This window comes from Malaclemys terrapin, chromosome 1, assembly GCF_027887155.1.
Source record: "Malaclemys terrapin pileata isolate rMalTer1 chromosome 1, rMalTer1.hap1, whole genome shotgun sequence".
NCBI lineage: Eukaryota > Metazoa > Chordata > Testudines > Emydidae > Malaclemys > Malaclemys terrapin.
Genome location: NC_071505.1, coordinates 15,464,330 through 15,536,418, shown reverse-complemented (window position 1 = coordinate 15,536,418; position 72,089 = coordinate 15,464,330). Strand labels below are relative to the sequence as shown.

At 45.2% G+C, this 72,089-nt stretch overlaps 1 protein-coding gene across 2 annotated transcripts; it reads left to right on the top strand.

The window, feature by feature from the left end:
* Nucleotides 1-37,932: 37,932 nt before the first annotated feature.
* On the top strand, nucleotides 37,933-65,201 carry SEPHS1 (selenophosphate synthetase 1). Of its 2 annotated transcripts, none has more exons than XM_054016704.1 (9): nucleotides 37,933-38,095; nucleotides 41,460-41,718; nucleotides 44,548-44,651; nucleotides 51,570-51,677; nucleotides 52,703-52,857; nucleotides 53,783-53,873; nucleotides 56,816-56,915; nucleotides 59,487-59,699; nucleotides 63,905-65,201. In XM_054016704.1, exons 2-9 carry the CDS (start codon nucleotides 41,526-41,528, stop codon nucleotides 64,117-64,119), a joined length of 1,179 nt encoding a protein of 392 aa, XP_053872679.1. In that variant the 5' UTR covers nucleotides 37,933-38,095; nucleotides 41,460-41,525; the 3' UTR covers nucleotides 64,120-65,201. The 2 variants fall into 2 exon arrangements, with proteins under 2 accessions (XP_053872679.1, XP_053872670.1); XM_054016695.1 differs by lacking the exon at nucleotides 37,933-38,095 and adding an exon at nucleotides 38,357-38,932.
* Nucleotides 65,202-72,089: the final 6,888 nt, after the last annotated feature.

The window sequence follows — 72,089 nt, the reverse complement described above, 5'->3', positions numbered from 1 at the left end:
AGGATGTGGACAAAGCTGCACTTTATCCTTATGGAAAACTGTATAAGGGGGCTCGGATGTAAGCGCCCTGAGTTCAGAAACGCGCCTTGCTGAGGTGATGGCTACAAGGAAGGCTGTCTTCCAGGATAGGTACAAAAGTGAACAGGTGGCCAGTGGCTCGAATGGAGGACCTGTGAGCTTGGAGAGAACCAGGTTGAGGTCCCACGTCTGAACGGGCTGACGTTGTTGTGGGTACATCCGGTCTAAGCCCTTGAGGAATCTAACGACCATCGGGTTAGAGAATACCGAGGACGCGAGTTCCCCTGGGTGAAAGGCCGATATAGCGGCCAGGTGAACTCTAATTGAAGATATCGCCAACCCCTGCTGTTTTAGGGAGAGGAGATATTCCAAAATGAGAGGAATGGGTGCCTGCAACGGGGACATGGCTCGTTGTTCGCACCAACAGGAGAACCGCTTCCACTTGGCCAGGTACGTGGTGCGTGTTGAGGGCTTCCTACTGCTCAGCAGAATCTGTTGGACAGAGTGCGAGCATTGCTGCTCTGCCTGGGTGAACCATGGAGCAGCCACGCTGTGAGGTGGAGTGATTGCAGGTTGGGGTGACGCAGCCGGCCGTGGTCCTGAGAGATGAGATCCGGACACAACGGAAGCGGGATCGGTGTCTGAACCGAGAGTTCCAACAGTGTGGTGTACCAATGTTGTCTCGGCCACGCTGGAGCGACCAGAATTACCTGTGCCTGGTCTCTGCGCAATTTGAGCAGTACCTTGTGGACCAGAGGAAACAGAGGGAAGGCATAAAACAGGTGGTCTTTCCAGGGAAGGAGAAACGCATCCGAGAGGGAGCCCGGAGCTCGACCTTGTAGGGAGCAGAACACGTGGCACTTCCTGTTGTCTCGAGATGCAAACAGGTCTATCTGGGGAAACCCCCACTTTTGGAAGATGGAATGTATGATGTCCGGACGGATAGACCACTCGTGTGTCTGGAAGGACCTGCTGAGTCGGTCCGCTAGAGTGTTCTGGACTCCAGGGAGGAACGATGCCGTGAGATGGATTGAGTGGGCGATGCAGAAGTCCCACAGGCGAATGGCCTCTTGGCATAGAATTGACGAACGTGCTCCTCCTTGCTTGTTGATGTAAAACATGGCCATGGTGTTGTCGATGAGAACTAACACACATCGGCCACGTAGGAGGTTGAGAAATGCCTGGCACGCCAGGCGCACCGCCATCAGTTCCCGAACATTGATGTGCAGGGCTAGCTGGGGTGCAGTCCACAGGCCCTGGGTATGGTGTTCGTTGAGATGGGCGCCCCAACCCAGAGATGAAGCGTCTGTGACCAGGTGCAGAGAGGGTTGTGGGGCGTGAAATGGCATCCCCTCGCAGACCACATTGTGATCTAGCCACCAGGTGAGGGAGGTCAGGACCGAGATCGGGACCGTGACCACCATGTTCAGGCTGTCCCGATGTGGTCGATATATTGACGACACCCAGGTCTGGAGTGGGCGAAGGCGAAGTCTGGCATGCCTGGTTACGTACGTGCAGGAGGCCATGTGACCCAGCAGGGTAAGGCACGACCTCACCGTGGTAGTTGGGAACGCCTGGAGCCCTTGAATGAGGCTCGTGATGGTGCCAAATCGGTTGTCTGGCAGGATGGCTTGTGCACGTCTGGAGTCTAGAACTGCGCCTATGAATTCTATTCTCTGGGTAGGTTCTAGAGTGGATTTGTCCTTGTTGAGTAGGATGCCCAACTCGTTGAATGTGTGCACTATTATGTGGACGTGAGCTTGAACTTGCTCCTTGGTGCGACCGCGTACCAGCCAGTCGTCTAGGTACGGGAACACCTGTATCCCTTGCCGACGAAGGTACGCTGCCACGACAGCCATACATTTCGTGAACACTCTTGGGGCCGAGGATAGGCCGAAGGGAAGGACTGCAAATTGGTAGTGCACCATGTTTACCACGAATCGCAGGAAGCGTCTGTGAGGTGGGTAAATTGAGATGTGAAAGTATGCGTCTTTCATGTCGAGGGCGGCGAACCAGTCTCCAGGATCGAGGGAAGGGATAATGGCCCCCAAAGAGACCATGCGGAACTTCAACTTTACTACGAATTTGTTGAGTCCGCGCAAGTCCAAGATGGGCCGCAGACCTCCTTTGGACTTGGGGATCAGGAAGTAACGGGAATAAAATCCCCTGCCCCTTAACTCTACTGGAACCTCCTCTATGGCCCCCATAGCAAGGAGCGTGGAAACCTCCTGTATAAGAAGTTGCTCGTGAGAAGGGTCCCTGAAGAGGGACGGGGAAGGGGGGTGGGAGGGGGGGATAGAAGAAAACTGGATAGTGTATCCCCTCTCCACTGTGCGGAGGACCCAACGGTCCGAAGTTATAAGGGACCAAGCACGGTGGAAGTGGGAGAGACGATCCCGAAAGGAGGGGGCTGGATCCTGGGAGATGACTGGGGCGCTGTCCTCGACCGCACCTTCAAAAGTTCTGCCTGGGGCCTGAAGGTGGTCTAGGTGGCCCTTGGTTCTGGCCGGGTTGAGGGCCGGCCCACCTTCTTCTACCACCTCGCCCTCGCCTCCGGGTCGAGTCCTGTCTCTGACGAGGCGGGGGGGGGGTAGAAGCGCTGAGGCTGCGGCCTAAATGGTCTGCGCTGAGGGCCCACAACATGCATCCCCAGGGAGCGCATGATTGTTCTCGAGTCCTTGAGGCTCTGCAGGCGAGAGTCCGTCTTGTCCGAGAACAATCCATGTCCCTCAAAGGGCAGATCCTGTAGGGTTTGCTGTAGCTCCGGAGGCAAACCCGAAACTTGAAGCCAGGAGATCCTCCGCATAGCGATACCCGAAGCCAGGGTCCTCGCAGCTGAGTCTGCTATGTCCAAGGAGGCCTGCAAGGAGGTCCGAGCCACCTTCTTACCCTCCTCTACCATGGCTCCAAACTCTTCCCTGGACTCTTGGGGAATCAACTCCTTAAACTTCCCCATAGAGTTCCAGGAGTTAAAATTGTAACGGCTCAATAGCGCCTGTTGATTCGCCGCTCTAAGTTGCAGCCCTCCGGCTGAGTAAACGTTACGGCCAAACAAATCGAGCCGCTTAGCCTCTTTTGATTTAGGCGCTGCAGCCTGCTGGCCGTGGCGCTCTCGTGCGTTCACTGATTCCACCACCAGTGAACACGGTTGGGGGTGGGTATACAAGTACCCGTAGTCCTTAGACGGGACAAAGTACTTCCTTTCCACCCCTCTCGCTGTGGGTGGGATAGAGGCAGGAGTTTGCCATATCGTATCCGCATTGGTTTGTATCGTGCGGATCAGGGGTAGCGCCACCCTCGATGGGGCATCCGCTCCGAGGATGTTCACGATAGGGTCCTGTACTTCCACTATCTCCTCCGCCTGCAGGTCCATATTACGGGCCATCCTACGCAGGAGATCCTGGTGAGCCCGAAGATCTATCGGAGGGGGACCCGTACATGAAGTGCCCGCCACTGCCTCATCCGGAGAGGAGGAGGAAGACGCCTCCGGTGGTACTGGATCCAAGGGGGGGTCCTGATCCCCCTGCTCTTGGGCCGGAGCATCACCTGTACTCGGGTCTATGGTGTCAGGTGGCGTGGACACGGAAGCCTCCATGCCCCCTGGCGGAGGCCGAGAGATGGTGGATTCTGGGGCCCTTCTAACCGAGTGACCCGAGCGAGAGGTCGATGGTATTGGAGCCCCTTGCTCCTGGTGGTACGCCCACGGGGTCCAAAATGACCAGTGAGATGGTCCATGAGAGTGGTCCTCTGCCATCTCCTGCCAATGGCCCAAGTTCCGTTCCTCGGCTTGCCCTTGAGGGGGGTATGCCGATCTCGACAGGTCCTCCGAGGAGCGAGACACCGATCTTGACGGCCATGGCGGTGCCGAGAGAGATGAAACGACCCCCGTGGGCTGCGGTGCCGCACGGTACCGGTCCGGAGATGATCTATCTCTGCGCGGTGCCGGCGAACGGTGCCGGGACCGCGATCGGTGCCGATGACCTCGTCGGTGCCGGGAGCCGGATCTGGACCTCGACGAGGACCTGGAGTATGCCCGGTGCCGGGAGCGGCCTCTCGACGTCGAGCGTCGACCGTAGCGGTGCCGAGAACTACGTCTCGACGTTGATCGGTGCCGACGATCATAGCGGTGCCGAGACGTAGACCGGTGCCGCGACGAAGATCTTGGCCGCGAGTACGACTGGTGCCGAGGTGATATTCGGTGCCGGGACTGCGAGTGGCGTGGGGACCTGCTTCTGGACCTGGACCGGTGCCGAGGTTCCAGCCCTTGTGATGGAGGGCGCATCAAGGCAGGTTTCCCCCTTGACTGGACCGGGCGGGTCAACGGTGCCGTCGGTGCCAGTGGTTGAGGCGGTGCCGGCTCCGTGAGAGCTATCAAGTCTCTCGCCGCCACGAAGGTCTCCGGAGTCGACGGGAGTTGTATTACCGCCGGTCTCGGTGGAGACGCTATCTGCACCGGACTCAACGGCCTCGGTGCCGGAGTCGACAGTGCTGGAGGCACCTGTTTCCGGTGCTCCACCGGCGCACTCGGCTCTACCCCCGGCACTGGGGGAGCCGGCGTCTTCGGTACAGAGGTCCCCGTCTTATGGGCTTTTTTATGCCCCGGGGATAATGACCGGCGCCGAGGTGCCTGCTGCGGTGCCGACGAGGTCCGGTGCCGGGGAGGTTTGTCCGACACCGCCCGCGTTGTCGGCATTGCCGGTGCTGCTGGGGCACTGCGCACCGAGGCGCTAGGTGCCTGGGCCTGGCTCGTAGAAGGAGTGTCCGGGCTAAGTGCCGCCTCCATCAGGAGTTGCCGGAGCCGAAAGTCCCGCTCTTTCTTGGTCCTTGGTCTGAAGGCCTTACAGATCTTGCACTTATCTGTTTGGTGGGACTCTCCCAGGCACTTCAGACAGGAGTCGTGCGGGTCGCTCGTGGGCATAGGTTTAGCGCAGGAGGCGCACTGCTTGAAGCCGGGAGCTCTGGGCATGAGCCCGGGCCCGCGGCCGGGGGAGAAAGGGGGCGACGACCCCCTTAGTCCCCTGGACTATTATAACAAATCTAACAACTTTAAAAACTATTTAACTATTAAACTACAAACACTATAACTATAACTATAACTACAACTGCGAATAACTAACTAAGCTAGGGAGAGTGGAGAACAGCTATGCCGCGCTCCACAGTTCCAACGACCGTCAGGGGCGGTAAGAAGGAACTGAGGGGGCGCCGGGTCGGCTGGGGTATATATTCAGCGCCATGAAGGCGCCACTCTAGGGGGCTCCACAGCCGACCCGCCGGTGTTGCTAGGGTAGAAAATCTTCCGACGATCGTGCACGCGGCGCGCACACACCTAATGGAATGGATATGAGCAAGCACTCGAAGAAGAACTTGGCATTGCTCCACTAGCAGTGACTGCAGTAATGAAGGCTGCATAACAGTTTCTATTCAAATCTCCTGTCTTTACACATTATCAGCTCCCCACCACATTCACCTTTGCTCCTTGGTCTCTGGTCTGCTAGATGGTGACTTTTTGTCTTTTGTTAGCATAAGTTAGAGGAAATACTCTCATTCACGTGAACCTCCACCTTGTTTCCTATTCAAAAATCAACAGCATTCTGACCATCTTATATTCCTGTAGACTAGACTTAGCTCATGCATGGTGACAGAGCTGCAAACATGGGGCTAAATTCTACACCCAGTAGGACTAGTCTAGCAGCAGGCCAAAGTATCCTTACAGCTAGCCCTTTTGAAGCCATCGATATAGAGCAGGGTTGGTGCGTGTGGCCAGGGGAATGGAATTCTGACTAGAAGTGGGTGAAATTTGTTGTGCAAATAGCTTGATAGCCAAAAGATGCAGATTCGAGTGGACCCAAAGTATTTGCAACGCAGTGATACCGATCTAGGTCTGTAGTGCAGACCAGAGCCTGGAATCTGTAAACAGATTTTAATGAGCAGTACCAGGGCAGGGGGGAATGTTGTCTCTCAAAAAACGAGTCATGAAGATTTGAACATGTGGGAATGAGCATGCCCAATAGAAACTTGACTTCCAAGAGAAAAATTAAGCTATTAGCTGCACACACGGGACCAAGTGTTTTAGCCCATGTAGCTGGGCTCCTCGGTAGCGGGCCGGAGGGAGGCATCTTTAGCCCAGGCTATAGAGTGCCTGCCAAGCCATCCCACGATGTCACTAATGCTGAAGTAACCCAGCATGCCCCCATCACAGAGCAGAGAGCCGGAGGATGTGTGCAGCAGTGAGGCAGTCCAGGAGCCAAGCCAGTGGAGGCTGTTGAATCCGCACTTCCTCTAGCTGCGTTGGCCATGGCCCCTCCTGGCCAGCGATGTCTGATCCTTGAGTGGGTGTTGCTCCCTTAGCAGATGGGAGGCTGTGGCCATTTTCTGCAGCTGCAGCCTTTTCCCCTTTCCCATCCCAGTGGCCTCTACTCTGGAAAATGGCTCCATCAGCATAACACTGTGGAGTCCTGTAGTTATAATTATCTGAGTCTAGGCCAGCTGCACCCAGCTCTCAACTCAAGAGAAGCTTTTTCTAACTAATAGCCCTGAGAGCTCACCTGGGACCAGAAAACCAGGCGGTGCTCATTGTGCCTTGGACCCTGCCTCCACTACTAGAGACAAAAAATGCTACACCAGGTCAGACCAGTGATCAGTCTAGTTGTCAGTGGCCAGCACTAGATGCTGCAAAGGAAGGTGTAGATTCCCCATAGCAGACAATTATGTAGTGACAGGCCTAGGTTCCAGCATAAGTAAATACTCAGAACTTGATAATGAAAGAGGAAGGGGTTCCAGATGCGGGCGAAGTGCAGGAAGAAAGACATTGAGCCCAGCAATGGGAGAGAGTAGGAAAGAGATAATGCGCTTTTCTGTTTTTCATGTGACTCTTAGTGCTGGTGAAAGGTGGCCTTGAAGACTGAGATCCACTCCATATCCACAGAACAAGCAGTCCAACGCAGCCTCTCTACGTTGGCCGATCTGTATCCTTCTAGCTTTGCCTGAATGAAGGCCATCTTTAGGGGTGGAGGGTGGTTCATACCTGGCAATGGTCAGGGCTGGCTCCAGGCACTAGCCCACCAAGCATGTGCTTGGGGCGGTGCCTGGAGGGGGGCGGCGCGGCGGGGCGCACCGGCCGGTCGGGGAGAGCGGAGAGCCCCGGCCGGGCTTGACGCCCTTCCCTGCCACGCTGGGGGGTGGGAGGGGGGGCAGCGGGTGGCTTTTCTGCCTAGGGTGGCAAAAAAGCCAGAGCCGGCCCTGCAATGATACCCATAATATTGGCCTGAGTCCAGTTCCAAGCAGGTCAGTACCAATGGCCTGCGTGAAATGAATTTGGTGCACTACTATTCAATTGTAATAGCCTTCGGTCACCACCAATCTGGGTGGAATTGGAACCAGCTACAGCCTGCATACCAGAGAGAATCCAATGAAGTCCACAATGCAGCTCACAGGAATGGCCACACTGGGTCAGACCAATGGTGCATCTAGCTCAGTATCCTGTCTCTGATGGTGAGAGTACTAGAGCTTCAGGTGATTGTACAGGGCAGTTGGAGCGATCCATCCCTGTCTTCCCAGTCTGCTTCTGGCAGTCAGACATTTAAGTTTGCCCTGAGCATGCGGTTGCATCCCTGACCATCTTGGCTAATAGCCATTGATGAACCTATCCTCCATGAACTTATCTAGTTCTTTTTTGGACCCTGTTATCCTTTTGGCCACCCCAACATCCCTTGGCAATTCCACAGGTTATTTATGCATTGTGTGAAAAAGTACTGTCTCTTGTTTGTACTAAACCTGTTGCCTATTTAATGTCATTGGGTGACCCCTGCTTTTTGTATTATCAGAATGGGTAAATAACTCTTCTCTGTTCATTTTTTCCCACATCGTTCATGATTTTATAGACCTATCATACCCCCCCCTTAACCATCTCTTTTCTAATCTGACCAGCCCTAAATGTTTTAGTCTCACCTCATATGAAGCCGTTCCATACACTTGATCATCTCCGTTGCTCTCCTCTGAACCTTTTCCAGTTCACTATAACCTTTTTGAAATGGGGCAACCAGAACTGGACACAGTTTTCAAGGTGTAGCCTCAGCTCTGGCAATGGGGTGGGCAGGAGTGGAGGGGGCACAACCCTCAAAAATTTGGGCACCACTGAGCTAGATGGAGTATTGCATGCTGGGACCTATCCTCTCCCTGGGTCACATGTCTCCATTAAACAATGTTTGCCGTCCACTCCATTTTAGGCAAATCAGGGGCTGCTGGAAAGTTACTAATGTTGTCCTCAGTTTCGCAATGCTTGTCTCTCCAAGAACTAGATGGACTGACAGATAGGACATGGGAATTTTTGTGTTCATAGAAACCACACTGCAGCAAAATTACTATGGCAACAGTTTGGCAGCGACTTAGTCCCTACAATGAAAGGAAAAATGTGCCTGTGCTTAATAGCTGTACACATGGAAATAATTGCATTTAATAACTAAGGCCACTTATACCACAGTCTTCATCTTCAGATCTCAAAGCATTGTGCAGAGGGGGGATGTATCCTTATGCCCATTTCCCAGATAAGATAGTGGATCTACAGACGTGAAGGGCCAAATTTTCCCAAGTGGCCTCTAATTTTGGGTGCCCAACTTGACACCCAGAATCTGAGTTTCTTAGAGGTTCTGAGCACCCGCAGCTCCCACTGACTTCAGTAACACCGCACCACTGACCAGAAAGCCTCTTTAAGATGTCTCAAGTTAGGAACCCAAAATTAGAGGCCACTTCTGACAATTTAGGCTTAAGTGACTTCTTGCCCAAGCCCATACTCCAAGGCAGTGGCAGAGGTGGGAACAGAACCCAGCTTTTCTGATTTGTAGGCCTGTGCTCTGAAGATAAAAGATCTAAAGGTGAACTTTGCCCCTGTGCAGCAAGCCAGTATGAGTTCTTTCCTTTGGGCCACACAAGTCCTATTTGAGGGTTAAAAGGGATTTAAGTGGTGCATAGGCCTGATGTTGGGCCCTTGTAGAGTAATCACCCTATGTGCATAGCTAAACTTAAGGGCAGCAGTTACTAAAATCAGGAGCTACTGCTGTGGGTTTGGCACCAAAAAAAAAAAATCCTGGATTGAGCGTTACTAAGAAGACGATAAGCCAAAAAAATTATCTGAAGCAGGTGGTTCCAACTTGCAGGAACTCAGTTTATATTCTCAAATGACTCACTAGAAGCTGTGCACAATGCAGGCCAGGCAGATGTTTTAGTGACTGCCAGCTGCTGGAATACGATAGCTAGCTCAGTTCCATTGCAGAGATGGTAATTCAGGAAGTCAAGGCTTAGGGTGCATCCCAAGAGAGTTAAGCCCACGTATCGGGTATCTACAGATCTGGCGACAATGATTACTCACCCTTTTTCGAAACAAAGGGGGATGGTGGTGGTGCAATAACGCTGGTAGAAGGTGAGGCTTTTAAACTGTTCAGATTCCAGATGCAGAGAGAATGTTGGTACAGAAAAATATTGCGTCCGCTAGCTGCATTAAATGAAAAATGAGAGTGACGTCAGTGGGGTAACTGATTAAAAACATACAAATCAAAGCTTCCATCTTACCTGTTTGCAAAGCAGCAATTAACGCCATTTAGGAAATAAAGGTCAAATCTACAATACAGATCTTGCCTGCATACCTGTGTTGGTCAGGGATGTGAGGAGGTGTGATCCCTGACCGACAGAGCCAGCAAAAGCCCCTGGCATATTTACAGTTATCCTGGCAAGACTGCACTTTTGCAAGTATAAGCTGCATTCACACTAGCAGTGCATTGTTGGTATAGCATACTAGTGCTCCTAGTGTAGACCTGGCCAAAGTCTTTTGGCTTGAAATCTATGTTCTGGGTATTGTAGCATTTCAAAAAGAAAACCAACGAAAGAGCAACAATGGTTAATATTCAGTATCACAAAAATGCTCTGGAGTCATTTGTAAAGGGAAAGGGACAGAGTATCTGGTAGGTAAGGAGTTATAAGTGAGAGCAGTCCCCCAGATCTGAGATGGAAGCTAAATCCTGGTTTAATTTATACCAGCAGAACTAGGTCACTTAGGGGTATGATTTTTTTTAAACTGACATAATTATGCTGGCATAAGCCCTAGTGTAGATGCAGTTATATCTCATTTTGCTGGTATCATTTATTTTGTTTTGGAAACTGGTATAAGTTATACTGGCAAAATAACCTTTTCCAGCATAAGGTGTGTCTGGCTAGACTAGGATTTGTCAGTATAGCTACACTAGCTACTTTAGGTATAAGGCTTGAAACTCATGGGGATGGTAGTTCTTTTAGGGGCAGTACAGTTAGGGGAATAGCTCAGTGGTTTGAGCATTGGCCTGTTAAATCCAGGGTTGTGAGTTCAATCCTTGAGGGGGCCATTTAGGGATCTAGAGCAAAAATCTGTCTGGGGATTGGTCCTGCTTTGAGCAGGGGGTTGGACTAGATGACCTCCTGAGGTCCCTTCCAATTCTGATATTCTATGAGTTTTGGTTTAAAAAGGAATTGTATTTTTTTTACATGCTCCAGAGACTGTGGTAATGAGTACATTGAATATGTCAAATAAAGTCCATGGGATGTTCTGAAAATCAGGAAGAACATCTTAACTTGAATTCAGAGACAGGTAGGAAACCAATGAAAATGACAGGGGAGGTGGGGGGCATGGACTCACTTCTTGAAGTGAGAATAGCCTGGTCACATCAAAAAAGTAATCTGAGCGCCGGATTTACTGCTGTCCTTAGGACTGAAATGGTAAGCACATGTTTAAGTACTTTGATGAATTGGGACTTAAACGGGTAATATGGTTTTTCCACCATCTTCTCCAAAATGTGACTTGCAATTATTTTTTAGAAATTGCATAAGAAATAAACAGAAAATAAATTTTTAAAGGTTTGAGTTTTTTATTCTATTTTAAAAAACACTAAGGAAACTGCTAGATAAAACCTCTTTAAGTCAGTCTTGTAAATAAGATATTTATAAGTTTCAAACATAACTAGAACGCTGTAGTTATGATTGAAATCTGGAAACTAGAATATCTAAACGCCAGAAGCTGTAGAAATCCTCATGTAAATTGCTTTTTAAACTCCAACTTCCAATTTTGTTTAAAAGTTAAACTTTTTAAAACAAACGTCACTCCGTTTTAATGAAAAGTGACCCCTTTGCCAAAATGTGGGGTCTTGTGAGTTGTTTCCTTTAGGGGGAGAAATTGGTGATCTAGTCAGGTATTTTTGATGACATCTTGTTGATTTACAAAGAATGTGCAAAGTCCTGTTTCCCTGAACACAGACCAAGACAGTTTGTTCACAATTCCACAGTGGCATAACTACAATGGTGCAAGTGGTGCAGTTGCACCAGGGCCCATGAGGTTATGGGAGCCCAACCACTGAGGCTGCCATTGCCAGGGGACAGTGGAACCTGCTGGTCCCCCATGGCAGGGGGGCAGCTGGAATGGTGGGCCACTCGGGCACAGGACAACCCAAGGCTTTGGGTATAAGCAGCCAATAAGCATGTGTGGAGAGGGCGGGGATGTTTGGGGGTTCAAGAAGAGTGTCTGAAGATAGGAGATGTGACCACCTTAGAGATGGAGAGCAAGGTAAAAACAGTGGCTCCTTTGTATGGGGCAGGGAGTGGAGAGAACTGCGTGGAGCTGGAGGGCTGGCTTGGAGCTGTTGACGGTGGGGGTTGGAGTAGAGCTCAGGGTGCTCTAGATCAGAGGTGGGGGAGTGGGAAGGTTGGAGAAGAGCAGGAGGAGGCTAAGGGGAGAGCTGGGGGAGAGCTGATGAATGAAGTGGGGGGAACAGGAAGGGAACTAAATACCTGGAGGGGTGTGACGTTATTGATGTAATCTGGGATCATACAGATCATTTTTGCAACCAAGGTCCTGTAGTGGCACGCAAATCTTGTATAAAGGGGGTCAAATGGGGTGTCTAAGACAAGGTTATGGTTTACTGGTTATGATTATGCTGTCTATATGTAAAAAGAACAGGAGTACTTGTAGCACCTTAGAGACTAACAAATTTATTAGAGCATAAGCTTTCGTGGACTACAGCCCACTTCTTCGGATGCATATAGAATGGAACATATATTGAGGAGATATATATTCACATATCTCCTCAATATATGTTCCATTCTATATGCATCCGAAGAAGTGGGCTGTAGTCCACGAAAGCTTATGCTCTAATAAATTTGTTAGTCTCTAAGGTGCCACAAGTACTCCTGTTCTTTTTGCGGATACAGACTAACACGGCTGCTACTCTGAAACCTGTCTATATGTGTGTATCAATTTTGTAGTTGAAGTTATGAATATTGGCTCTATACTGTCTGTATTTCAAACTTATGCTATGCTGCTGGGTGACATCCCAGACAAACTGGTGTTAGCTCTGCCTAGCCTGCTTGATGGCCCATTAAGGACCATCAGCTATACAATGGACCCATTGAGAGAAGGCAAATATGCCTTGAGACTCAGCAAAGTATGCAGGAACTTGCCCATGTGACTCCAGACTCCATTTTGCTGTAATTTTCCACAGTAAGAACAAAGAGGTGTTCTTACACCTGGAAAAGACTATATAAGGCTGATGCCTCATCTCCATCTGGTCTTCAATCCTGCTTCTTACCTCTGGAGGAACTTTGCTACAAGCTGAAGTTTTGAACAAAGGACTGAGGACCCATCACAGCGGGGGGATGTATTCCAGAGACTTGATTTGAACCTGCAGTTTATTCTATTGCTGCTGCAAGCCTGAACCAAGAACTTTGCCATTACTGTATGTAATTGATTCCATTTAACCAATTCTAACTCTCATCTCTATCTTTTTCCGTTTATGAATAAACCTTTAGATTTTAGATTCTAAAGGATTGGCCACAGCGTGATTTGTGGGTAAGATCTGATTTGTATATTGACCTGGGTCTGGGGCTTGGTCCTTTGGGATCAGGAGAACCTTTTTCTTTTACTGGGGTATTGGTTTTCATAACCATTTGTCCCCATAACGAGTGGCACTGGTGGTAATACTGGGAAACTGGAGTGTCTAAGGAGATTGCTTGTGAGACTTGCGGTTAGCCAGTGGGGTGAGACCGAAGTCCTCCTAGTCTGGCTGGTTTGGTTTGCCTTAGAGGTGGAAAAACCCCCAGCCTTGGGCTGTAACTGCCCTGTTTGAGCAATTTGTCCTGAGTTGGCACTCTCAGTTGGGTTCCACCAGAACAGGTTGGTGACGAGCAGGAGGAGGCTAAGGGGAGAGCTGATGAATGAAGTGGGGGGAACAGGAAGGGAACTAAGTGCCTGGAGGGGTGATTCGATTGGGGCTGGACTGAAGGAGGTTGGCTGGAGGGGGGTGGAGGGAGAGTGAGGGGGACTGGAAGGGAGCGAGGTGAGTTGGGGAAAGCTAGAATGGGTGGGGCCAGCAGATTCGGCTCTATCTAGCCATAAGCAAGCTAGGCAGCTGCCCCCTTTGTCCTGGCACTGTGACCCCATGCACCAGGTTGCAATGCCACTCATTCAGATTGGTCCAGCCACCCCCTCTTTCGGTCATGATGGAGGGGTAGGCAGGCCAGATTTGAGCAGCATGGCGGATGGCACACTGAAGTGTTGCCGAGGCTGGCAGATTGCCTTTAGCTGGCTCTGGGACTGGATATGGAGTCTGTGGAGGAGCTGATTTCAAACTCAGGAAGGGAACCTCTTACCTTTTCTTGTATCAGGGTCTGCGTGGGCCTTGTTACACCACTGCAATTTCAAGCCCCCTTCTGGCCAGCATTTAACCCAAAAGCTCTCTGTTTTTTCCCCAGGGTCATACTACTAATGCTGCTGTGTCTGCCTGATGCTTCCTTGCGAGGGTTTGCAGTGTTTCTGGCTGCATCTTCACACACACAGCTCCCTCAAACAATGCCCAGAAAACCCCCTCCACCTGCATAGCTGACTTTCTGACTAGCCCTATATGGCCTGCGTTCCAGGCTGCGCAGGAGCAGCGCCAGGGTTTTTGCCTCCCTAGGCGGCAGCGCTCCTCCTCTGAGCATTTGGGGGCCTGGGGTCTTCGGCAGCAGGGGTCCTTCCACTCCGCATCTTTGGGGCACTTCGGCGGCAGGTCCCAGAGTGAGTGAAGGACCCGCCCCCGAATTTCCGCCGAAGACCCGGAGTGGAAGGACCCCCCGCCGCCGAATTTCCACCGAGGGTGGCAAAATGCTGCCCCCCAAATCCTGCTGCCCTAGGCGACCACCTAGGGTCGCCTAGTGGAAGCACCGGCCCTGAGGCTGTGGCTTCTATAGTTTCAACTGTCTATTCCACAAAGAAGCTTGATTGTTTCTTAAATTATCCTGAATGAAGGGCTACAATGACATCCACCAGCGTCAACAAAGCTTAACCCAGCTCCCAGAATAACTAAAGTTGTGTGTGTTGGGGGGGTGGATGTCACCTGGGAATTGTAAGATATTGGATCAGTGGGGTCAGGATTTCACCCAGTTTTTTATAATCTTGCAATCGCATCTTTGCAATCTGAGCCTCCAAAGAGCCCTCACTAGAGTCAATGGGATCTGTGCCGGTTCAGAGCCTGCCCATTTGGATGCAGTTGCAGGATTGGGGTCAAAATATGCATTTACTACAGACTTTCCCGATATTGTGTGTGTTTCTAGGAGTGGAAGTGGGGAAGCTATTGAACAGGGCACAGCAGCATTACCCAACTGATTAGGGCAGGAAATTGGGAGGGGAGGGAGAAATACCAGACCAAACAGCTACCCCCTCTTGAAAACAGGATCATGCAAGAATTGCACATGTGAGAATGATCACAAGTGAAGGAACTCACATCTAGAGGCTGGAACTTCAAACCTCACCCCCACCCTCCTGGAGGAATTGTGGGGTAGAGGCTCACCTACTGAATCACCCACACCAGTTCCTATGGCATGCTGGGTTTTCTCTGGCACTCCCTCATTGAAGCCCCGACCCTGGCCAACTTTCTTGTGAGATCCAACAAGATCCGTGCAAAGTTGTGTGGCCGCAAGCCATTATTAAACCAATGGGATGAGGGGGAAATAAATACATAAAAGCGAAGAAGTGAATAGTCTATTGTTTTCAGCCTACCCAAACACAGGACAAAAGACCTAAAGTGAGGCTCACATCAGGACTAGCAAAGGAGAAGGACAGAAGTTATGTGGGATACATTCACATGTACACGGTGAAATGCCAGAATTTCAGTTTCATGGTTTGGCTTTACATTTATCTAGTATTGCACTAGCACCTGGAGGCATCATCCAATTGGCACCGTGTAAACACAGAATGAGCGACGAGCCTTGTGCTAAGGACTTCACAATCTAAACACACAAGAAGTGAGATGGAGTGTTATTGTTCCCATTTACAGATGGGGAACTAAGGGACAGGGAGAAGTGAATTATCCAGCAAGTCAGTGCCCAAGCCAGGAATAGAACCTAAGTCCCTGTCCGGTGTCCTGTCTACTGGCCCTTATACCATTAAGGGATTAAACACTCCCATGTTGATGGCTCTCATTTGACGAACTTCAGAGAATGTTGAGGCACAGGAATAGCAGCAGTATCCAATGACAAAGGGGTTAAAATCGTGTACAGTTAGTTTTGGTGGCAGGAGTGGGAGAAAGGAAAGATAGTCCAGCATTTGGGGTTCTAACCTGGGACTTGAGACACACATTCAGTTTTCTCTCTGCTACAAACTTCCCCTGAGACCATGGGTCAATCACTTAATCTCTGTGCCTCAATTTCCCATCTGTAAAATAGGGATAGTAGCACTTCTCTACCTCAGAGGGGTGCTGTGAGGATAAATGCATTAAAAATTGATAAGTGCCTCATTACCTCAGTAATGACAGCCACATAAATGCCCGAATCAGAGAGAGATCTATGTGGAATGGAAATTAGGACAGTTGCAAGATATGCACTTTGCCTTCCCATCATTGTGTGTGTCTGTGTGTATGTCTGTATGTGTGTAAGGGGGGAGGGGTGAAAGGGGGTAGCAGCACATTTGGATAAGTAAGCACAGCTTCCATAAGGGAAAATTGCACTCTGAAAACTGTTACAATAATCTGGGGAAAATGTAATAAAACCGTGGATAACAGTGAGCTGGGTAAACATAATTTACTTGGATTTTCATAGGCTTTTGATAAAGTCCCTCATAAAAAAAATATTAAGTAAAGTAACTTATCACAAAGTAAGGGCAAAGTCCTTAATGAGTGACAGAAAACAAAATCATAACAAACATCTGCTTGTCTGAGTAAAGAGAAGTAAATATTGAGGCGTATCAGAGGTCAGTATTGGAATCATGATTATTTACTACTACGTATTAATGATTTGCAGGAGGAAGTGGAAAGTGAGTTAGCGAAAGCGGACAATAACATTTATTAGCAAGAACTAGGGAAAAGTGTGAGAAATCCTAGGGGCCGTTTAAATTTATCATGCAGTTCAAAATGTCAATCAGGTTCAAAAATCCCATATTTTGAAAACTTGTTACTAACATATGAGACTATTTAACATATAAGGCCCCAGTCCTGCAAAGACTTGTCCTTAGAGTTATGTATATGTAAGGAGGGATAGCTCAGTGGTTTGAGCATTGGCCTGCTAAACGCAGGGTTACAAGTTCAATCCTTAAAGGGGCCATTTAAGGATCTGGGGCAAAAAATCTGTCTGGGGATTGGTCCCCCTTTGAGCAGGGGGTTGGACTAGATGACCTCCTAAGGTCCCTTCCATCCCTGACGTTCTATGATATGTATGTTCATTTAAGTCAGTAGTCCTGCTCTGCCTGTAAAGCTAAGCACATGAAGGTGTCCCTGCAGGATTAGGGCCTAACATATACTTCTTTATCACTTATCACCATTTCCCGCCCCTACACAACTTAAATTAGGACACTACCCTAATTGCTTTCATGGTTTACAGTTATGGTTCTAATCAGTTCTATTTTCTAGTTCTCCTATGTCAGCAGCCTGTTACAATGTATTAGTTACAAACACTACTGAATCATCAGAGAAAGAGAGCTAAGAAACTCAGTCTTTGCAGCTGTTTTAACATATAGCAAGGTTAAGGAGTGCTGCTGCATGCTTAGGGTACGTCTATACTTACCTCTGGGTCCGGCGGTAAGCAATCGATCCCGGATCGATCCCTGAAGTGCTCGCCGTCGACGCCGGTACTCCTGCTCGACGAGAGGAGTACGTGGAGTCGACGGGGGAGCTTGCCTGCCGCGTGTGGACCTGTGGTAAATTCGAATTCAGATAGTTCGACTTCAGCTACCTGAATAACGTAGCTGAAGTTGCGTATCTTAGTTCGAAGTGGGGGGTTAGTGTGGACCAGCCCTTTGTAAGGTACACAGGAGACAGCCCTGCTTTGATGCAGCTTAGGAGCTCTTAAGGGTTACAGTGGAGAGACATTGGCATTACAGTGGCATCTGGCCAAGTAGTTCCAGATCATGGAATTTATACATGCTATGGCCAGGTTTTTTTTGCAAGCCAGACAGTTCTGAAGTCCTCAAGAAAGAAATCCTTTAAAAAACCCTAGGGGATGCCACACAAAAAAGTATGTATTTCTAAGGTTATACTTAAGAACTGTATGATAATGCAGGAGGCAGTTAAATTACACATGCAACCTTAATGTTGGCATTTCCTGACTGCCAGGTGTTTAACCATGCAGTCTTAGGGTATGTCTACACTACGGGATTAATCCGAATTTACATAATTCTAATTTTGGAAACAGATTGTATAAAGTCGAATGTATGCGTCCACACTAAGCACATTAATTCGGCGGTGTGCCTCCATCTACCGGGGCTAGTGTCGATTTCCGGAGCGTTGCACTGTGGGTAGTTATCCCATAGCTATCCCATAGTTCCCGCAGTCTCCCCCGCCCATTGGAATTCTGGGTTGAGATCCCAGTGCCTGATGGGGCAAAAAACATTGTCACAGGTGGTTCTGGGTACAGCCTCACCCCTCCCTCCATGAAAGCAACAGCAGACAACCATTTCGCGCCTTTTTTCCTGGGTGAACACTGCAGACTCCATACCATGGCAAGCATGGAGCCCGCTCAGCTCAAGACAGCAGTCATGAACATTGTAAACACCTCGCGCGTTCTCGTGCAGTTTATGCTGAGCCAGGACCAGAAAAACGAGGAGAGAAGGAGGCGGCAACGGCAGCGCAGCGACAAGAGTGATGAGGACATGGACATGGACACAGAATTCTCTCAAACCGCGGGCCCCGGTGCTTTGGAGATCATGTTGTTAATGGGACAGGTTCTATCCGTGGAACACCGATTCTGGGCCCGGGAAACAAGCACAGACTGGTGGGAGCGCATAGTGTTGCAGGTGTGGGACGATTCCCAGTGGCTGCGAAACTTTCGCATGCGTAAGGGCACTTTCATGGAACTTTGTGACTTGCTTTCCCCTGCCCTGAAGCGCCAGAATACCAAGATGAGAGCAGCCCTCACAGTTGAGAAGCGAGTGGCGATAGCCCTGTGGAAGCTTACAACGCCAGACAGCTACCGGTCAGTCGGGAATCAATTTGGAGTGGGCAAATCTACTGTGGGGGCTGCTGTGATGCAAGTAGCCAAAGCAATCACTGAGCTGCTGCTACGACAGGTAGTGACTCTGGGAAATGTGCAGGTCATAGTGGATGGCTTTGCTGCAATGGGATTCCCTAACTGTGGTGGGGCGATAGATGGAACCCATATCCCTATCTTGGCACCGGAGCATCAGGGTACCCAGTACATAAACCGCAAGGGGTACTTTTCAATGGTGCTGCAAGCACTTGTGGATCACAAGGGACATTTCACCAACATCAACGTGGGCTGGCCGGGAAGGGTTCATGACACTCGCGTCTTCAGGAACACTAATCTGTTTAAACGGCTGCAGCAAGGGACTTACTTCCCGGACCAGAAAATAACCGTTGGGGATACTGAAATGCCAATAGTTATTCTTGGGGACCCAGCCTACCCCTTAATGCCATGGCTCATAAAGCCATACACAGGCAGCCTGGACAGGAGTCAGGAGCTGTTCAACTACAGGCTGAGCAAGTGCAGAATGGTGGTAGAATGTGCATTTGGCCATTTAAAAGGTCACTGGCGATCGTTACTGACTCGCTCAGACCTCAGCCAAACCAATATCCCCATTGTTATTGCTGCTTGCTGTGTGCTCCACAATCTCTGTGAAAGTAAGGGGGAGACCTTTATGGTGGGGTGGGAGGCTGAGGCAAATCGCCTGGCTGCTGATTATGTGCAGCCAGACACCAGGGTGATTAGAAGAGCACACCAGGAAGCGCTGCACATCAGAGAAGTTTTGAAAACCAGTTTCATGACTGGCCAGGCTACAGTGTGAAATTTCTGTTTGTTTCTCCTTCATGAAAACCCGCCCCCTTTATTGACTCATTCTCTGTAAGGAACCCACCCTTGCTTTCAAAGGAAATAAACTCACTATCATTTAAAAATCATTTATTCTTTATTAATTGATTATAAAAAGAGGGAGAGAACCCGGGTGGGTTTGGGAGGAGGATCGGCGGGAAGGAAAAGGCTACTAAAAAAAGGTTAAAAAAATGACAGCCTTTTGCTTGGGCTGTCCACTGGGGTGGAATGGAAGGGTGTACGGAGCTTCCCCCCACCCCGCTTTCTTACACATCTGGGTGAGGAGGCTATGGAACATGGGGAGGGGGGTTATACAGGGGCTGTAGCGGCACTCTGTTATCCTGCTGCCGTTCCTGAAGCTCCACCAGACGCCGGAGCATGTCTGTTTGCTCACGCAGCAGCCCCAGCATTGCATCCTGCCTCCTCTGATCTTCCTGCCGCCACCTCTCATCTCAAGTGTCCCTCCTGTCCTCACGTTGGTCCCTCATGTCCTCACGTTGGTCCCTCCTGTCCTCACGTTCACTGGCTTCTTTCCTATACTTGGAAATCGTGTCCTTCCACTCATTCAGATGAGCTCTTTCACTGCGGGTGGATTCCATGATTTCCGCGAACATCTCATCTTGCGTCTTCTTTTTCCGACGCCTTATCTGAGATAGCCTTCGGGATGGAGGAGGGAGGCTTGAAAAATTTGCAGCTGCTGGAGGGAGGGAAAAAAGGAGAGAATTTTTTAAAAAGATACATTTTTAAAACAATGCTTATACTCTTTCACGATGACCAACACTATTCACATTACATAGCACATGTGATTTCTGTGCAAGGTCGCATTTTGCCTCTTAATATTGAGTGCCTGTGGCTTTGCTGCTAGAGATCACAGACGCAGGTCTGGGCAACAGAATTCGGCTTGCATGCGGCCATGGTAAGCCATTGTCTTTCGGCTTCTGCGCCCTCCTTTCCCACATACCAAGCAAAGCCTGTTGAGTGCTGCGGTTTTCCTGTTAATCTTCAGCAGCAGAAAACAAACTAAACCCCCCCCCCCCCACTGCGTGGCTGGTATCATCTAATTTTCTGGATGATCGCTTTATTCCTCCCCCCACCGTGTGGCTGGTATCAGGGAAGATCCCTGCTAGCCAAACGCAAAAAGCTCAGGGCCAATTCCCACCCCACCCCCACCCCCCCACTGCGCTTGGCTAACTGCAGGGAAGGATTTCTTTTCAGCCACAGGCAAACAGCCCAGTAGGAACGGCCACCTCTGTCCCCTTAATTAAATTCCCGTATTTCAACCAGGTTACTATGAGCGATATCACTCTCCTGAGGATTACACAGCGAGATAAAAAACGGATGTTGCTTGAATGCCAGCAAAGACCGGGACCATACGCTGCCAGGCTTTGTCAGGCAATGATACCAGATTACTTGCTGCAAGCATGGCGTGGTCAAATATCCTACCATGGAGGACGGAATAAGGCTGCACTGCCCAGAAACCTTGTGGCAAGGCTTTTGAAGTACCTCCTGGAGAGCTTCATGGAGATGTCCCTGGAGGATTTCTGCTCCATCCCCAGACACGTTAACAGACTTTTCCAGTAGCTGTACTGGCCGCGAATGCATCCCAAGTCCTCAGGGCAAAGTAATCATTAAAAAATGCTTGCTTTTAAAACAAGTTTTATATTTTAAAAGGTAAACTCATCTGAGGTCCCTTCCATGGGGTCATGGTCTTGGATACTGGCTTGGGAGGTTTGGGAGGGTACTTCAGTCAGGCTGAGAAAAAGATCCTGGTTGTTGGGGAGAACGGAGTGCTGTGTGCTCTCCTTAAGCTCGTCCTCCTCCTCCTCCTCCTCCTCTTCCCCGTCCACAGAATCCTCAGGTGTAGCTGATGAGATTACCCCTGCCTCGGAATCCACGGTCAGAGGTGGGGTAGTGGTGGCAACCCCCCCCAGAACTGCATGCAGCTCAGCGTAGAAGCAGCATGTCCGTGGCTCTGACCCGGAGCGACCGTTTTCCTCCTTTGTTTTTTGATAGGCTTGTCTGAGCTCCTTGACTTTCACGCGGCACTGATCTGAGTCCCTATTGTGGCCTCTCTCCATCATGCCCTTGGAGATTTTTTCAAAAGTTTTGGCATTTCGTCTTTTCGAACGAAGTTCTGCTAGCACTGAATCCTCTCCCCATATAGCGATCAGATCCAGCACCTCCCGTACAGTCCATGCTGGTGCTCTTTTTCAATTATCGGCCTGCATGGTTACCTGTGCTGATGAGCTATCTGTGATCACCTGTGCTCTCCACGCTGGGCAAACAGGAAATAAAATTCAAATGTTCGCGGGATTTTTCCTGTCTACCTGGCCAGTGCATCCGAGTTCAGATTGCTGTCCAGAGCGGTCACAATGGTGCACTGTGGGATAGCTCCTGGAGGCCAATACCATCGAATTGCAGCCACACTAACCCTAATTCGAAATGACAATATCAATTTTGGTGCTACTCTGCTCGTCGGGGTGGAGTACAGAAATCGATTTTAAGAGCCCTTTATTTCGAAATAAATGGCTTCGTTGTGTGGACGGGTGCAGGGTTAGTTCGATTTAATGCTGCTAAATCCGAATTAAAGTCATAGTGTAGACCAGGCCTTAGTGTTCTCTTAACACATTTTGTGTGGAATATTAGTGTCATTGGGTTTACTCACCTCTGGTGCACCACCTCATACAGTGACACTGGAACTTTTAATAGTGGGCAGGGTGGATTAAATCAATTTGATTTAAATCATGATTTAAATCACTAGTCAGGAAGACTCGATTTAATCATGGATTTCTACATAAGTGCATTCTTGTTGGTTGTTATAACCTTAATATATATTCTTCACAACTCAGAGCTAGATGTAGGTTTCATTTTAGAAGGTACACACTATACATTTTTAAAGTGATTTATTTTGAAAACTTTTCAGATTAGTTTTACAGCTATATCAGAAAATGAATGACTGTTTGCTTATTTCATTTACCAAAGGTAATTGAAGCAGATATTTATGAAGTCATTTGGAGGTGAACTATCTCCAATTCAACAGGTTAATCATTAATATTCGGAGGATTTTATTGCCATGCTGTATTAGGAGGAGAACATCACCAGACAGACATTTAAATTGTTTTATTTAACTAAAACAACGTTATATATTCTGGATTTTTTTCTTCAATGGCAAACATATAATATTTTAACAAAACAAGCATATGAATTTTTGAATTTAGTTAAACATTCAAGTTTTTTAAAATCAGGTTTGTGTTTGTTAAAATTATTTTTAACTAAAATAGTTAAATGAAATATTTTTAAAAAAACACAAAAATTAAATCAACTATGTCAGCCAGGTCAACATGAGAAACTTAAAATATTGGCTTCTGCAGCTAACTCAGTCATCTTCACCTTCATTTTCCTGTTTGTTCATAATCTGTAAAAGAAAAACAAGCTTTCCTGCTTTTTCAGGTCCCAAACAATTTCTCAATTGGAATGAATTAGTCCAAAGGAAGAAAATATTCTTTCTACACTGGCAGAAGAAGCTACTGCTGGTAAAAGTGAGATTATCACTTCAACAGTCTCTGAATCCAAGTGCTTAAGTGATTTCCACCTGTTCACTGGTGTGACTTTCTTTAAAACATCATCAGCAAACATATATTTCTTGAATGGTTCTTATTCCCAAACTGGGTCTCTTTTACGGCCTGCTTCCATTATAGGTTTTCCCTTCTAGTGAGAGAATGGTATGGTAGATCTCAAATCAATGAAGGCTACACTCAGAAAGACCTCAAGACTTCTGGAATATGCTGCTCAAACAGTTTCACTTTTGTTTCTATTGCCTGTCCCTCCCTTCTCACATTTATCTCCAGACTTCTTCTCCTTGTCCAGATCTATTCTGCACCCAACAATCGTCTATTCATTGAACTTTTTGAAACTTTTCACTTTTAGAGAGAGGTAAGGGATTGACTTTGTGTACACAAATTTGCAGAAGGACAATAGGGTTGAGGTCTGTTATTTCTCACCTCTATATATTATTTATTTAAACACATTTTTTCTGTTAACAAGCAGGTTATCTCCGGAGACACAAATCCAGTTTGAGAACTGCAAAACTAAGCATCTTGATGGTATCTTCTAGACTGAGTAGGGTTACCATACGTCCGGATTTTCCCGGACATGTCCAGCTTTTTAGGCCTCAAATCCCCGTCCGGGAGGAAATCCCAAAAAAGCCGGACATGTCTGGGAAAATAGGGAGGGAGGGGTCGTGGGGCTTGGGTCCGGGCTGGAGCCGCTGGGGCCGGCGGTGCTCGGCCAGGGGCCAGAGCCACTGGGGCCGGCGGTGCTCGGCTGGGGGCCGGGGCCGCTGGTGCTCGGTCGGGGCCGCTGGGGCCAGGGCGGGCTGGAGCCGCTCAGCCAGAACCAAGGCCGACGCCCTAGGGCCCGAGCCGGGTGGGAGACACCGGGGCCAGAGCCTCTTGGCCTGGGCCAGCCGGCTGCCACAGGGAGCTGCTCGGCCAGGGGGGCCGGACTGGGCTGCGCCGCGCCCGGCCCCAGCCCCAGCTTACCTGCTGCCTCCCTGTTTCAGGCTTACCGCGAACATTTTGATTCGCAGGAAGCAGGGGAGGGGGAGGAGCTGGGGGGCGGAGCATTCAGGGGAGGGGGCAGAGTTGGGGCAGGGACTTTGGGGAAGGGGTGGGGTGGGGAAGGGGCGGAGTTGGGGCGGGGCCAAGGCCCCGTGGAGTGTCCTCCTTTTTTTAAATTAAAATATGCTAACCCTAAGACTGAGCACTGAGTCCCATTGGGTAGATAGAAAAATTAACCTAAATAATCTATACAGAAGCCCCTGGGACCCCATAAGATTGGGTCCCTAATCCATGAACTATTGGAACACATTTACAAAACTTTTTTTAAACATTACATGAATATATTGTCTCATAGTATAGAATTAGCATTTATAATCCCTATTCCATGATGAGATATCTTTGAGTTATAATGTATCTTAATTAAAACTATCTTTAGATAGGTGTTTTCCTCAAAAAGCATTTTATCAAAAAAATCCGATTTAAATAAAAAAATCCGATTTTTTTCATTTTTTAAAATAATTGATTTTTATCCACCCTGATAGTGGGGGTGCTAAAAGCCAGCTCCCTTACCCCGTCTATGCCCCACTCAAGCAGGGTCATGTCTGGGGGGGGAGGTGGACCGGATAGGTATAAGGGGGCTGAGGTTGGGGTCACAGCTGGGGGGCTGGCACAGGGCCAGTAGTGGAGTTCCGAGTGAAGGACGAGCAGCAGAGCCCCAGATGTGGAGCCAGCAGCCAGGACCCTGCGTGGAAGAGCCAGAAGTGGAGCCCTGGGTGCGAGGCTGAGACCCTGCGTGTGGGGCCAGGAGCAGAGCCCGGGAGCGGGGCCGGCAGCCCTGACCCCGTGTGCAGGCCAGGAGCAGAGCCCCACATAAAACCTTGGGGTGGTGCAGCACCCCATGTCCCTAGTTCATGTGCCTATGTCCTCATAGCTACATCTGGGGATCAGTTCTGCCCAGTCTGATGCCCCCTTCCCTTGGACCACAGTCCATCTTGCTCTCTAGGAGTCACAGTGACTCCTCTTCATGGCTTGGCCCTCCATCCAGATCACCGGTTTTCCCCTTCCAGAGGAACAAAGTCTTACTAGACCCACTGGCTGGGTGCCATCCCAGGCAGTCTTCCCAATCAAGTGGTGGGTATGGGAAACTAAGCCCACCCACTACTCCACGTTCCAGTCCAGGGACCCTACAATCAGCAGCTAAGGTCTGCACTATCTCAGTCCATATTACCATACCCCTCAGCTTCTCCCTACTTCACCGTCTGCAGCTAAGCATCTCTGCAGAGAAGCAACACAAGAGGTTCTAGCAAACCAAATCTTTAACTTGGTCAGAGACCACTCTGACTGCACCAACCAGTTGCATTTCCTGGCGTGTGCCCCCTATAAGAGGCCAGTCCTCTACACTCAGTCCTTGCAGACCTGCTGAGAATGTAGTGGGAGAAAAACATTAGCTAGAACAAGCATGTAGAGAATCTGAAAGAAATCCCATGCATTGATGTGCTTTTCAAGGTTGTAAATATAGTCATAACACAATAGTTTCAGGCCTTACCAGCCACACTACAGACCCCATTGTTAGAAAAAGCCTGAACTGACTGAAACAACAAGGAGTCCTTGTGGCACCTTAGAGACTAACAAATTTATCTGGGCATAAGCTTTCGTGGGCTACATCGTATTTCATCAGATGCATGGAGTGAAAATACAGTGGCAGGTATAAATACAAAGCACATGAAAAGATGTGATTTGCCTTACCAAGTGTGAGGTCAGTCTAACGAGACAAGTCAATTACAGTAGGATACCAAGGCAGGAAAAATCACTTTTGTAGTGGTAATGAGAGTGGTCCATTTCAAACAGCCGACAAGAAGGTGTGAGTAACAGTAGGGGGAAATTAGTGTGGGGGAAAATTAGGTTTAGGTTTTGTAATGACCCAACTACTTCCAGTCTTTATTCAGGCCTAATTTGATGGTGTCCAGTTTGCAAATTAATTCCAGTTCTGCAATTTCACGTTGGAGTCTGTTTTTGAAGTTTTTTTGTTGAAGAATTGCCACTTTTAGGTCTGTTATTGAGTGACCAGGGAGATTGAAGTGTTCTCCTACTGGTTTTTGAATGTTATAATCAGGAATCACTGTGCTGACTAGCAGCTTAAGTGTTCTGTATTGCTGCGCTGTCATCCCCAGAAGAAGAAGGAGCCCAGGGAGCAGTGTAACAGCGCTGGTCCCCATGTGGCTGTTCCTGCCCTTTGCGGTTACCTCGAGATCTATGACTTTAGGAGGGGGAGATTTTACAAATCCATCCCTGGTGGGAAATTGCAAGTGGAAACTCCTCCAAGAGAAAACTTGTATAGAGAGCATGCATCTCATCTAATTGTGATGGGGTGTTCACCCCATTTCACCCTGGAAGGGGTTCAGGTGGCTCAGAAGGGGTTAATTCCCCAGGTGCAGTGTACTGGGGTGAGATTTAGGCTTGACTGTCAAGCTCTAATTGAAGATGGAGCCCATCTGGGCAGGAGTAGTTGGGGGCTTGTATAAAGCCAGGAAGTGAAAGCAGAAGAAGGCTGTCTCGTGGTGGTCTGCAGTCACTTTCTGGGGCTAGTGAAGAGAGGAGGAGGAAACCTGGTGGGGAGAAAGCAAAGTGGAAACCCTGGGATCCTGATCCTGTGGGAAGGGTAAACCCAGAGGAGTGGTGGAGAAGGAAGGAAGTTTATCACAACTCTTGTGATATTTGGTGTTTGGCTTAAAGCCCAGCTCCCAGAATCGTGGGTAAGGGGTCTAGGAGTCAAGGCCCCATATCTCATTGCCTGTCCCCCTGACCTGGGGCCAGACTGAAGCCAGCACCCTTACGGAACAAGCTGAGAATCTCAGCTTTCTTCCAAAGTAAGTTTCTAACCCTCCTGCTTGTGGAGAAAAGCTCGAAGAGTTGAGTACCACTAAAGACTCAAATCATAAGGCAAAGAAAAAGAACCCACGACGTATTATTTGACTTTAAATCATGAGTTATTTCTTTTAATCTCATTACTTTCTCTGGGCGCTTGACTCACGATTTTTGAATACTATGGGTTGGCAATAGTGTGATGGCAAAAAGTTTGAGAACCACTGGTTAAGAGAACTAGCTTGTCACCTATGGAGATGCTTTGATTTTTTTAGACTTAATTAAAATTGCTATCAAAGCCTTTAGGTACATGTACATATCTTATAAAAACAGGTACAATCACACTGGCTCAATTTGCACAAAACATCACCTGATCTCCAACTGCCCCTTGCCATAGATCAACCCACCTTCTAAAAATGTAGGTTAGAAGTGATTAGGAGATTGCTCATCCTATTCCCCATTTGTCCACATTATAAAAACCTTCAGGCAAAACAGACAATCTCCACTCAGGAGAGGCTTAGGACTGGAGCAGCTGAAGAACTTGAAGTATATTAACAGATCTATACAGGGAAGTTTGCAAAGCAGCTATATGTTATTAGTCCTGTTCTTTCATGGGGGCTCATCCTATAGGTTGTTGAGCATCTCCAACTCGCAACGACGTCAGTTGCTCAGCATGTTGCAGGACTAGGCCCAGGAGCATGACATTCTCTCACAAATTAAAGATCAATTAAAAACAGAAAAGAAAAGCAACAATGTATTTTCCTCTGTTTCTATTTATTTTTAGACTGGACTTTTTCAAAGACAGTTCCACAAAAGACACTCTTTGATTTAGCAGGCAATTATCATAGAATCATAGAATATCAGGGTTGGAAGGGACCTCAGGAAGTCATCTAGTCCAACTCCCTGCTCCAAGCAGGACCAATTCCCAACTAAATCATCCCAGCCAGGGCTTTGTCAAGCCTGACCTTAAAAACCTCTAAGGAAGGAGATTCCACCACCTAATTATTTAATTAGGTACTTAATTGCACAATACAATATGCTAACAGCCTTTCTGATCTATTCTGTAATTACAAAATTGGGTCCTATGCTATCCATAAAAACAAAATATTCACATTTGAGAAGAAAACTTACCAGGCATGTGCAGCCAGACAAGTTTTAAGCTAAAGCATCTTGGCTCTCTTTGTTAATGTGGTTTTGTTTTCTTGGAAATGAAATCAATTAAAAAAATCAGAACCATTTCTGAGTTATACAGTCAAATGAAAAAGACCGAAATCTGGGCCCTTTTTATTATTTTAGATTCCAAGAGGTCAGATTCATTTTTGGAAACATGTTAACAGCACGTGCCCTGGAATGAGACTCTGCATTTGTAATGTTTCAGCTTGGTGCATGTTTTAATGTATTTAGTTTGAGCAGTTGCAATTCCCCCTACCCGCCATTCCCCTTAGCTATTGCTGTACGTGGTAGGCTTCATTCTCTTCTCGCTTACATCAGCGTAACCCTATTGGAGTTACATCTGATTTTACACTGATATGAGAGGAGAATCAGGCCTATTCTCTTAATAAAACATGATGTGTCTGAAACATGTCAAGAGAACATACAATGTGGGCCAAATTCTGCTGTCTGTTACAACTGCACAACCCTACTGATTTATTTGGGGCATCCAGCGACTTGAAGCTGCAATGACAGTAGACTTAGACTCCCTGAACAGTTACTGGGTGAAATACATTCCAGTCCAGAGGGCCATAACAAGCCTTACACCCCATGTAGGTCCTGTATTAAGTGGGACATAAGGGGCACAGAGAGGTTTGTGTATGCTCCCTGAACTAGACTGAATGTCATCTATGTTCCTTATGGGTCTTTAGTTTTTTTTAAAGATTTTATCAGAATTTTTCAAATTTAAACACAAGAGCTCTTTTAAAAAGAGAGATGGTAGCAAGATTGCCTTAAAAGTGGCAGCAAGAACTCCTGGGTCTTGCACTGACTCACTTTTTGGCTTAGGGCAAGTACGCTGGAGATATTGTCAAGGAGTGGGAGCCCCCACTTTGATTTTGTTAATTAAAATAGCTGGTGGTAGGGGATTGGAGGGAGGCACTCTTATAAATGGTGACAGAGTTTTATACTGCCACTGAGGGAAAAAAGCCAGTAACAGAAGAAATGTTTGATTTGTAATAACCCATCAAAGAAATCTTTAAAAAATATGCACCATGATATTCTATTCTATCTAGGTTCTTATACTAGGGTGATCACCACAGTATCTGAGCACCTTATGGTCACATCATGCATTTGAAATGAAATTAAGAGCCCAATCCTACACTTGGGTTAAAACATACCCTAAAATCCCACAACTATAGCTGAAGTAAGAAGTTCCACCGAATAGTAGTTCCGTGAGCATGTCTACACCAGGTATAAAGAGTGTATTTTCAAAACACATTCAACAGGGCAAGTTATATTTTAGCATGCGTTAGCTGGTCAAAGTGAACCCTGCGGTCAGGGGAAGCCTAGGCTACAACATGCTAATGTGTTATAATACAACTTGCACAGTCTATGCTAGGATTTTAAAACATATCAGTTAAAACATGTTAGAGCTGGACGGCTTTTCCATCAGAAAATGCTGATTCGACAAAATCAAAACTTTTTGCTGGAACATATCGATTTCATTGATATTTCTATGGGAAATTAACAAAAAAATTTGTTCTGACTAAACTGTTTAAACTTTTACATTGTATTATTGAATATAATATAAAAATCAAGATGATACAGTTGAAACATTTTGACCAAATCAAAACAAACATTTTCCTAAAGCCGAAATATTTCAGAATATTTTGTTTCATGAAAAACTCCAAGATTTCTACTCTATGTCTCAGTTTGGGATGAAACTAAAGGTTGAAATATTGTATTTTCCCATGGGACAGGAATTCTGTTTTCAACCAGCCCTACATGTTATCTAATAAATTTTAAAACAACACCTCTTATCATACAGTTGGCAAACCCAGTAAGGCTTGTAGGTTCAGACCCTAAAGCATCCTCTAAATTTCCTAGTGTAGACACAGTCAAAAGCAGTCAAACACTTGGGGATGGACTTGTCCCATAACCTCAGCCGTATAGAACGCAATGCCATCCACAGCCTCAGAAACAACTCTGACATTATCATCAAAGGGGCTGACAAAGGAGGTGCTGTAGTCATAATGAACAGGTCAGATTATGAACAGGAGGCTGCCAGGCAACTCTCCAAGACCACATTCTACAGGCCACTATCCTCTGATCCTACTGAGGAATACCAAAAGAAACTACACCATCTGCTCAAGAAACTCCCAGCTACAGTACGGGAACAAATCTACATGGACACACCCCCAGAACCCCGACCAGGGGTATTCTATCTACTACCCAAGATCCATAAACCCGGAAACCCTGGACGCCCCATCATCTCAGGCATTGGTACTCTGACAGCAGGATTATCTGGCTATTTGGACACTCTCCTCAGACCCTATGCTACCAGCACTCCCAGCTATCTTCGAGACACCACCGACTTCCTGAGGAAACTACAGTGCATTGACGTTCTTCCTGAAAACACCATCCTGGCCACCATGGATGTAGAAGCACTTTATACCAATATTCCACATGAGGATGGACTACAAGCTGTCAGGAACAGTATCCCTGATGAGGCCACAGCAAGCCTGGTGGCTGAGCTTTGTGACTTTGTCCTCACCCACAACCACTTCAGATTTGGGGACAACTTATACCTTCAAGTCAGTGGCACTGCTATGGGTACCCGCATGGCCCCACAGTATGCCAACATTTTTATGGCTGACTTAGAACAACGCTTCCTCAGCTCTCGTCCCCTAGTGCCCCTCCTCTACTTGCGCTACATTGATGACATCTTCATCATATGGACCCACGGAAAGGAGGCCCTTGAAGAATTCCACCTGGACTTCAACAATTTCCACCCCACCATCAACCTCAGCCTGGACCAGTCCACACAAGAGATCCACTTCCTGGACACTACAGTACAAATAAGTGATGGTCACATAAACACCACCCTATACCGGAAACCTACTGACCGCTATACGTACCTACATGCCTCCAGCTTCCATCCAAGACACATCATACGATCCATTGTCTACAGCCAAGCCCTAAGATACAACCGAATTTGCTCCAACCCCTCAGACAGAGACAAACACCTACAAGATCTTTATCAAGCATTCGTAAAACTACAATACCCACCTGGGGAAGTGAGGAAACAGATTGACAGAGCAAGACGGGTACCCAGAAATCACCTACTACAGGACAGGCCCAACAAGGACAATAACAGAACACCACTGGCCATCACATACAGCCCCCAGCTAAAACCTCTCCAGCGCATTATCCACGACCTACAACCTATCCTGGAAAATGATCCCTCACTCTCACAGACCTTGGGAGGCAGGCCAGTCCTTGCTTACAGACAACCTCCCAACCTGAAGCAAATACTCACCAGCAACTACACACCACACCACAGAAACACCAACCCAGGAACCTATCCCTGTAGCAAACCTCGTTGCCTACTCTGTCCCCATATCTACTCTGGCAACAGCATCAGAGGACCCAACCACATCAGCCACACCATCAGGGGCTCATTCACCTGCACATCCACTAATGTCATATATGCCATCATGTGCCAGCAATGCCCCTCTGCCATGTACATTGGCCAAACCGGACAGTCCCTCCGCAAAAGAATAAATGGACACAAATCGGACATCAGGAATGGTAACATACACAAGCCAGTAAGTGAACACTTCAATCTCCCTGGTCATTCTATCACAGATTTAAAAGTCACTGTCATTGAACAAAAAAACTTCAGAAACAGACTTCAAAGAGAAACAGCAGAACTAAAATTCATTTGCAAATTCAACACCATTAATCTGGGCTTGAATAGGGATTGGGAGTGGCTGGCTCACTACAGAAGCAGCTTTTCCTCTCCTGGAATTGACACCTCCTCATCTATTATTGGGAGTGGACTACATCCACCCTGATTGAATTGGCCTTGTCAACACTGGTTCGCCACTTGTGAAGTAACTCCCTGCTCTCCATGTGTCTGTATATAATGCCTGCATCTGTAGCTTTCACTCTATGCATCCGAAGAAGTGAGGTTTTTACTCACGAAAGCTTATGCCCAAATAAATCTGTTAGTCTTTAAGGTGCCACCAGACTCTTTGTTGTTTTTGAGTCTTTCTGAGTGCTCAGTGAAACTAACCTCTCAAGCCTTGCTTTAGCTAGGAACATAGATTTAAAAGATTTTTTTAATATATTATAATCCTAGTATAGACAAGCAAATTATAATTTTAGTATGTTATCTGGACGAGATAAACTTTAGGCTTCTTCCTGAGGTTTACCTCTACTACTTAATGTACTAAAACCCCAATTTCCATTGTCTACACTAGGATTTTAACATGTTTAAAAATACAAACTTTTCCCCTCAATGCAGACATGGTCAAAGGTGGTATTAAAGTACCTATTGAGCCACCGAACACCATTTTTATTGTTCAGATTTGGACTTAAATACTCCCTTGCAGTATTTGCAATCAAACACTGCCGCAGGGACCAGCCCACACAAACCACACGAAAGCAAAAAAGTTACTGTAAACACCTGAAACTGACTCTAGTCTGTCACAGTCCACATGAAAAATGCAAAATGTGAACAAATGCAAAGGGTTGAAAGTAATATTTTTAAATTTTCTCTTGATGTTAATATTCTAACGTATTATTTGCAGCAGAGGTAATGACTTATTTTAAGCAATGATTTTTAACCCAAATATTCCTATATTTTCCCTATATAGAGAGCTTGAAAAAAATGTTCCTGATACCTATTAGATCAAGAACTAAGCCTTATCATCAGGCTGAAATACAACCATGCAGAGCCATGCACCTCCCAAGCTACACTCCCTTATCCTCTGTCTCCTGATGGTCAATCCACTGCTTGGGCCTCAAGACCCTGGGCTTCCAATTACTGCTGCCTCACCACCCCCCATACCAAATCAGTTACCACTTGGAGTGTCCTCCAATCAATTTGTGTTAGCCCCCAAATACACAGTCCTCTTCTGGGGTGAGAAGTAAGGGCTGATGTTTCTCTTTTCCTGGACTAACTCCCACCCTGTCCTAAAACAGGAAGAAGCAGCTTAAGAACAGTGAAGCCACATCCATCCTGAATAGGGTGACCAGATGTCCCGATTTATAGACTCATAGACTCATAGACTTTAAGGTCAGAAGGGACCATTATGATCATCTAGTCTGACCCCCTGCATGCTGCAGGCCATAAAACCGTCCCTACCCCTTCCCTGGACTCTGCTGTTGAAGTCCCCAATCCTGTTTTAGGTGACTTCAATCGGCAGAGACCCTCCTGCTAGAGATCCCTGCCCCATGCTGCGGAGGAAGGCGAAAAACCTCCAGAGGCTCGGCCAATCTGCCCTGGAGGAAAATTCCTTCCCGACCCCAAAAATGGCGATCAGTCAGACCCCGAGCATATAGGCAAGAGTCACCAGCCTGACCCCTGTCAGCCATTATACGATTTACCTACCATTGTTTGGTTTTCCTTGACTACTATGTTTTACCATTAAACCATTCCCTCCATAAATTTATCTAACTTAATCTTAAAACCAGACAGGTCCGTCGCCCCCACCGTTTCCCTCGGAAGGCCGTTCCAATATTTCACCCCTCTGACGGTCAAAAACCTTCGTCTAATTTCAAGCCTGAACTTCCCCACGGCCAGTTTATATCCATTCGTTCTCGTATCCACATTAGTACTAAGCTGGAATAATTCTTCTCCCTCCCTTGTATTAATCCCTCTAATATATTTAAAGATAGCAATCATATCCCCCCTCAGCCTTCGCTTTGTCAGACTAAACAACCCAAGCTCCTCTAGTCTCTTTTCATACGACAGGTTTTCCATTCCTCTGATCATCCTAGTGGCCCTTCTCTGCACCCGTTCCAGTTTGAGTTCATCTTTTTTAAACATGGGAGACCAGAACTGCACACAGTACTCCAAGTGAGGTCTCACCAGCGCCTTGTACAACGGGAGCAGGACCTCCTTATCCCTACTAGATATACCTCGCCTAATGCATCCCAAGACAGCATTGGCTTTTTTCACCGCCACGTCGCATTGTCGACTCATAGTCATCCTGCGGTCTACGAGGACCCCTAGGTCCTTCTCCTCTTCCGTTACTTCTAACCAATGCGTCCCCATCTTGTAACTAAAATTGTTATTAGTCATCCCCAAATGCATTACCTTACACTTTTTACTATTAAATTTCATCCTATTTCTGATACTCCAATTCACAAGCTCATTCAAGTCTCCCTGCAGGATATCCCTATCCTCCTCCGAATTTACAACGCCTCCCACCTTCGTATCATCCGCAAACTTTATCAGCCCACTCCTGCAATCGGTCCCGAGGTCAGTTATAAATAGATTAAATAAAATGGGTCCCAAAACCGAACCTTGAGGCACTCCACTAGTAACCTCCCTCCAACCCGACAGTTCACCCTTTAATACGACCCGCTGCATTCTCCCCATTAACCAATTCCTTATCCACCTCTGGATTTTCATATCGATCCCCATGTTTTTCAGTTTAACCAATAGTTCCTCATGGGGTACTGTATCAAACGCTTTACTGAAATCCAGGTATATTAGGTCCACCGCATTTCCCTTATCTAATAAGTCCGTTACTTTCTCAAAGAAGGAGATCAGATTCGTTTGGCACGATCTGCCCTTCGTAAAACCATGTTGTAATTTATCGCAATTGCCACTAACCTCCAGGTCCTCAACTAGTTTCTCTTTCAGAATTTTCTCTAACACCTTGCACACTACAGATGTTAAACTAACAGGCCTGTAGTTACCCGGATCACTTTTTTTCCCTTTCTTGAAAATAGGAACCACATTAGCTATTCTCCAGTCTAACGGGACCACCCCCGAATTTACAGATTCATTAAATATTATCGCTAACGGGCCTGCTATTTCCCGCGCCAATTCCTTCAATATTCTCGGATGAAGATCGTCCGGTCCTCCCGACTTAGCCCCATTAAGGCAATCAAGTTTTGTTTCTACCTCGAATACGGTAATCCCCCATCCCGAATGCCCCTCTGTAGCGGTGCTAGTATCCCTAATACCTTCATTGGCCTCATTAAACACCGATGCAAAATATTCATTGAGATATTGCGCCATGCCTAGATTGTCTTTAATCTCCTCTCCGGCAATAGTCTTCAGCGGTCCCACTTCTTCTTTCTTTGCTTTCTTCCTATTTATGTGGCTGTAAAACCTCTTACTATTGCTTTTAATTCCCCTCGCTAGGTCCAACTCTACACGGCCTTTGGCCTTTCTCACTCTATCTCTACATTCTCGGACTTCACTAAGGTAAGTTTCTTTACTAATCCCTCCCCTCTTCCACTCTTTGTACGCTTTCTGTTTTTTCCTAATCACCCCTTTGAGTCGGTCGCTCATCCAGCTCGGTCTAAATCTCCTGCTTTGTAATCTTTTTCCCTTTTTTATAGGGACAGTCCCGATTTTTGGGTTGTTTTCTTATATATATGGTCATTTTCTATTACTCCCCACCCCATCCCAATTTTTCACACTTGCTGTCTGGTCACCCTAATCCTGAAGACCAGCGGTAACAGGTCCCCTGCCAACACTACCCCACCATACAGAGGGCTCTTGGGTGGGCAGGCTTCCTACCAGGCCAGCAGAGAAGGTTCCATATGGGGAGTCCACACTCATATCCTGCAAAACCCTCTGCTGGAGTGGTGTTAGGGTTGCCAACCCACTAGGATTGTCCTGAAGGCTCTAAAAATTAATCTTTAATTAAAGATTATGCTATGTGATGAACCTCCAGGAATCCATCCAACCAAAATTGTAAACCCTAAGTGGTGTTAGGACCAGCCTCCACTCTAGCTGAAACCCTCTGCTTGGTGGCAGCAGGAGCCAACCCCCACTAATGGAATAGTACCATCAAGTGCCTCCCCCTTCCCCCAGTGTGCAGAGACCTCTTTTGGGGTAGTAGGACCCATGCTCCAGCTAGTGACACACCTGAAGGCTCTCTGCTCAAATGGGTGGGCAGCACATCCAAGACATCCTGCTCCTAACTGTACCTCTAGAGCTGTCTCCCTGCAGATTTGTCGCACTATAAATGGTATAAGCTAAACTGGAACAGGTACTGGAAAAGAGTGCCCACACAGGTAGTAAAAGTGGTGTAATTATGTTGGTATGTTTCCCTGTGTAGACACAAGCCCTTAGGAAGACAGCACAGCATTAGTGACCCTCCATCCAGGGATATTTAAGAGCTAGTTGTGTGGTGGTTGTTTTTTAAATGAAAGCTTAAATTCTGTAGACGTTAATTGCATTTTCCAAGGAAAACCTACTTGGATTTTTTTCAAGCCCCATGTGGTAGTATGAACTAAAGATTTTTTTACAAAGCGATTGGCGCCCTAAAGGTGAATGATACTTCTCTCCCGAAAGAGAAGAGCATGCTTTGAAACTGAAGTAGTCCAGACAGAGATCGGTCTCAAAACTGTCTGTGCTACAAATCTTTCCAACAATTCACTAAAGAGCATGCAAAACACAGTGCAGTTTGCATAGTCAGCCTCGCTGCATGCTTAGGATTCCCAGCTCTCCCAGCTTCACACAGGAGGCCCACAGAAGTTTGCATTTCAATCCCCCGCCGCGTGCATGGCTGGAGTTACCGAGTAGTGAACACTCCACTCCCCACAACTAGACGTGAGAAAACCAGTGGAGTTTACAATTCTCCCCACCGCAGGGGTTACATCCACCCGTTCTCCTCCAGTGTCGCAGGGCGGGGGAATCCTCGGCGGGGTTCACCCGCATTCCCCTCCGGGATTGCAGGGCCGGGGATCCCCGGGGGGTTGCATCCCCATTCCCTTAGCGGGGTGCAGGGCCGGGGTCCCCGGGGGGTTGCACCCCCATTCCCCTCCGGGGTTGCAGAGCCGGAGATCCCCGGGGGTTGCACCCCCATTCCCTTCGCGGGGTGCAGGGCCGGGGATCCCGGGGGGTTACACCCCCATTCCCTTCGCGGGGTGCAGGGCTGGGGATCCCCGGGGGTTGCACCCCCATTCCCTTCGCGGGGTGCAGGGCCGGGGATCCCCGGGGGGTTACACCCCCATTCCCTTCGCGGGGTGCAGGGCCGGGGATCCCCGGGGGTTGCACCCCCATTCCCTTCGCGGGGTGCAGGGCCGGGGATCCCCGGGGGGTTACACCCCCATTCCCTTCGCGGGGTGCAGGGCCGGGGATCCCGGGGGGTTACACCCCCATTCCCTTCGCGGGGTGCAGGGCCGGGGATCCCGGGGGGTTCACCCCCATTCCCCTCCGGGGTTAGAGGCCTCCCTCGTTCCGGGCTCCCTCCCGCTCTAGCGCACTGAGTCTCGGCTCCTCTCTGCTCTTCCCTCCCCTTAAAGGGAGGTAGCTGCAGTTAAAGGCCTCTGGCCCCAGTGCGCCGCGGAGCCCGGGGGGGGAGGGGGCAGGGCCCGATAGGGGGTGGTGTGGGGTAGGGGGTTAACCCGCGTGCGGCGCAGAGCCTGGGGGAGCAGTGTGTGGGGAGGGGGGGTTAACCCCCCCGACTTGTGCCGCGTGGAGCCCGGGGGGGGGTAGGGAGTTAGCCCCCAGCCCGTGCTGCGCTGAGACCGTTAAGGGGGCAGGGCCCGACGTGGGGGGGGAGGGAACTCCCTGACTCGTGCCGCGCGGTGTCCGTGGGGGGGGGAGGCAGTGTGTGTGTGGGGAGGGGATTAACCCCCGGCCCCTGCCGCGCGGTGTCCGTTGGGGGGGGGGCAAGGCCCGGCGGGAGTAATGTATGGGTGGAGGAGGGGTTAACCCCCCCCGACTCGTGCCGCGCGGAGCCCGTTGGGGGGGGGGCAGTTCCCGGCAGGGGGTGGTATGTGTGGGGGAGGGGTTAACCCCCCGACTCGTGCCGCGCGGAGCCCGTTGGGGGGGCAGTTCCCGGCGGAGGGTGGTATGTGTGGGGGAGGGGTTAACCCCCCGGCCCGTGCGGCGCGGAGCCCGTTGGGGGGGCAGTTCCCGGCGGAGGGTGGTATGTGTGGGGGAGGGGTTAACCCCGCGCGGAGCCCGGGGGGGGGGGAGCTGGGCCCGGGGTGTGTGTGCGCGCGCGGGCGCAGAGGGGGTTAACCCCCGGCCCGTGCGGCGCGGAGCCGGGAGGGGGACAGTGTGTGTGTGTGTGTGTAGGGGGGGGCATCCTCCCCGCCCGGCGGCGGCATTTCCATTCAGGCGGCGCTGAGGGAGCCCGGCGCGCCCGGTGCATTGTGGGACTGGGTTGGGAGTCCCGTTCGCGGGAGGAGGCGGAGGGAGGGCGAGGAGCGAGCCGGTAAGAGGGAGACCTGGGGAGGGGGGGGGGCAAGCGGGGAGATTTAAAGGGGAATCCGCCTCCGCCGTTAAACACCCGGCCTTGCACTGGATGGCGGCTTCCCCGCGTTGTGGGGGCCGGCCGGGGCGCATGGGGCATGCCTGGCCCCAGCCCCTGAGCCCGGCCGCGGGGGGGCGGGGGAAGGGGATGCGAGGCGCCGCCGGGGCCGCTTTAAAAAACTCCCGGCGGCGAGGCTGGCAGGCGATGGGTTAAATTTTTCACCCGCCGACATTTTTGCTGCCGCTGGGGCCCGGCGCCGTGGAGTCCCCTGGCCGGGGAGCCTGGCGCGCGCCGCTCCCGGGGAACGTTCCATCCCCTCCCCGCCCTCCCCGGGGCTGCGGCGGCAATGGGGGGCGGCTGCGGCTGTTCGTCTTTAAACGCTGTCCCTGCATCTCTGCGTCCACCGAAGGGTTAACTCCGCTTCTGCTGACATTTTACCTGCCTCCCCCCGCACTTTTGCTGCTAATAATTTCGTGTGTAAGGGAGAACATTCTCTCCCCCCCCCCCCCGCAAAGATCTGTTTGTAGGAGCCTCCTTTGGGGGGTTCGAAGGGGATTGCTGTGTGCACGGTTCTTTCCTGTGCACAGCCAGCCAGGCTCCCACACGGCTGCACAAAGAGCAGCAGTAGAGGCCCTTGCTTGCCTTTAAAGGCAGCAGCTTGAAATTTAAGGTGTCCCAGAGCCATGTCTCTCCGCAGCCTTCTGCGCTACACTCCATGGAGAAATGCTCGTTGCAGTTCTTCGCCTTGTAGATGCCCCTCATTTGTGTTGCTATTCCCCGTCATTGGGTTTATTTTGGGTAGGTATCTGGTCCTGTTCCGCAGTCATTTTTTTCCTCACCACCCTCCAACGTACATTTTTATTTATGGTCAGGGTTGTAGAGTGGCAAGGGTTAAACTCTACTAATATTTGTCATTGTTTTAAAGTAACAAACATCTGGAGTATATGGGCGATTTGTTCTAATGGAGAGGGTTGTTTATTTTGCAAGTACACTGGATGCTAGAAATGCATGTTTGTGCAGGGTGCCAAAAGTCACATGAAATTGGATCTTGCAAGGTTGCTTCCATGGCAGTGTCCAAAATTATTGCATGCAGCACATTCAGATCTTCACCATGAAGCCTTTTGTGCTCCTTTCCCTATTGAGGTTTTTAACTAAATAACTTTGTCACTTGTGTAGTTCAACGTTTATTTTTAAAATCAGGGAATATATTTAAGTGCGTGTATTAGTGCTCAAGACTATGCAAAAAGTTCTGCTTGTTGTCTTTGGCCTCTAAATCCTTTCCTATAGAAGTGGATAGGGGGTGCTAAGAATACACCAGGGTTTGGGTAAGTGAAGGGAAATGTTTCCCCACTTGGAAAACGCAATTTTTTTACAGTTTTTCTGGAAATAAGTAGTTCGAGTTCAAAAATATCTTTCCATTAAAAGCCACTTTTTTTCTCCTACTTCTTTCCACAGGTTGTTTTCTAGTTAGTATCCTCTCTGATTGCTAGTGCCTATTGCCTTGCATTGAAGACAAAAGTTACAAACCAGATGCATTGCTCACCCAAAACACGTTCTTGTAATGAGCGCTTGGATTACTGCCCAAGCTTGGGCTTTTGAAGATTTGTTTTAAATAAGTGACACGCCTCCCAGGGAAGGAGGGAAAATACTGTAAATGGGAGTTCAGTTCCTAATCAGACCTTTTCAGGGACTTTAAAACTTGAATTGCTATTCTATACTATAGTCAATAAAATAACATCTCTGAGAGTTTGTAGAACTTGTTAAGAGGCAGCCTGTTATAAGCACTATACTAGCAGACCCATTTGCATAAGGCTGTAGATAATTTTTTTTTTGAATGGTACCAAACATACTGAATAGAGGCCAGTAGTGGTGCTGAACTTTTCAGCGTAACCCAGTATCAACATGATCAGCAGTCACTCAGTGCTGCATGTTGAACACTTTTGATAGGCATGACATTTGCTTTCTAAGACCCTACTGCATGTAGGTCACTTTAAATAATTCCAGAAAAACTTTTTCTTCAAGGAAGATAAATTGCACCATATCACCACCATTCCTGTTTAGAAGTTAAACGCTTCAGTTAGGCCTCTTATTAGTTTTGGAGTGTGCTGTATGTCTGACTCAGAGTGGAAAACGTCTTCTAAAATTAGATGTGCATTGTTAAGAATTTTATTAAATAAATTTCATCAGTGTCTTTTTACATGAACTTTCTAATGGGTGGTTTACTCTGATTAAGTATGTTCAGTTCCAAAAAAAGTCCTGAGAGGCATGAACTCTGTTTCTTTTGAACAGCTTTAGTGTATGAACATCATAAAATATGCTTTTAGAGGAAATATCCTAATTAAATGTTTTCCTTTCTTAATGCTTTATATTACTAGCACATAGGTCTCCTAGGGAAAATAGACCACTGGTGTGAACAGGTGTATTTCTGTTGACTCCAAATGAGTTGTACCCTCTTAAACCAGAACTGAACTTGCCCCATTGTTTGAAAGGTGTCATTTGAAATAAAGAGGCTTTTGCCCAAGGTTCTGATCTTGCAATGAGCTTAAGCTTTGTCTACACTATGCACCTTTTAGCGACACCCGTGCCGCTAAAAGGTACGCAGTGTAGCTGCTGTTTGCCAGCAGGAGAGAGCTCTCCCACCAACAAAAACTTCCCCCAACAAGTGTCAGCAGCTTTATCGGCAGGAGAGTGCTCCTGCTGACAAAGCGCTGTTCACACCGGTGCTTTTTGTCGGTAAAACTTTTGCCATTTGGGGTATGTGTGTGTGTTTGTTTTTTTTTAAACACCCCAAACGACAAGTTTTGCTGAAGTTCCATTGTATACAAAGCCTTAGTGTACAAAGCCCCCGACCCTGAGCATATTGCAGGATCAGGGCCTAAAGCTCCTCTTGGGGGTTGTTCCCACTTACACAAACATATATATATATCTATATCTATATCTGTTAAGTGAGGTCTGCGGACTTTTTTTTTTTTTTTTTTTTTTTTTAATTAAACACTAGTGTGGCATGACTAGGGGAAAAGTCATATCACTCCTCTGACTGGCCTGACAGTGTTATAGTTTAAATGTCAGAAGATGGAAGAGGAACCATTCCTTTGTAGTCTCAGGAAACTTATATTGTGGGATATGCCCTCCTATTGTAACAGATGATGTCTGCTCAATGCTTTGCTTTGCTTTACTTATTTAAAAAAAAAAAAGGGATGGGGGGCAAAAAGATCCCTCCCCAAAAACCATGAATATTTTGATATATATTATTTACAGTACATACACTAACTTGTTGTCTTGTAGGTTCTAAGAATTTTCTAATGTTCCCAATTTTTCTAACTAGGTTGATCAGCAGAGAAACCAACAGATACGTTTGCTCAAGGTGGGGGGGAAGGTAGCACTCAGAACCATGTCTGTTCGGGAGTCCTTTAACCCAGAAACTTACGAACTGGACAAGAGCTTCCGACTGACTCGATTCACTGAACTTAAAGGCACAGGCTGTAAAGTGCCTCAGGATGTTTTACAGAAACTGCTTGAGTCCCTACAAGAAAACCATTTTCAAGAAGATGAACAGTTTCTGGGAGCAGTTATGCCCAGGTTGGGTGAGTGTTTGTTTCTCTAGTAACAAGTGATACTGCTGTTTCCCTGTTTCATAAACAGTAGATCAAGTTGGCTGTTAGCCTATTAATTTATTAGCTTGCTCATTTAGTTTAAAATTAAAGTGTTGTCCGATGCATATACATTAACATAATAGGGATTGTGTCCAGAAATGTGAAGGATAAACCTGCAGTTGTCATCTTGCTATACAAGAATAATAATTTTGTACTGCAATTATTAATATCCTTTCTGCAAAGCATTTAACTATGAAGGGGGAAAAAGGAGCTATGAAATGACTCTAAAAGTATAGAGAGAGAGTTCTTATAATATAAGAAGAACAATAGTCTTTTTCACTAATAGTCTGTACATGAATTATGTGGATGTTCAGTAACCAAAATAGTAACAATTGATTTCTAAAAGCAAATGTATCCATTTTAGTATTTCCTCAGTGAATGCAAAATAGTCATAGTACTGTTTCAGAATTATCTATATAGTTTTGGGGTTTTCCCCTAAAATATTGAACAGTTTATTTTCTGACTTAAAGTGAAACTGAGAATTGATTGTAAATAATTATCCAGCTCCCAAGTCCAGCCTCCCTTCATTTCTAAATTGAATCCACCGTTGTAAGCCAAAAGGGAAGGGAAAAAAAAATCAGTCTTTCAGTCCTCTCATTGTGTCATGTTCTTTATAACTTTTCTGTTCTCCCTGTAGAGGTTTTATGGGAAAGGCTGTCTCTCCAAGACCTATATGGCTCTTGCCAGATTTGCTTTCTCTTTGGTATTTGCATAGTGATGCAAGGAGAACAGAAAAGTAACCTGCAAAAGCAACCTTCACAGGGAACAGGGTGCATGTGGATATTTTGATACCAGCTACAGTTCCTAATATTGATATAGATAAATTAGTCAAGACAAAATGTTTAATGACAGGTTTTTAATTCAGTTCATCTGTTTATTTAGCCCTATGTATTTAATCTCTTCTCCAAAGTGCAAATTTTAGAAATTCTTCCACTTCAGGCTTATCAACATATTTGTTTTTGAAAATATTTTACTGTTCTTTAATCTGGCATACAGTGAGTTCACTTTAAACAATTTTAATGTAACTAGATAACACTTATTAGACTAACAGGTCACAACACGGTTTTCCCAAAGAGGGCAGAATCCGTGAAAATCAGTAGAAAGCCAATGTTCCCACTTAAACAAAGGCAATCTTTGTATGAAATATATCTATGAAGTAATTGTGTGTGAGGCTCAGTGGCAATATAATTTAAGAGGACCCATGATAAGGGACACTGATCTCATTCTGGCCCAAAATTTAATGTTTGTGTGGCACCTTTGTTTAAATAATAGAAATGTTTTCATGAGTTTAAAAAAAAAAGGGGGGGGGTGCTCGTTTAATTGGATTTAATTAGTCCTCTGCAGTTTTCCACCCGCTGTTGTTTCATGAGAGCTAGAAAGCAAAACTGGCTCTAAACAACAATGAAATTGCTAGTTGAGTTTTTATTGTTCAGCCTTATGAATGGGCAACAATAAATGGGGGGAGAGAAAATAAGTTAAAAGCTGGAAGGAATTTTTCAAAACTTAGTTTTCTCACCTGTGTTATTAATAGACTTACTAAGTCTTTTTAAAATGTACTTTAAGATGAATATCCCTTTAACAAATGCATCAAGAAATGCATTTGGCAGTATTTCTTTTGATGTTTTGTGCTTTATAAGAAGGCCAGTGACTTCCTTATCCATGTGTATGGATGGTACTTCTGAGATGCTGTTCGGAAGGAAAATACCAATAATAGGATTTGCAGAATTGGGCCCTACTCCCGCAAGTAGTTATGACTCACTCAGAGTAGTCCCAAATGCAGTTCAGAATACTTCCATGAGTAAGAGATTGCCGATTTAGGTACTCAGGCCCTAATCCTCTGAGCTCTTATGTATGGCAGAATCTTTTGCCCTTGTGAAACCCCACTGAGATCAGTAGAGCTTCACACAATTACAGGGGGTCCATGTGTGTGAATCAGCTTGCAGAATGAGGGCCTAAGATGTGGACTGCAACACATTTAGCGTTTTTTTTCCAAAGTGGGGAGAGTATATATTGAGGATATATAGCCAACCGCTTCCATCAGAGTGGTTTAGTTTCAGCATCTTTCTTGGTATGGATTTATTAGGATGGAAGACCAATGGATTACAAAGCTTGTTTACCAAGGAATGTTGCTACACAATTGGTGATCATGTGGGTACCAAAAGCTTGGATGGCACAGTAAGACTGCCAATAACAGATTTAGACTGAACATCCAGCAAGACTGTCTTAAGGACCTAGCTAGAGATTGATCTGGGCCGTGCTTGATCTGCCAGAAGGCTACGTCCCTTTGTGATTTGCCATGGTGATTGTGATAAATTATTACTGAAGATTAAAACTACTGTTACAATGTTTTGGCAAGATGTTCTGAGAACAGCCACCTACCAAACTTGAAGTGCATCTGCCAGGTTTCTCCCCAGAATGATATAGTACAGGGCAAGCATTTTCAAAAAAGAAGAAACCCCCATCATAATTAAACTTGCCATACATTATTCAATTGCATTAGATTGTAACTCAAGGATGTGCTCTTACATTTATAGCTTTCCCACTTCAGTTTCCTGTCCCATTCTCAAGTTTTTCTTTGTCTTAGTTTCTTTCATTTGTTTAAAATATACCTCCTGTAAGGAACAGAATCGTGATAGTTGCTTCTTTGGCAGTGGCTTGTATTTCATAGGCCTGTTTTACAAATTCCCTTTTATTGAGAATTACAGTCATCTAAGGGATGAATAAATTATTCAGTTTATTGATGGTTTCTTGTCCTTGCAGGAATTGGGATGGACACTTGTGTCATTCCTTTAAGACATGGTGGTTTGTCTTTGGTCCAGACAACAGATTACATTTATCCCATTGTGGATGACCCTTATATGATGGTAAGTTGGCTAAACTTGCAATTACATGTATCGCTGACTTTGATTTGTGCTTTCATTAATCTGAGTTGTCTACGCTGGTGAGAACTTGCTGTCTTGTACAATCAGCCATTGCACTGGTTGGTTTGTCATGTTCTGTGTGTCTCAGAGATATGTATGAGACAAAGAAACTCTTTCATATTTTCACTCCCGTGTCATTCCCATATTTGCCAATGCAGTTGCAGCAATGCTTTCTAAAGAGGGGTATGTCAGGAGAACAGCTAAGATTAAAAACAAAGCTGCCCCCTACTGCTGTTCAGTTAGTCACTTTGGTTGGGAAAGTGCTATTGAGGGAAATGGGGTTCTCTGTGAGGTACTGAGCAAACTGGTTCAGATTAAATAGAAAGCCCCTCTTATCCTCTGACCTACTCACGGAACCAAATTCCAGTTGGGATGTTTTTTGGGGTTCTCAAATGATTAGATAAAATTGCAGGACTGGAAGAGCCTAAATAATCATACTTAGCAATTATATTGCACTCTTCAACTTCAGAGCTCTTTGCAAAATCACTAGTCTCCCCAACACTTCTTTGTATTGTTTCTACCTTGCAGATGGAGAAATTGAGATTCAGAGAGATTATGGCCCAGATCCTCACGGGTACTTAGGCACCTGACTGTCCAAGGTTATATAGCAAATCAGTGGCAGAGTGAGGATTAAAGTCCAGGAACAATAACTGGATTAGGATTTGGGGCTGGTTTCCAGTTCTGTACTCAGATTATATTACTGCCTCTCTCACGAAAGAGATGCATGTGTTTTTACAGTGCTATGTGCACTGGTGGTGATCTGTATTATACACCAAAAATATTTTAAAAGACCATTATTAAGGTTGCCAAGTCAAGCACTCAAAAGTTAAGAAATACCCGAATTAAGGTTGCCTATGCAACCTTAATACAGCTCCCTTGCACGTATGCATTATGCTTCAGCTTTAATAACACGATCACAAACTATTTTTTTCTATAGCACCTCTGCCTCCTTGAGTACACCGGATGGACAGAGCTCAGGCAACCTTAATTTTGACATTTCCTAACTTCTGAGTGCTTGACTTTGCAACCTTGGTAATGTTCTTTAAACGAAGTTTGTGTGCGATTTTCTAGGTTTTTAAAAAATATATACTGAAAAAACAAATTCCATCATGTGGCATCGTAATGACACGCTTGTGGTTCATCAGCAGAGTTGGAACTTCTAGATCTACCACGCAGACCTCTGCCACTTGAACTAATGGAGTAACTGATATAATAGTAGGTTGTCAAACCTCTGTGTGGACCAGCACTAGAGCGGAATGAGACACACTTTGTCAGTGGATTTCCTAGATATTTGTTGACAGCAGAGGAACAGTGAGACTCTGTAATCTTGGGTTCCATTTCAAGCCCTGGAGGGGGTGGTATCATGTGGGCACTGACTCTTCTGACCATTTCCCCCAAGTTTGACCCCTTCTGTCTCATCCCTTCCAACCTGTCCCAGTTCTGTGTCTTCTCCATGTGATGGGTTGGATCACAGAACCCCCCTTGGGAGCTGCCACCCGATGTGCCAAGACTACTTCTGTCCCTGCCTTCCCTGCCAGTTCGGGGCCCCAGCACCTTGTCTTGCTGAGCCAGACGCTCCCGTCTGCTCCAACAAAGACCCAGGGTAAGAATTACTTGCCCCAAAGCTGCAGGTTTACCTGAAAGCAGCTAACAGAAGTGTTCTTGTCTTTAACACTCAGATGCCCAACTCCCATGGGGTCTAAACCGAAATAAATCCGTTTTACCCTGTATAAAGCTTTTGCAGGGTAAACTCATAAATTGTTCGCCCTCTATAATGCCAATAGAGAGAGATGCACAGTTGTTTGCTCCCCCAAGTATTAATACATACTCTGAGTTAATAAGTAAAAAGTGATTTTATTAAATACAGAAGTAGGATTTAAGTGGTTCCAAGTAGTAACAGACAGAACAAAGTAAGTTACCAAGCAAAATAAAATAAAACGTGCAAATCTATGTCTAATCAAACTGAATACAGATAATCTCACCCTCAGAGATGCTTCAGTAAGTTTTTTCCTCAGACTGGACACTTTCCAGGCCTGTGCACAATTCGTTCCCCTGGTACAACTCTTGTTCCAGCTCAGGTGGTAGCTAGGGGATTCCTCATGATGGCTCCTCCCCCTTTGTTCTGTTCCACCCTTTTATATATCTTTTGCATAAGGCGGGAATCCTTTGTCCCTCTCTGGATTCCCACCCCACTCGTTCTCAATGGAAAGACACCAGGTTAAAGATGGATTCCAGTTCAGGTGACATGATCACATGTCACTGCAAGACTTCATTGCCCACTTGCCAGCACACACATATATAGGAAGACTAACAGGTAAACACAGCCATCTGCAGACAATTGTCCTGGTTAACGGGAGTCAAGATTCCAAACCACCATTAATGGCCCACGCATTGCATAATTACAATAGGCTCTCAGAGTTATATTTCATATTTCTAGTTTCAGGTACAAGAGTGGTACATTTATACAAATAGGATGATCACACTCAGTAGATTATAAGCTTTGTAATGATCCCTTACAAGAGACCTTTTGCATGAAGCATTTTCCAGTTACATTATATTCACTCATTAGCATATTTTTATAAAACCTTATAGACTGCAACGTCACACTCCACTCCTAATTCCTTGTTCCAGTCTAAGGGCTGGTCTTCACTACCCGCCCGGATCGGCGGTAGAAAATCGATCTCTCGGGGATCGATTTATCACGTCTCGTTGGGACATGATAATCGATCCCCGAATCGACGCGCGTACTCCACCAGCCCAGGTAGGAGTAAGCGCCGTCAACGGGGGAGCCGCGGCGGTCGATTTGCCGCTGTCCTTACAGCGGGGTATGTTGGATCAGATACGTCAAATTCAGCTACGATATTCCCGTAGCTGAATTTGTGTATCTGAAATCGATTCCCTCCCCCCCCCCCCGTAGTGTAGACATAGCCTAAGTCTCTGCTCCTCAGACATCTCACCTCAGTCTCCTTGTTCAGCCCATCCTAGCCTCCCCCTATGGGCACACTCTGAGTCCCAGTCTTTCCCCTTTCCCACACCCAGTCCCAGTATCCTTGTCCAGCGAATCCCAGTTTTCACATTCCAAGGCTCCTCAAAATTGGGTTCTCCTCCCATCCCCTCCCTGTCTCCTTGTCCCTGTCTCTCCGCCTGGCTATTCCCAGTTTTCCCATCTGAACCCCAGCTCCTTGTAAGATCTGTATCTCCTCCCCCACCACACACACTGGTTCTGAATCTATCTTCTTGTCCAGGTAGCCCCAGTCTCCCTCCACCCAGCTCCCCCTCCATCTCAATGTTCTCTCCCCCTGCAAGCCAACTGGCTCAAAGTCTCACCTCCCTCCTCTCCCTCCCCTGCAGTCCCAGTCTTACCAGACTCCTTGTCTGAATTTACTCCTTTCCCTCCTGTCTGTATTTGAATCAGTTGGATTACTCCTCCATGACATCTTGGGGGCACTGAAAGGAGAGACAGGTGCCGTATTCTTAGTTCCGGTGACTGGCCCCACCCCAGCCTGGAGCAACCATTACAGGGAAAAGCCTTATGAGTCCACATAGCCTTGAGTTGAATCATGGGCAGTTGCTCTGTGAGGATAGCACATAATGTGCAGTTTGAGTAATATTAGGAACTGGGAGGGGATAGAGGACAGAATCTTTGGACATTTTAATTGATAAGCTCCTGGAAGTCTCTGCTGAGCATGTGCAAGCAGTGATTTTCTTTCTTTTTCTTCCAAGGGCTTATAACTGGGACAAATTTAGGTGGATTTTTCACATGGATAGCAAAAGGCTCATCTCTGACAAAAGGCCACCCCCTGCTGCCAAATTTCAAGCCCTTGCTTCAAAACATGGGGATGCTAGATCATTTCTAAGTAAAAGTTGCAATAATTTTTTAACATGGACAAAACATTTTTTCATAGCCTTATTTTTGGAAATGGCTGAACCATTTTGGCTGAAATTTTCCAACATTTAACCTGAGGCAGATGCGAGGCATGCAGAATTTCAGTCCAAATGGTTATAGTTTGGCAAAGTTCTAAGCAATTGAAAACCGCTCTTCTAAAGGGACATGTTGAGAGGAGCCTTAATAATAGGCGGTGTGTGCTACAAGCCCCGCCTGCAATATAAGAGGCATGTTTTAAGTACAGGAGCAGAAGAGAGCTTTGTTTTCATGAGTTGTCCTTACTCCTAAAAGTAGATCCATTTGTTTCAATGGGACTAATCATATGGCTAAAGGTTTGCAGGCTGAAGCCCCAGATAACCATCCAAGAGCTTGGACACTTATACCCAGGCTAACCACAATTATGAACCTTCTGGTGTTTGCCAATACTGGAGGCAAAGTAAGTGTGTTGCCAAGTTTGTCTCCACCTCAGTTTTCTCAGACTTGAGAACTGCAATTCCTGAGTGTGTCTCCCTGGGGGTTTTGCCTATTGGCAGGGTATTGCATTGCCATTAGGCCAGAGAACTGTTGTCATTGTGGTCTGGAAAACCTTATCACTTGTTCTTAAGAGAGGATAAACTAGCAGCTTGCTTGGTAAACACTGAAGATAGTGCTTAATAGTGTGATAATCCCAGTACAGAAAGGAAAATGACATGTTTGAGCCTCCTTAATCATCTACATAAACTAGCATTGGGTCTCCTTGGAGCCATGCAGTGTGCATAGTGAGCAAGCCTTTTAAAATAATTTAAAATACTCAATTATATTCCAGTTTCAGATATATGCAGAGGGCTGCACTAACATCAGTGGGGAGCTGTGTGTGTGTATCTGAAGTTGGATGATGGTCCATTGTGGTCAGATTGTATGCTGTAAAACAGTATGTTCAAAAGATGAGCTGGGCACTTTCTAGCAAAGTTAGAGACATGGTCTTTGGTCCAAAGAGCTTACATTCTAATATAACTCTTACAGTGAAGATTTGCACTTTAGTTTAAATATGATTTTTTTTTTTAATCTGCTTTCTATCTAGGATTTTTTTTTCTTTGGCCCAAATTGTTGTGCTTAAATATGTGAAGCAGTTATTTTATCATATTAAGGTTTTGGGGGAAATTCCAGAAAAATGGATATTAAAAACATAGGGTCAGATTCTGTTCCATCTCTATAGATGTAAATCCAGATGAACTTTATTACTCCTGAGGGAATTCTGTGCCAAAAATTAAAAATTATGCGCACAATATTTTAAAATTCTGCAAATTTTATTTGTCAATAAATGGGGCTCCAGCATAGCAGTGGGGAGCACAGGCCACTGGTTGCATTGAGGTGGGAGATCACCCTGAAGCCCTGACCTCCCCTGGTACTGGGACTCAGCAGTGAGGCTGCACCTGACCTGACACAGTGCAAGAGCTGGGCCTGCCCCAGAAACACCCCGGGGCCCTCCCGCTTTGTGCCAGGTGCACCAGGTGTGGGTGGGCAGGCTCAGCTGAGCAGGATCCAAGTGTGGAGGGGCTTAGTGTGGGGTGAGAGGTTTCTGTGTGGGGCAATCTGGGTGCAGGCAGCTCAGTGGGAGATTTGGATGCACAGGGGTTGTTTGGGGGTTCCGAGTGCAGGGGCAATGGAACTCTGCAGGGATCCAGGTGAAGGTCGTTGGGGTTCAGCAGAAGGGGTCTGGGTATGGGAAGATGAGACTCGGCGGGGGGTAGGTCTGGATGTGGGGGGGTGCTCACTGTGGAGGGGTCCACGTGTAGGGGGTAGGGCTTGTCAGGGTGAGGGTTTGATGAGCCTGATTAATGGGTGAGCCCCAGCTGCTGCCAAGGGGACACCACATGCTGGGCTCCCACTCCCCCCCATGATTCCCCTATCCCCTTTTCTTCTCCATCCTCCTCCTGTCATTTCCACATTCCCCTCCCCTTAGCCTATTCCATCCCTCTTTCCTCATTTCCCCCAGCCCCCCCCCCCCTTACCCAACCCTACTGCAGCACACAGAAGGGGAGCACAACTGACATTAGGACCCAAGAGGCAGCATTCAGTTGCAGTGTCAGCAGAGCTCAGAGACAGCCTCCTTCAGGTGGGCAGCTCTGCACTTGCAGAATTGGGGGAGGGATGGTGGCAGTGCACGTAACCCCATGTGGAATGTGCCCCCCCATGTCATTTTCTGCAGGGAAGCACAGGAATTGAGGGGGGGGGCTGTTTTCTGCGAGTGAGCAGTCACACAGAATCCCCCCAGAAGTACTTTATTAAAGCCTGTGGAGTTACCCCAGACCTACACCAATGTAATTGAGAACAGAATTTGGCGGCTGTTGTGGGTTTGGTTGGTTGGTTTTGTTTTGACATCCCTTCCTACTGGGCATGTTCTTCATCAGAGAGCTCAGTGTCTTCAGCTCTGTTCCCTCATCAAGGAGTGCTTGCTATCTCCTCTCTGCTCTTAACATTCTGACAAAAACTGTTTTGTAGGCTAAATAGGCCTTCAGTTAAGTCTGCATAACTGCATTATGTCCTGAGTGATATCTCTGCATTCCCATCAGTAGTTTTGCACAGGTATGACTGATGGGAACTTAGTAAACAATTCTGAGATAATGTAAAATAAGGATTGGAATCCAACTCACTGTCTCATAGCTATGCTGGTTCTGGAGGGCTAACAGAAGTAGAAAGCAGTATAAACTTACAGGGCTAGATCCTCAGCTGATGTAAATTGGCATATTATAGCTCCATTGACTTCAGTGGAGGTACGGATTAAGCCAGTTCAGAACTGGGCTCATTGTCATTAAAGAGAGCTGCTCTGATTTAGAGTAGAGATACGGAGCAGGTCTGTGGAGTGAGAACATGCCAGTTTTACAACCTCCGAGTATAATCATGTGTTAAAGACTAGGACTGTCCTATTCATGTGAAGTATTATCTGAACATACGGAAATATTGATCTGGATTTTTTGGTCTTTGTTTCTTTGCAGGGACGTATAGCTTGTGCCAATGTCCTAAGTGACCTTTATGCTATGGGGGTCACAGAATGCGACAACATGTTGATGCTCCTTGGGATCAGTAATAAAATGACAGATAGGGTAAGGTCCATGTTGATTACTGTGAAACAAATGAACCCAAATAACTATACCTGCCACAGTGTGTTACCCTAATTGATCATTTAGCTTTGCCGTACACATGTTAATGTTTTTTTCCTCAAAGTTTTGGGCCTTTTTAAAAAGGGACTCGGTGGGTGATCTCATAGGATGCTACACCTAAGAATCAGTCACTTGCATATTGATAGGACTTCTGTGTTTGCTTGCCGACAGGCTGGTCCTGAACAGCTCTTCTCTGGCTGCGCGTTTTCTGCCAGTACTTTAGTTGTCTTCTCCCAAACGGTGTCCCTGTTCCTGCTCAGCCCTGCACAGTAGGGGCCTGAGACAGCTCTTGAATACCATGTTGATAGGTGTGGTATAAGAACTTGTATAGGTACTCTCTGGGGTCTTTTGTGCCAGCTGATGTAATGCTTCCTTTGAAGCACTACTGATCGGGTGCCAAAGAAAGTGAGGTGGATTTTTGGAAAACACCAGCACCTGTGGCAGATGGCAAAGCAGAAAAAGACCTGCCCTCTTGGAGGAAGAGATGACCTGGGACCCTGTGGGTTGCTCAGCTGGGTGGGATAGTGGGAAACAGAACAGAGAGCAATCTCTTTTTCAGGGGCCAAGGGCCAAATTCCACTTTTCCCTATGGCACTAACATCCTGTGGGCTGCCCCAGATTAAACAGCAGGATGTTCTGAATTTGCAGAATTTTCTTCAGTCCATAAGGAGCAGAGACTTGGATCTATGCAATCCTTGGTTCATGTCCCAGCTTTTTTAGCTCCTGTGTGACCTTTTGGGGATGTTCCTTCAACATTTTACAAGGAGCTGTGAAACCATGACAGTACTGTATGGAATGTCAGTTGCTGGAGGCTAACTTTTTTTAGGGCTTGATCCAGCTTCTGCTGAATGAGAATCTTGCCCTGGACTTCAGTGGGAGCTGGATTGAGTTCCTAATGCCCTGATCCAGTTGTGAAATGAGTAGACACTGCTTATATGAAACTCTGACCTCTGTACTTTGATCTGTAGGAAAGGGACAAAGTGATGCCTCTAATTATCCAGGGTTTCAAAGATGCAGCAGAAGAGGCAGGAACATCTGTGACTGGTGGCCAAACAGTGTTAAATCCTTGGATTGTTTTAGGAGGAGTGGCCACTACAGTCTGTCAGCCTAATGAATTTATAATGTAAGTTAAATCACTGAACAAAATCGCATGGTGCCATATTAAAGGGTTAAATAAAGGTGTATCTTCCTTTTTAATACCATATCATGTTCTTTATTTTAATTTCTCCTGATGAATAAAGATGTATTTTCTCAGCATTTGGGTACTCTTGTGATGGATACCTTAGAGATATCTAAGATTGCTGCCAACATCTTTCTTGCATTGGTTTGCTTTTTCAAAAAGAGTGTACAGTATCAGAAATGAAACATTGTGCTCATATATGCTCCTTCAAGAGGCGGATTTAAGCTTTGGAACCTTTAGATCTCAATGATAGTTGGGGATGGAGAGCCTGGCTTCCTAAAACTGGTTAGGATGCTGATTTTTTTAAAATGGTATCTGAAGTACCATATTAATGATAGTTAAGAACACAAGAACTGTCACACCAGTGCTGTGCTTACAGCTTTCAGGCTATCCGTTACCTTGTATCCAACATTAGCCAATGTTGAATGCTATGGAGGAAGGCATCAACCCTTCCCTGTGTGGAGTATTATGCCATAAGAAGGAATTTCCCCCTGGCCACAGCTGGTGATTCAATGTATGCCTTGAATTATGAGGACTGATAACGTCCTTTGTTTCTTCTGTCCTAATGTACCCAACAACTTAATAGAAAAAACGCATGATCTTATGCAACTGCAGGCACTGTCCTTTATATGAAGATCTTATCTCCTTTTAAATATATTCATAAGCTCTCTGCCTCAATAATATCCTGTGACAATGAAATCCACAGGGTAATTATATGGGGGTTTTCTAAGTTGTATATGTCTTCTAAAAATATGAATTTTACGTGCAATGGAATGTATGGTATTGTGAAAATATAATTTCCAACCTAATACTCCTATTCAAGTGTAAATTTCACTTTGTAATTAATATAGGAACACTTTGTTTGCAGGCCAGACAATGCAGTGCCAGGAGATGTACTTGTGTTGACTAAACCCTTGGGAACGCAAGTGGCTGTAGCTGTCCACCAATGGCTAGATATTGTGAGTAAACTGCTTAGAATGGGGTGAAGTGTCTGTGATATTGCGTGAAGGGCCACAACATTTTGAAATGGGAATGCTCATTAGTTTAAGTAGTATTTAAGAGGATTGCTGTCTTATCCCTCTCCCCACACCCTGTGTCTGCCTTTTGTGTTTAGATTACAAGTTCTTCCAGGCAGGGGTTGTCTGCTACTCTTTGTTTGTACAATGCCTAGCACAATGGGGTCCATTTTTTGGTGGTCCTTAGGCACTACTGTACTAAACAAGATTAATAACAAAAAAAATGGATCTGGATGCCTGTCGATGAACAAAACAATGACTTGACATCCTGGGTGAAATGCTGGCCCCATTGACTTCAGTAGGGCCAGGATTTCACCCAATGTTCATGGACTTTCTGTATATGGGTAAATGGAAATATCTCAACAGTCCATTTATTACACTTTGAGTTTAAGAAATATCTATAGTTGCACTATGTACGTGGAAATATTTCCATGTGTTACTTAAGGCAAACATGTAGCTACAGAGCTGAAAAGTGATTGTAAAATTGGCATCTGTTTGTGATTTGGCTCTCACTGTATGTCTTCAGAATTACCACTGCTTAGTTTGCATTTTAAAAAGATGCGTTTTTACTGTTATGGGGACTGCAGAGCCAATAGGCTGTCAGAAGAGTGAGACAATATCTAATTTGCCTGGGGTGTCAGCCACTAAATTGCCAGATGAATTCTAATTCCAGAATCTCTGTGGTTAGCAAAAGAGGGGTGGGAAACTAGCTTGATTTTTCCCCCCCCATGGAGCCTAGGTTGAGTCTGAAGAATGGGCAGCTGGAAAAAACACTTATTTTCTCTTTAAATTTGTAAAAGAAGATCTAAGGTCTGATCTTGCAATCTGCGTAGCTGCAGAGTCCCACCCATGCCAATCAGATCTCAGGATGGCGGGCCTGAGAGAAAGTACCTAATGTGAAAGTCATTGGTGGGAAATAAATATGAAACAGCAAGATGACCTTTTTATGGTCTCTTTTCTGACCAAAATCTCACTTATTGACATGTTTCACTGACATACAGACTCACAAATGAAGGCTATTCTGAAGTGCCACATATTTCAAGTACTTCAAATTTTCCTTGACTGTCAACCAAAGCACTTTCTGCTATGAAAAACAGAGGCAGAAAGGAAATCGATGTATATCTTTAATTGTGAGCAAAAGAAAAATTCTGTTGAGGTTGCACCACCTTTTTTGTTCTCTTTTTTTAAAAAAGAAGAGAAAACCGAGATTACCCATCATATTTATCTATATATAAAGCTTCTAAAGGGGTATTACTTTATATTATATAAATAGATTCTTTGTACCAGAAAATGCTTTGAAGAGAGACTGCATGGTACAGCAACTTTTGTACAGGGAAGAAAGGAAAGCTTGAATATGGAGATTGATTACAGAGTAAAAAGTGAGCTAAAACATTAAATGTGGTAAAGAAGTAATGAAAGTTTCTTGCAGAGTATAGCTATAGGGATAATGAAGTGGAAGGATGCTGTATTAGGAAATATGAGTGGGCTTTGTGTCATTCATAGGCAAAAATGAAAAGGAAGATTTTAGAGTGAGAGTTGAAGATAGGAAATGATGCAGGGAAGATCTGCAGCCCACATCTGCCTCCTTCAGTTGTGTAGTCGCAGGGAGTGGAGCAAAGATTGAAGAGCATGGAGTGGGATTGCTCTGACTTGCAGATATCTAAGATGGGTCAGTACTTGATTGGGAGAACTTACAAATGAAACTGTGTGCTACAGGAAGGGGTGATGATATTGGTAGGTGGAATTCTTTTGAGTCATTACCAAACCAGTGCTCCAGCCTAATGGTAGAGGTAACTGTGCTACTGAAAGTACTCTCCTTCAGATACTGGTTAATACCAGTGTCCACTAGTGATTGTATAGATGTTCTTATAAGAGTGTTAATCACAGTGTCCTGACCAGATTCCAGCTTGGATAATTATATTTTCATCTATTCCAATTCTCTCCCTTGGTTTTTCATTGCATACACTTTTCACTTCCAATCTTAAGCCTGTTTTGTCGTGTTGCTCTGAACTGTTTGAAACAAATCAACTGTTAATCTAGATGTAGCATTATTTCCAGTAATGAATTAAGTTATCTCTGTTTGAGTATCCATTCATGAAGTGTTTGGGGATTGTTTGGGATGAAAGGCACCATATAAATACAAGTTGTTGTTAGCACATGATGTTAGAAAGGGATGGACTGTGGAGTAAATCTATGAAAACGTTTGGGGGGGAAAAAAGCAGGTAACTTTAAAATGGAGGTGAACCTTACAGGATGACATGATCCCAGCTTGCTTAGTGAGAGCATGCTCTCCCCTACAGTGCTCAGAACTGAGGGAACAATGAAAGATCATTTGAAACTCTTGCTGTCAGTCCTGAGGGTTGAACTCTTGTGTACTGGTGGCCCAGGCTTCCTGGTGGAGAGTTTCCAGCTGTGGAATTATTCCCTTTCTTTGTCCAAAAGTGCCTTGGTTTGCTAGATGTTGGAGCATGTTGTAAGGTGCATCTCTTTTAATCCTGCACAAGCTCTGTCTGAGGGAGGTATTTAGAGGATAGATTACCCTACTGCATCTTCCCACAGAGGGCAGTGTAAAATGTGTACAGCACTTAAATGTTGTATCTAATAAATCTTTAAATACAATGCCCTATGAAATGCAATATCTAGGCACAACAGGGTGATCAAATATAAATGGAGAAACTTGTTTTATATTTCTGCAAATGTAAAGACACATTAGTAAAATATCATTGACTTGAAAATGTTAGCCCTTTAAAAATTAAACTAAACATTCAAGAAGTGGAAGTACATCTTGGATTAAAGTTGCATACATCTGAATGCATTTTAAAACGCATATCCACAAAACTAAGAAAATAAACTAAATAAATCATGTCTCTCCTCCCACCAAATAGCCAGAAAAATGGAATAAAATAAAGCTAGTGGTAACTCAAGAAGATGTGGAGTTAGCATACCAGGAGGCAATGATGAACATGGCAAGGCTCAACAGAACAGGTATGAAGAATAAGAATGCCCTAGAGGTCTGGGTTTTTTTGGTTTTGGGTCGGTTTTCCACATTTAATTTCAGCTGTCTGCTGTGGGGAAATAAGCTACATCAGCTCAGCCTCTCATCTTTAATATGTTCAATGTTCATGAAGCAAGATTAAAAAGACACCTGTTAATTATATAGCAAAGGCACAAATGGTTCTTGAGATGAATGTTTTCCGGGTGAGTGAAGTAAATAACATGTGAGTTAGAGCAGCGGTTCTCAATTGGGGTTCTGTGGTCCCGTGAGGGGCTGTGAGCTGTTTCAGAGGGTCCATGGGGCCCTGAAGCCTGGAGCCCCAAGCTCCAGCACTTCCCACAGTACTAAAGCCCAGAGGTGCCGGGCTGAATCCTGGAGCCCTGGTGACCCCCTCAGGGCTGAAGCCCCAAGCCCCTGGGCGAAGTTGGAGGAGCATGGGGGGTGTTGCTCCCCCGAACTGCAGTGCCTTATGCAGAGTGGGGCAGTCCTGGGGTCAACTCCACCCCCCCACACACCTCCTCCTGTCCCCCAGCACCCCTAAGGCCCCACCCCCTGGCCAGAGTGGAGGCTGGAAGCTGGAGCTGAGCAATGCAGGGCAGCTGGTGCCATGGAGTGGGCAGCCGTGGCGTTCCCCCATCTTCTGCTGCTGGTGTCTGGGATTGCGGCTGCTCCGCCGCTCCCAGCCCCATTTGACTGCTCATGCAGCCAGTAAGCAGGGGTACCTGGCTCCGGGGCTGGCAGAGCTCTCGGGGAGCAGCAAATGCAGGGGGGCCCCTCCTGGCTCACAGCCCCTAACTACCCCTCTCCTTGCACCCTCCGCTACCCCTTGCCCGCATACAGCCCCTAGCTACCAACAACCCTCATTGCACACAGCCCCTAGCTACCCCCTGCCTGCACCCTGAGCTATTTTCAAACTTTTTGAGCTAGCATTCCCCCCTCCAAGTCCCCGAGTTTATAATTTTTGGCTGTGTCCCGTCCCTGTCTCCCCGCCTCTCCCCCCTCCCCCCAGCCCAGACAGGCTGGGTGGCCTGCTGAGGTGAGTCAGGGGGTGGAGGTGGCATTCTCTTCCCTGGGCCCTGCCAGGCACAGCTGGTCCAAGCCCCACCGGGCCTTGCTCCTGCAATATGGAAGTCAAATTATGCTTCTACCCAAGGCGCCCTCCGTCCGTCTCTTCCTCCCCCTTCTCTCCCCCCCGCCCCCTCCCACCGGCTGGGCCCTGGAATTTTTTATAGAATATTGGGGGGGGACTCAGAAAGAAAAAGATTGAGAACCCCTGAGTTAGAGAATATTTTAAAGGGAAATTGGAGTCTGTGCTGCTGCTGCTTTTTTTTTTTTTTTCCCCTCCCACCCCCCCGATGCCTAATGAAGCTCTGAAAGTAGGGGCGGTCAAAACTTTAAATTTAATTTTCACAAAAACTTTTCAAATAAATGATATTTTTCATTTATTTTTAATTCAAAATTTTATTCCAGGATCTTTCCCTCGTGCCAACCCCCTCTCCCCATTCTCATTTTCTTGCTTCCCTGTCTCCTCCCTTTTTCCTGCTGGAAAAAAGTGGTGTGTCAATTCTTTCCTTTAGTGTTTAGGGCTTTTTGCTTTTTACCATAGAAATAGCAAGCAGCGTGACACTATTTTTTGTTGGACATCTTTTTGGAGGGGGATAGAACTGAATATGGGAGTTTTTAAGCTTTAATTGAGGGTGCTGGGATGCTTAAAAATCTCTTCTCCTCTCACTTTCTCAGATTTTACTTCCTGGTACTTGCCCTCCCATTCCAAGAAAAAATAGACTAGATGACCTGGATTTCTAATATAAAAAACCCCTCTCAAACCTTGTTCATACATCAGAAAGTGCTTAAAAAGGGCAAAACATTTTTCTCGCTCCCCTTTGTAGGTCACCTTCAACAGCATTTAAATGCTCTTAACTAAAGCTATTGTCCTGCACGTGGAAGTTCCTTTCTACCGGCCAGGAGCTTGGCAATTACAAATGCCCAAGGATTCCGTGAATGCCTTGGTGGGGAGACTGGAACATTACGGCGTTGGCTCTGCTTGTCTGTCTCTACTGCCTGACCTGTACATGCTCTCTTCTCTAAGCCCTCGGAATGCAAAGTGCAGGTCTCATGTTAAAAGTTCTGAAGTAAATTTTTTGAAACCAACAAACCAATTCAATCTGAATCTCAACTTTACAGCTAATGGGCCAAGCCAAAACCCGGGGAACTCAACACCTTCATCCCCAAACGTTGGGTAAACTTGGATCTGGCACCATTAGCATGTTTTATTTAACATGCTCATAAATATAATTTAATTAAAAATTATATTTTGCTGTATTTAATTACACTGAAAAAAACACTGTCAAATCAAATGTTTAAAGGGAATCTGCTCAGTACCTGTGAATTTCTGTTGTCCTTATGTTTTAACTGACTTTTCCACTGAAAGATTTGAAGCTTGATGGTTTTTGTTAGAGCAGGGAGGTTAGATATTTATTTTAAAGGTCTGTAACACCATTTTAATTGTCTCTGTCATACTCTATAAATGTTACTTTCCCTGTTTATTTTTTCTTGTCAAGCTGCTGGACTCATGCACACTTTCAATGCACACGCAGCTACAGATATCACAGGATTTGGAATCCTGGGGCATGCACAGAACCTAGCCAAACAACAACGAAATGAGGTGTCCTTCGTTATCCATAACCTTCCTGTCCTAGCCAAGATGGCTGCAGTTAGCAAAGCATGTGGCAATATGTTTGGCCTCATGCATGGGACCTGTCCTGAGACGTCAGGTGAGTGGCTTATTTTTTCCCTTCAGAATTTCACATTATTCCAAAGGTGTAGCTACAAACACCATGTGTTGAGTTCTAAATGGTGTTACCAGGCTAGTGAGAGTGTTAGCCATACAGTTGCTCACAATTAACTTTTTCAGCCTGTGAACAAACCACCAAGCTATTTTGAATGTGCCTCTCTCGTCCCTTATGAAATACTGTATTTTAAAAACCTCTTGTGGGGAATATCTGAAACATTTAGCATTTACTATTAGTGATGGTTCTGAATTTCTTTAAATCCTTATTTCTTATTACAGATCAGTGAATATTTGAATATGTACATAGCTAGCACTGCATTTTCTCAAAAGTAACACTGCCTGCAATGCTACTGCCAATCAAATATGTATTTTGTATTTTTCTTTTATAAATCTGTATGAATTTTAGTACTGAATTGCCAACCCCAGAGACTGAAGCCGTCACTCTATCTAGCACAAGCATCAACTATGCAGGTTTATTCCCCCACTGTCCTGTGAATGTGTCGCAAACCTGACCTGGAGATACTATTGCTAGTATTGAGAAAGGAATTCAGTCTCTAAGATCCATTCAATACTTAGTCTCTCTAGAGACTGTCAAGTAAGATGCGGCTTGTAGTGATGATTTTGTCATATTTGCATTCGTCTATTAGAAATTAGGCTGATAAAACCAAATTCATTTCACATAAGCCTCTAAACAGCCATCAGGTGGCAACAACTGTTGGTCACTACCTCCTAGAGGTGCATTTGAACTGGAGACCAGGAGGTAAACAGCTCTGTATCTTCTTAATTCCCTGGCCATACAGCCTCTCAGAATAAGAGCTCTGTTCTTCTCCTTGAAGTTTCTCTCGCTACCTCATTTTTCCTCTTGGTCTCCCCTTGTTTCTTTACTCTCTCTTTTACTTTTTGTCACCTCTCCTCTTCACCCTCTGCATCTCTTGTCTCTCCTCTCTCCAAAAGTATTATTCAAGTTCTCTGCAGAAAGAGGGCCCCTGAAAGCAAAACATAGTCTGAAGATCTGGAAAGAGGTATCGCAATGAGAGCTATAAACTTTCCCCTAGTGAATATGCAACTTACTGTAATATGTTCAATTGTTCTTTAGCCATAGGTGTTTAAAGAGAAGCTCTGTCCTGGGGAGACTTTGTGGCTCAGATGCTTAGGATATGGAATATGATCCATTTCAAGAGTTCAAATCCAGACCCAGTCAGTACAGATGAAAAATATTATGTGGTGGCTATCTGGGGACTTACATGAATGTGTTTGCTAGTCTGAGTCCCATTCTTGGTGGACAGATATCTGCATAACAAACACCACCTCAGATGGGATTAATTGCCACCTTAGTTAGCAGTTGCAGAGAGGCCAAACACTGCCTGGGAATGGAGACTGAACTGAACTACCTTACTCTTTGAGGCTCTTCCCTCATGAGTGAGAGGCTGTGGTATAGCACTGTGCAAAAACTTGCACTGGTATATCCTGGCCCTTGCGCTATCCCTGCTCTGTGAATAGAGCACTTCAGTCTCGGGGCTGTCCATCCCTCACCTGGGGCCAGCACTGTCTTTTCCTAGAAAAGATGAAACTCTGGGAAACAAATTAGATGATTCATAAGGAAGGTGTGTCTCTTAAACTCTGTTGTGAATTCCTTTCAATTGGCTTCTCCACAATTATTTACATTCAGTGTAGATGTGGATGGATGTTGCTTGAATACCTCTCGCCAGTTTTACAGGTATTTATGGACTTGGATTTGACAGGTGTTACAGAACATGTGAGTTGGACTTTATGGATATGTATAGCATTTCCTGTATTTACTTGCAGGATAATTGGAGCAGTTACCCATTGTTTTCTTAAATTTCCTGAAATATTACATCTGTAGCTTCATATTTTGCAAAGAGATTTTTTGTAGCAGAGTACAGCAAATGATGGAAAGCACTCATAACCATTGTTTCTTGAGTATGCACCAATACCAGTGTTAGGGTGACAAAACTTTAATAACCAATAGTAGACTCTACATTAGGAGTTGGTGATGTATACATGGGGTGGTGGTGTTCAGATGAGAACTGTTTTCAGTGGAAACTTGCAAATAGCCTCAACTCATGACATCTCTCTAAAGATCATAAGGCAGATTTATCATTGGCATATTATAGCAGGATAGGCAACTAACAGGAGGTGCTGAGGGGGAAAATTGATAAGTGCAGGTTACTTCCTTGCACCTTTATTAATAATTTGTCCTGCTATACTTCCCACCACTCCTCCCTTTTGTCCAATTGGTATGCAAGTTGTTCACTGAATGCCAAATGCAAGTTATGTTGTTTTATTATTTAAACTTATTCTCTGACCCATTTGCATCACCAATGAAATCACTGTTGAATTTGAACCGGAGACTTCCAGGGGAATAGCACTTGCTTCCCCAGGGGTTAATTTGGCCCATTATGTTTGGAGTAGTTTACACATCATGGTGTTTTTTGCCTTTCTGCTTTTGTTGCTTTTGATTAAAGATAGACACAGGGGAGCGAATATCTTCAAATGCCTGGGAGATGTAGGTGTTTTCATGTGTAGCAGACATCGTGAGTCCACACACAGCACCTAGAAATAATGTTTATATATATATTATTTTTAATTACCATTACTGTTTAAGGCTGCAAAAGAAGTAGCTTTTCAATTAAAGATAGTTTCTGTTTCATGTAATTTCTTTCCCTTCTTGCCTATATGGGAAGAGCATGTTGTACATGAAGATACTCAGTATCCACAAAAAAAATCTGAAGTCCATGGCATGCTAGCAGCCTGCAGCTATACCCCTATAAGCTGTGATCCATAAGATTTTACAAGATGAGTAGGATTGGCACGCTTTTACAAGAGCTCAAAGAAACTCCTGTGTACTGCTGGGATTTTTGTGGGTGATTCAGTAGATGGTGCTCTTCTCCCAGAGTCTCTTCTAAATCAGTGACCTGCTATGATGATAGTGGGCACTGTGCTGCTGGATGTGCCATCCTAGATTAGATGTAAGACCCAAAGTCTTTACTATTTCTGGTCACTTAAGATACTGTGGCACTTTTCATAAGAGTAGGAGTGCCCTGGCTAAATTCTTCAGGGACTATCCATTTTCTGTACCAGAGGGTTGTGTGAGATTGCTATGTATCGAATGCGGTAGTTGTTTTAACATATCAATTCCTATATGTGTCTTTCCTACCATCAGGTGCTGTGAGGTATGATTAGTAAAATCTACTTATTTACAGAGCTTTTTATGGCACTTATTGCCGTAGTATCTGATCATTTCACATACACTATTAGATTTGTCTTCACAACAGCACTATGAGGTGGGAAGTATTTTCAGCTTTTTACACATAAGAAACAGGTGCAGAGAGATTAATTACTCTGCCCAAGGTCCCACAGGAAGAACCCAGATCTCAAAAAATCCATTCCAGTACCTTTCAATGCCCTGAAAAAGGATGGTCTTGCAAGTAATAGTTGGAAGAAAGGGGTTGAAGAAGTACCACAGTATTCCTATTTTTCTTAAGTGAATGTAAAATATGCTGTTTTCATTAGCAAACAATATTATTTTCAATCAATAATGAGCGTGTGGGAGAGGGTTTTGTGGAGAAGACTGTATATTTGAAAACGCTATTCACATAAGCAGCCCTACTAAAATCAGAGACACTAACTGAGCAAGACTTGTAGGGTCAGACCCAGACATAACTTTGGGTCACATTCTGACACCTTTACTCACCTTGAACAGCACCTTACTCTGTGAGAGGTTCCAGTGAACGCAGTGGAACTATTTGAGGATTAAGGTGCTATGCACATGGGAGTCAGGGTATCCGAATAGGGCCCTTTATTCATCATAATGATTATATGTGAATTTTTAGTAGGGGTGAGTTGCAATATTTGTTATAGTTTTGCAATGCCTTTGTTGTGTTTCAATATATCTTTTGTTGTCCTTAGCATGTTGCTTTTTCACTAACTTTTGCAGTGCTTATTTGGTTACACATTATTTGTTACATTTATGGTTATGGTAAGTTTGATGTTTCCCAGTGACAGCAGAAAGGCCTCCACCAAATCATCTTCTGCTGTCCTTATTCTTTCAGAGAAACTATGAAGCCAAGAAGAGTTTGCCTGAAGAAGGGCTGCAGGGTCAGGTTCTAAACGTTTTGATGTTGAAATGCAACCAAAAGTTAATGTGCTGATCCTTTTTCTTTGCAGGAGGTCTCCTTATCTGTTTACCACGTGAACAGGCAGCACGTTTCTGCGCCGAGATCAAATCTCCGAAATACGGCGAGGGTCACCAAGCATGGATTATTGGGATTGTAGAGAAGGGCAATCGTACTGCCAGAATAATAGATAAACCACGAATCATTGAAGTTGCACCACAAGTGGCCACTCAAAATGTGAACCCGACACCTGGTGCCACTTCTTAATCTAGATAAAATAGCTATTTGTTTTGTTTTTAAATAGATCTATTCCTTTATCATCCTACAATTAAAGAACTGTAAAAAGAAAAAAAAACTTCATTGTGTCTGCACATCTGATGGCCTTAGGTCAGTTTGAGTGGATACAATTAATAAAATAAAATCCATTGCCTTTTTTTCCTGTTACATTAACTGAAGATGCACCTAATCTTGAGGCAGCTTCTGAGTTGAGAATTATATTGTTATCCAATACTGTTGATTCATTTTGAATCTTTAGACACTTATCTCTTGCCGCATAGGCTCTTTTTAAAGGTGCTTTCACGTAGCACAGACATTACCAGTAGTAGTGTCAAATAGCAGTGTGTGTCCTTTCATTATATGTATATTTATCATTGTCTAATTTTGGATGCCTTGAATGATATTCTGGAAAGGCAGTAAATTGATAGGTGACACAGTGGGTATACTCAAGTAGTAAGAGGGTTGCATGATTACATTCAATCTTTGATTTGTAAAGTTTAGTTTTACTCAACAGCATCTACAACCCTGGACATTGCTTGGTAGCACACTCTGTTAAACAAGCAAGTGCTAACTTTGCATGGAAAGCACTTCATAGTTGAAGGAGAAATTTTAATTTCATTATTTGTAGACCTGACAATATTTACTGTATTATCAATAATTGTTTTCTTTATTGATAGTAAGGAAAAAATAATAATTGCTCAGTTTTGCAACGTGATTGGATGTGCTATAGTGCAACAAAGGAATTGCAGACCAAAAGGAGTTTTCTGTATAATATTCATTTACAATTCACTATATAATTAACTACACAAATAATTTTTAAATATAATCACTTTAAAAACAAACCTCTGTTCTGTGGATGGTAGTGTTTAATACATTTTACATTTTGTATAGTGATTACAAACCTTTTTTTGTTTCTTTAAAATCAGCAGCTGTTTAGTATATTTTTAGTATTTTTGTTCTTTGCTCAAATACCTTTTGTGAACGCTTCTGTGATCTGTGTTTAAAATCTACATTGCCAACTTTGCAGCTTGAACTTAAGCTTGTTGTTCAAATAAATATTTAATTTTTTTTTATTGCTCTTGTATAAGCGCATGACGTTTTTTGATTTGTACTTAAATTACAGGGATGGAAAATATCCTACCTGCATTTTTTTAAAAGTGGAATTATTAAAACTTGTTCTTGCCCTAATAGGTAGGTTGTGATAGGTTGTTCCATACAGCTTGACATCTCTTGTGATATCAAAGTAGTGGGATGAGTTGATTATCTAAAAGTGTCTAATTCTTTTTATTAAGAAGCATAAACTCTGGGATGATTTTTAATCCTTTTATCCATAAGTCAGCAGTTAACTCTGTGCTGTAAAACACCGAAATGAGATTCCATTTAACAGTGGAAGGAATGCATCATGCTGTTTATCTAAAAGCTTACCTGCCTTCCCCAACAATGTTAGGCTGTGTAATTGTACCCTAGGGTAAGGAACACTACTAATAACTATACCAGGAGGAAGAGCCCTGCATATGCTTAGTTTAGCTGCGCTCTATCACCTTCCAAAAAGAGTGAGACTTGCACCCTATACAGCTCTCTCGCCGAATAGAATTCAGTGTACTTTGCTGAACCAGTTGCTTTAAATGTGTTTGCCAGATTGTTGTATGGAGTGTTGTAGCCATGTTGGTCCCAGGATATTAGAGACACAAGGTGGGTGAGGTAATATCTTTTATTTGACCAAAAGGTACTACCTCACCCACTGGGTCTCACTAACTGATTGAAATTCAGGCTGGGAAGTAAGAAAATCTGTGATTGTTGTTATTGCAAGAAATGTGTCCAGGAGCCACCCTCAAGAGTATCAAGGGTTGTAAACTAAGAATCTTAAATAAGAGTTACCATAATCATTAGAGATGAACCTGGCTTGTTCATCCAGCAGATGCTTAAAGATCCGGTCTTGTTTCCATTGAAATCTTTAGCAAAAATCCCATTGATTTCAATGGTAGCATGATCAGACCTTTAGTGGCTACTCTAGAAAACTTTGGTCTTGTTCCCCCCACTGCCCCAACCTCCGAAGATGAGCATAACTTCCATTGATGTGAATGGGAGCTGTGGGTGCTCAGCATTTGTGAAATCAGACCCAAGGCACCCAAAATCAGACTCCAAGGTCAAAATTTTCTGCAGTGCTGACCATCCACAACTTCAGATGAAATCAGTGGTAACTGCAGGTGCTCATTTGTACTGAGGCTGAGAGGGTCTGAAATGGGGCACCCAAAACCAATTGTTATTGCAAAAAAATTGGATCTAAATCTCTGGCCATTCTGTACGTCCTGTGGTCTACACAAGGGGACTGAGACTTAGGGTCTGGTTTTCATTAACTTGCTTTTTGATTTTGGAGAAGACACTTTACTTTTGTGAGACAATGGGGGTGAGTTAATATCTTTTATTGGACTACTGTTGGTGAGAGAGACAAGCTATCAAGCCAACAGAAGTTGGTCCAATAAAAGCTATTACCTCACCCACCTTGTCTCTCTAATATCCTGGAAAGGTACAGCTACAACTACACTGCATATTTTACTTTTGTATCAGTTTTAACCAATTGTAAAATAATTGTCTCAGGCATCTCATTTAGGCTAAATAAATATTTATAAAGCGCTTTGCATTCCTCAGAGATGCTGTAAGTGTAAAACTTGTTATAAAGATCTGTCACATTTCAGACCAATGATTGACATGAGACTGGCCTTGAGCAGAAGAATGCACTGTTTTGTGGATATTTCTTGTTACACTGGTTAGTTGACTGGTCATCTGAAGGGAACATTTCACATTTACTGAAGATAGCTTGAATGTTAGAAGAGATCAACATCTTAGATAAGGACGGGTAAGGGGTAGAATATTTAAGACTAACAAAAGACGAAGTGTGAATGAAAATCTGCAACAATCAAGCAGTCACATTAACTTCTTTTTCATTGAGAACCTTTTTTACTGACCTTTCAGAGAAGCAACTTTCTCCTACCAGTGCCTTATGTCTTCTAAACCTCTCATTTTGCAGTGCCTGACAAAGCAATCAAGTTGTTCTAACTGTCAGAATTTGCATTCTGAAGTGGAAGTGCAGCGTTATCCTTAGTCAGAATTGATATGGATATTATTTCTAATTGAACCATTCTAAACTCCAAATGGGTGATTATTTAGGTGACAATAATAGAGCACTTTACAACTAAATCTTGCTAGAAACATGTAATTTGTAGGTCACAGTTTTTTTTGTTTTGTCTTGGTAAATGCAGATTGTAACTCAAACAAAGCAAGAAGGCTGTAGACTTTAAAAAAAAAAAAAAAAATACTGAGGGCATGCTCTAGTGTTGTGCCTAGGACAAAGAGTTAGCAACTCCTGAGTTCTAATCATTGCTCTGGCACTAACTTCCTATGCAGTTTTTAGCAAGTTGCTTCAGGCCAAATTTTTCAGATGTGGGTGCCAAAGATAATGTATGATTATGCATTATTTTGAAAGCCAGATTCCATCAGCCAAGTACACAAAGCCATTTGTACATGGTGTACATAAGCAGAGAGAAATGCATTCAGTTTTAAATGTTCAAACTTCAAACAAATATAATCAAGGGGTGAAAACTTCTAGGCAATAAAAAGGGAATTCACAAGCCAAAGCAATTAAGTTGGAAGGCAAAGTATATTACGTTTAAAAAAAAAAAAAAAAAAAAACCCTAGCATTTTAAACTTATTTTCAATGTCTCCAGAGCCTTTTGCTGTAAAGATGACCCAAAATGGGAGGGGAGTTCTTTTCTTTCTTTACGATGTATAAAGAAGTTGAAAGGTTTTGTCAATATAATTTTTCTGCTCTGTTGCTGCTGTTTGCTAGAGATTCAGGTCTTGTTACCCTCTTCTTCCTGGAAGAATTGAAAACAGGATCATGACATGAGTCCCAAGGAAGTGAAACCTGGGCAACTGCAAAGGGAAGGGATGTTTAGACAGATTGTTGAATACTTTATTTTGTTTCATTGCTTTTTAACTCGTATCTAGCAAACAGTTGGGAAGAATGACCTCTTTGTTAAATTTCCATCAAGTGGGTGTGGGGAAAATGCTTCCATCCTAGTTCTTTGGTCCTTCAAAGAGACCAAAACAGGGAAGTTAAGAATGTATTTAATATTTCTGAGGTAATAAGAAAAAAGTCTTTATCCTTCTATCAGGCCTTCTCTATTCATCTAGATTTCTCTACCTATGGCCCCATCACCATTTGTTCATAAAGCAAAAAAAGCCAACCATTTTCACTCTGTCCAAGTTACTGATAAAACAGGCAAATAAATTGAAACCTCTGGTGTTGAGGACAAACCTTCATATGTTTAGTTTGGTGTGGATCTATCACCTTTAGGACAAGGGTTGTTTGTATTCTTATTTTTAATAATTTTGCTGCAGCAGCAGCTTCGTCTCCACTATAGTAAATGAAGCTCTCAGGAGACCACATCTTCTGTATTCCAGTTCTGATCTTAATGTGGATTTTAATAGTCAATCAAGATGTTTGCTAAATTATAATATTGTACATTAGGCCTATTCCTGCACTGCTGTAGAAATTTTGATCATTCGGTTTTTATTACTTTTGTGATTTAATGAACAGAAAACATTAAAGCTAAATGCAAAACAGCGATATAAAAATGTTCTATAAAATTCAGAAAAATGACAGACATAGCAGTGGAAAATACTTATCAAAACCACTGTCCCTGGTAAATGCCATTAACTTCAATCGAATGCTTTTGGTGGCCTTCATCTATTTTTTTTTCTCTTACATTCCTTTTTCTATATTCAGAATGTTCAAACTGTACATCGGTATATCTTGTCACTTGGCTATAAAAATAACTTATTCCAGCCTGTTTTGTTTATTAGGCTAAGATTCAAAAATCAGAATTGATTAATCACCTAACCTTCTATCATATAAATATAGCTGCTATAAAACAAAAAATCTATACAATTCCCCTATAGTTAAAGAATCTGAATATGCCACAGGCTGCAAGAATCTATCAAAAGTACTAGTTATTCTACAGAAATGGTGTAGAGCAGCAAGTTACTGCAGTGTTTGGCATCAATACTATATTTTTGTTACTGAAAAATGAATGTGTATAAAGTGCATTGGCTATGTAATGTACTAGTCCACAAGTTCTCTCAAACTGAGGGACACATCCCGGTCTGGGGTGGTGAGGATCACCATCCTTTTTTATACAGTGTCTAAAAGATGTACTCTATTTGAAACAGGAATTATTTTGTGAACATTCTCTGGCCTGTGTTATACCGGAGGCATGACTACATGATCTCGGTAGACCCTCCTGGTCTTGGAATCAATGAAACTACAGCTTTATAGATGTGGTGTCCCCAAACTGTTTTTCTGTTGTGACAACATTAAAGGGCGTGGTAAAGGCGAAGAACCACTTCACCAGCCAGTATTACTATTGCTCTTTATGCATGACAAGGCAGCCAGAGGTAAGGAGATATTAACAATTCCAGAACACACAAGATTCTAGTTTGTTTTGTTTTGTTTTGTACATTTTCTAGTCTCCTGTTCCTTGACCAGTTTCTAAACTGACATAGATAAAACAATACTAAACTGCATGTAGACAAACCCTAAATCAAAAGGTTTCTCTTTGTTTCACTTATTGTTTCCCATTATACAAACAAAACTGTATAAGCAGCCAGCAGGAAATGTATTCATGCAGGCAGCATGAGCACTTATCTACACTACTAACAGCATCATATTAAGGGATCCAGATACAATAGTCATCCCTCATTCCAATTAAAATATATTCCATTTTGTAGTTTAGACGGGACCTTAACTGTGTTCCCAAACAGTGCTAAACATTTAGAGATGACCTTTACTCATTCTTGAACATGGCCAAGGCTTCAGCGCAGTTCAGGAACACAGCTAAGATTCCATCTACATTACAGCATAAAGCTGTATCATAAACAGATCCTCTAATGCAATGCGACTTGTAATTGGGCCTTAATAATCAGAGGTTTATTACCCTGGTTTAGTTTATGTATTCAGGTCAGCCGCTATGGCTTGGTTTCAGTCTCTATAACAGCCTGCTGCTTACTCATAACTAACGGTGTTTTCCTAGAGCGGAAGGGAGAGAAGCCTGTGTTTGTTGGTGATGATGAAGGTCTAAGGCAGTGATACTCTATAGGCGGCCAGTGGGCCAAATATGGCTTGTGTTTATAATTAAATTCATGAATACTGATGTGCTGCCTATCATTTGCCTATGACTTCCTTAGTAAGTAACTTACTGGCAGTGCTTAATTTGTAATGAACGAGGTGCCACAGCTCAGACCCGGCACAAATTAAGCACTGACTTGGCAGCCAGAGAGTGGTGGCTGCTGATCAAGCACCCAGCTCTGAAGACGGTGTCACTGCCAGCAGCAAGGCAGAAGTAAGGGTGGCAATATATGCCACCCTTACTTCTACCCTGCTGCTAGCGATGGCGCTCAGGAGCGGCGCCAGGGTTTTTGTCGCCCTAGGCGGGGGTCCTTCTGCGCTCCCGGTCTTCGGCGGCAATTCCACGCCGGGGGGTCCTTCCGCGCTTCCGGTCTTTGGGGCACTTCAGCGGCGGGTCCCGGAGCGCGGAAGGACCCCCCACCACAGAATTGCCGCCAAAGACCCGGAGCGCGGAAGGACCCCCTGCTGCAGAATTGCTGCCCCCCCAAATCCTGCTGCCCTAGGCGACTGCCTAGGTCACCTAAATGGAAGCGCTGGCCCTAATGGCGCTATCTTCAGAGCTGGGTGCCCGGAGAGCATCGGCTGCTGGCTGGGAGCCCAGAGGTACCAGGGTTATGAACTGCCAAGCCTAGAGGTGCCGGGGCAAAAAATGCTTACTCGATCTTAAGTTCTCATGATAGCATTGGCTAAGATTGAACTAGGACATGGAGCCAAAAATGAATGTGAGCATAAGTAAATGTTGCAAAGTAGACAGTGAAAACTGAGCTTTTAATCCAAACTGGACAGTGGATTTTCCTTTTGTTATGCCACCTCATTTAAATGCAAATCCTTTGTGTTTAATATGCCAAATCACTCTCTGGGTGTGTAAGGTGATCAACATGAGGTGCCACTTTGAATCAGAGCACAGTAACTTCAACAGGGCCTATCCTCCTGGCAGTGTTACAAAACGTGACAAAATTGAAAATCTGAAGTCTTCGTATCACACTTCAAATGTCATTCTCACAACATCAGCGACTGTACAGGAAAAAGAAACAGCCACTTCTCTTCGGGTAATGTTGATACTAGCTAAAAAGAAAAGGCCTTTCCTGGATGCCAAGCTTGTGAATGAGTGCCCATTGGAAATGCTGGAAGAGCTTTTTGCTGGAGCTGAAAACAAATATGACATTGTGAACCACGTGAAGGCAAGTTCCCCTGTCCGGTTCCACGGTACGGTGAAGATTGGAGGCAATTTACAAGAATTGTGTCAGCACTGCTTTCCGATTAAAAAGCCCCCGCCAAATACATGTCTTTTGCAGTAGACGAATCAAGCAATTTAGGTGACACTGCCCAGTTATTGCTGTTTGTTAAATTTTATGATGGTGAAATTTTCAAGAAAGAATTTTTTTTTTTTTTTTGCTTAATAGCATTAGAAACTTACACCACAGGAGAGATCATTTTTGAAAAGCTAAAAAGCTTTTTTTGGGGGGAAAAAAATGGTTTAGATCTGCAGAAAGTAAACTTGCTTGTTACAGATGGAAGTCCCTCCATGATAGGGAAAGAGAAGGGCTTTGCTTCATGTCTGGCAGTGATACACCCTTCATTAAATACACTTCGCTGCGTCATTCACCAGACTGTCCTGTGCGGTAATTTGTCTGGGGACTTGAAAAAAACAATGGATACTGGGATGAGATTCGTGAACTACATACTCTCAACTTCTAGCTTGCAACATCATCTTTTTAAAGTTCATTTACAAGATGTTTCAGCCAAATACAGTGACCTGTCGCAGCACAATGAC

Excerpts from the sequence above, each read along its gene's own strand:
- SEPHS1 (XM_054016695.1), top strand. The coding sequence starts at position 38,858 with ATGCTCGTTGCAGTTCTTCGCCTTGTAGATGCCCCTCATTTGTGTTGC. Across the intron at positions 38,933-41,459 it reads CGTCATTGGGTTTATTTTGG|GTTGATCAGCAGAGAAACCA; the intron begins GTAGGTATCTGG and ends TTTTCTAACTAG. Across the intron at positions 52,858-53,782 it reads CAGCCTAATGAATTTATAAT|GCCAGACAATGCAGTGCCAG; the intron begins GTAAGTTAAATC and ends CTTTGTTTGCAG.